Source organism: Trachypithecus francoisi, unplaced genomic scaffold (genome assembly GCF_009764315.1).
Source record: "Trachypithecus francoisi isolate TF-2019V2 unplaced genomic scaffold, Tfra_2.0 Lachesis_group12, whole genome shotgun sequence".
NCBI lineage: Eukaryota > Metazoa > Chordata > Mammalia > Primates > Cercopithecidae > Trachypithecus > Trachypithecus francoisi.
In genome coordinates this window covers 68652196-68713572 of record NW_022681457.1, presented here as the reverse complement: position 1 = coordinate 68713572, position 61377 = coordinate 68652196, and the positions used below count along the sequence as shown (strand labels likewise).

At 49.7% G+C, this 61377-nt stretch overlaps 3 protein-coding genes and 2 pseudogenes across 3 annotated transcripts; 3 read left to right on the top strand and 2 right to left on the bottom strand.

The window, feature by feature from the left end:
• Positions 1 to 1098: 1098 nt before the first annotated feature.
• Positions 1099 to 2896, bottom strand: LOC117092506 (interferon lambda-2). The gene is made up of 6 exons (XM_033226159.1): positions 2714 to 2896; positions 2434 to 2615; positions 2063 to 2140; positions 1657 to 1806; positions 1468 to 1551; positions 1099 to 1374 (listed from the first exon to the last, which is right to left on the bottom strand). The coding sequence occupies exons 1-6, from the start codon at positions 2721 to 2723 to the stop codon at positions 1276 to 1278; spliced, it is 603 nt and encodes a 200-aa protein (XP_033082050.1). The 5' UTR covers positions 2724 to 2896; the 3' UTR covers positions 1099 to 1275.
• A 2458-nt stretch (positions 2897 to 5354) lies between these two features.
• Positions 5355 to 6968, bottom strand: LOC117093546 (annotated as a pseudogene).
• Positions 6969 to 15722: 8754 nt separating this feature from the next.
• Positions 15723 to 16554, top strand: LOC117093873 (annotated as a pseudogene).
• A 6084-nt stretch (positions 16555 to 22638) lies between these two features.
• Positions 22639 to 23952, top strand: LOC117093872 (interferon lambda-4-like). The gene is given in 5 exon segments (XM_033229319.1): positions 22639 to 22788; positions 23222 to 23261; positions 23264 to 23292; positions 23626 to 23700; positions 23854 to 23952. Coding segments are annotated over 5 exon segments (393 nt in total).
• A 2045-nt stretch (positions 23953 to 25997) lies between these two features.
• On the top strand, positions 25998 to 27581 carry LOC117093871 (interferon lambda-2-like). Its single transcript, XM_033229317.1, has 6 exons — positions 25998 to 26062; positions 26161 to 26342; positions 26635 to 26712; positions 26973 to 27122; positions 27228 to 27311; positions 27404 to 27581. The coding sequence occupies exons 1-6, from the start codon at positions 26053 to 26055 to the stop codon at positions 27500 to 27502; spliced, it is 603 nt and encodes a 200-aa protein (XP_033085208.1). The 5' UTR covers positions 25998 to 26052; the 3' UTR covers positions 27503 to 27581.
• The last annotated feature ends 33796 nt before the right edge of the window (positions 27582 to 61377 follow it).

The following is a 61377-nucleotide window of genomic DNA, read 5'->3' as shown; positions in this document are numbered from 1 at the left end:
TCAGGTAGACCAGACACACACATAATCCATAACTACAATGACACACAATCAGTAGCACAATCATACACACACTGTAGGAGGCCGCAGATGCCACCCCAAAAACACTCAGCACTGCATCCCTGGACCCTGTGCGTTGTCTTATGTGACTTGGCAAAGGAGCTTTTCAGATACGATAATGGCGTGTGAACTGACACTGGGGAGATCACCCTGGATGCCAATCTAATCACCTGAGCCCTGAAACGTGGAAGACTTTCTCTAGCTGGAAGCACAAGAGAAACGTGGCAGGAGAGGTCAGAGAGGTTCCAAGCATGAGACAGGTTTGAGGCACCGTTGCTGGCTCTGAGTTGGTAGAGCTCATGGGCAGGGACCACGGAGGGCCAGAGAAGCATAGATGGAGAAAGACAGTGAATTTTCAGGGCAGTGAAATTATTGTCTTCCACTGTCATGAGGGATAGAATACATTATGTATTATGCCTCAGATCTCAGGTCCTGGGGAAGCAGTGGGAGGGGCACCTGCAGTCCATCCGCAGGAGTGACTCTTCCTAAAGAGCAAGGGCATAGGTTAGCCCCCAGCAGAAGGGGTGCAAGTTAGACCACTCCAGTGAGATTAGAGGATGGCTGATAACAGGATAGTGGAGATTAACTCCCGGGAGGATGTCAGAGGACCCTCTGCTGCAGGAGGACACAAATCAGCCCCTATAGTAGGAGCACGAGATAGCCCACTGCAGGGAGGGTGGAGGTTAGCCCAGTGAGAGGAGTGGAGGTCCCTTTCAGCAGAGTCAGCTCAGGATGGACGCACAGCCAGGAGGAGGCAGGAACCTTAGTCCTACAGCAGCAAGGAACAGTGATCTGCCGACAATGTGACTGACCCTGGAACGAGTTTCTCTTCAGAGCCCCCAGGAAGAGCCCAGCAGCAATGCTTGGATTCCAGCCTGTGAGTCCTACAGGAGAGAAACCGGCCAGGGCCAGCGAGCCTCTGACCTGTAGACTCCCTGCTCATCAAGTGTGTCTTTGGAAGATGCTACTTTTAGCGTTGTTATGGCAGCAACGCAAAGGAAATACACACCAACACACACACACCCAGTCCCACGTCATGGGTGTCTTTTCCTCATTGTTTATTTCAACAAGGGTTATAAAACGTAGAAAAATAAACATTTTCCTGGAGGTGAGTTGGGTTTACACACACAAATACATAAATAGCGATTGGGTGGCAATAAATTAAGACAAGCGGTTAATTGATAAATAAAATCTCAGCTTGCATGACCGGTGGGAGAGTCAAACACACAGGTCCCCGCTGGCGACACATTTCAGGTCCCGCGTGAGGAGGCGGAAGAGGTTGAAGGTGACAGAGGCCTCGAGGCAGCCAGGGGACTCCTGTAGGGAGGAGGGGATGGGTCAGGGGCTGTCCAGGGTCTGGGCTCCTAGTGGCTCCCCAGACCCCAGTCCCTCTCTTCCCGGGTCACTCACCTTTTCTGGGGCCTCCTGGAGCCGGTGCAGCCAGTGGTGGAGGCGGCCCCGGGGCCTGGGCCCTGCCGTCGGCTGAGGCTGGATCTGTGGGCAGAGGAGAGCCGTGTGTGAGGCAGGGCCTGGGCCACCACAGGGGAAGGACGCTGCTCAGAGCCCACAGACCTGGGTGCCCGGACCCCGAGGACTCACACAGGCCCGGAGCTGGGAGAGGATGTGGTGCAGGGTGTGAAGGGGCTGGTCCAAGACATCCACCAGGGCCGAGTCAGCATCTGCGGCGGCCTCCAGAACCTTCAGCGTCAGGGCCAGCTCAGCCTCCAAAGCCACGGGGCGCTCCCTCACCTGGGGAGAGGTGAGAAAGAACAGGTGAGGGGGCAGGTGAGGGGAACAGGTCGGGGAGGAGGATAGAGAGGAACAAGTGAAGGTGACAGGCACAGGGGAGAGGGCACAGCCAGTGTAGTCAGGTGGGAGCAGAGGGAAGGGGGAGCAGGGGTGGGGAGAGGAGCGAGAGACCAGGGAGAAGGAGAAGGTGAAGGGGCCACTACAGCCAGGTGAACGGGGTCGGGAGGGCAGGCGTGGGCCTGACTCCCCCTCTCACCTGCAGCTGCCTCAGGTCCCAGGTCCTGGGGAGGAGGCGGGAGTGGCACTTGCAGTCCTTCAGCAGAAGCGACTCTTCCTAGACAGCAAAGGCACAGGTTAGCCCCAGCAGGAGGGTTGGAGGTTAGACCACTCTGGTGGGCTTGGAGGATGGCTGACAACAGGATAGGGGAGGTTAACTGCTAGGGGGATGGTAGAGGACCCTCTTCTACAGGAAAACATGAGTCAGTCCCTGCAGTAGGAGCATGAGATAGCCCACTGCAGGGAGGGTGGAGGCTAGCCCAGTGAAGGAAGCTGGGAGTAGGAAAGCATGGTGACCCTTGGAGTGGGGGTAGAGGCTAGCCCATGGCAAGAGGGCAGGGGGAGACTCACTAAGGCATCTTTGGCCCTCTTAAAGGCCTGCAGCTCCTGTGGAGACAGGGACTTGAACTGGGCTATGTGGCAGCCCCTTGCATCCGGGAGAGCCCTGCCAAGCCTGACGACAGGAACTGCTCCAGTCACAGTCAGCACTGCGGCCATCAGCACCAGCACTGGCATGCAGCCCCCGGCCATGTCTGTGTCACAGAGAGAAAGGGAGCTGAGGGGATGGAGAGGCTGCCCCCTGAGGGCAGGGGCTGCAGGAGCTGAGCACGGACAGAGATGTGGGACTCACCTAGTTTCATTCCTGATCTCTGGTCTTTGTCAGCAGAAGAAACACTCTGAGGCCGTCACCCGGGGTCCGTTTGGGTCTTGTTTGGAGTCTCTGTTCTTTTCCGTCCGCTCTTCTGGATCTCAGACTGTGTCCTGGCCTCGACTCTTTCTGTCAGTTTTGAGCTCTGTCTGAGATGTAACTCCTGCCTGAGCTCCATGGGGCGGCTTTTATCCCTGACAGAAGGGCAGTCCCAGCTGATGTGGGAAAAGTGAAAACACAACCTCAGGTAAGACATCGGCCACCAGGGGAGCCCCGGGCTGGGAAAGCCCAGAGCAGGGCAGGGCCAGTGAGCCAGGTGAGCAGCTGTAGGGAAAGAGAAACTGATGGAGACTCAGGGATTACCTACAGGAAGGTGTGTTCCCGAGAGGATCCCACCTGCTCTGCTCTTGTTGGTGTAGTTTAAGACAGGGTCTCACTCTGTCACTAGAGTGCACTCTACTGGGGGTAGAGTATGACATGACTGCAAACATAGCAATGAATGGACAGCCACCCGGTAATATTGCTCCTAGTATTCTCCGAAGAAGCCTATGCTATTACTCCCAATATCGCAGGGAGAGTACAGCTCTTCTGTGATATTGTTCCTAGTATCCGGAAGGGGAGAAGATGATAATAATTCGCAGGCTGTGTTCACCCGCCCTGTGATATTGTTATTAATATCCTGGAAGGGAGAGGATGATATTACACTCTGTACAGCAGGAGGCGTACACCCAGCCTGGGATATTGTTCCTCATATCCATAGCTCACTGCAGCCTCAAACTCCTGGGCTCAAGCGATCCTCCTCATCCAGCCTATTAAAGTGCTGAGATTACAGGCCTGAGCCACCACTCCTGGTCAATATATATACATACATATTTTTTGAGACAGGGTCACGTTCGGTCACCCAGGCTGGAGTCCAGTGGTGCAATCTAGGCTCACTCCAACCTCCACCTCCTGGGTTCAAGCAGTTCTCTTGCCTCAGCCTCCCAAGTAGCTGGGATTACAGGCACGTACCACCATTCCCAGCTAATTTTTATATTTTTAGTAGAGGCGGCAGCTCACCAATTGGCCAGGCTAGTCTCAAACTCCTGACATCAAGTGATCTGTCTCGGCCTCCCAAATTGCTGGGATTGCAGGCATGAGCCACTGTGCCCAGTGGCCTTTCTTTCTTTCTTTTTGAGACGGAGTCTTGCTCTGTCACCCAGGCTGGAGTACAGTGGCACCATCTAGGCTCACTGCAACCTCTACATCCTGGGTTCAAGAGATTCTCCTGCCTCAGCCTCCTGAGTAGCTGGCATTACAGGCATGTGCCACCTTGCCCAGCTAATTTCTGTATTTTTAAAAGAGACAAGGGTTCACCATGCTGGCCAGGCTGGTCTCGAACTCCTGACCTCGTGATCCACCTTCTTCGGCCTCCCAAAGTGCTGGAATTACAGGCATGAGCCACCCAGCCCGGCCAAGGCCAATATTTCTTAATTGCCCAGGCAAGGAAGGACTCAGGAATATGAGACGCTGCTCAAGAATTGAGGTGTGATGAAGGAGTTGAAGGACACCACATGGGTGCTGTTTTTCTTAGGGAAGTTCAGGCAGTGATCAAGAGCATGGGTCTTAGAGCTGAAGGGTCTGGGGTTCAAACCTGGTTCTGACCCTCACTAGTCGTGTGAGCTTGGCAAGGAGGGGTGCATTCAGCAACACAGATTGTTAATGCACAGATTTGGAGAAAAAAATTAATAGCACAATTGTTTTTTTCTATTTATGTGAGTGATTATTTAATGGAATCCACTCATTAAGGCCATGCCAGGACTTCAGCTGGAGAGTTTAAAACGTGATCTCAATGTACACTATTCCTCCACAAGGCAAGTATACTAACCTATCCTACAGGTGAGGAAATATAGGCCCAGAAAAGTAATTTGCCCTGAATTACACTGTAATTAACTGGCAGGGTCAGAACCGAAACTCAGGCCACCTGAGTCCCTGGCTCAGCCTCTTTTTTTTTTTTTTGCTGTAAGGCGTCTCTTACAATCATCATACGGAAAACAACCAATGCAATGAAAACACTCTTTAATAACTGGCAATACATTTAAACCAGGAGACAGAATAGCAAATACACAGGAATTTCACAAATACAAACAACACACATTATGGAATCCAAAGAACCACAGTCAGTTAAGGACTCTTGGGCCTTTCACTACCAAATCCCTCATGGGTTGGTGTCCCTTAGATGCCTGATCCAACAGTCACGCATTCACAGAATCTCAAAGATGGCTGTGGGGCTACAAATCCGGGGTTAGGACCTGGTGTTGGCGGTGTCCTGGTAACCACACAAGGAGGAACTGGTCCCTGTTGCCTGGGGTCAGCGACAGTTTCCAGACCTCAAGTCTCTTTCTGTCATAGCAATCTTTGGAGGGTCATACAATACACCCCGAGCAAATATCGCTGCTTCCTGGAGAACTGCACTCTCTTCCCTGTAGAAGGACCTACTCATCTTGTATCTGAGACAGTGGACCCAAGTCAGGCTCAAAGCTGCAAACAAGTTCTCGTGCCTCAGCACCCATTGGCTGAGAGCCTTGCCTGGTCACTCCAATGGGCGACAAGAGCCGCTTTCGGCAGCCAATGGCGTGAAGGTTTAGGTGGTGCCGGAGGGGGCGGGTCGGAGGCAAGGCCTCCAGCGCTCAGCCTGCCTGAGCTCCCACGTGAGCAGGCGCAGGAGGTTGAAGACCACGCTGACTTCGCGACACCGAGGTGAGTCCTGGAGCCCAGGAGGGAGCGCAGCGGGGCTAAGCCAGGCTCTTCCCTCCCAAGAAGACCCATCCAGTCCCGCCGCTCCCAGCCTCAGTGTCAACCTCGCCCGATCCTCCCTGCAGGCTAACCCTGTATTGCCTGCTGCACTCACAGCTCTCCGCGGTTTATGTCGCCTCCTCGGGGCCCCGGGGACCTTCCTGGAGGAGCCTGGCCGTGCCATCTCGAGCTGGAGGTGGGACACGAGGCAAATGGAGAAGGCGAAGAACGGAGCCCCCCTCTGCATCTGCCCGTGGCCCTGCCAGCCACAGACCCGAGCCTGGATTTGTGGACACCCAGAGGACCCGAATCGGGTCTGGATCGGGTTTTCCGCTAAGCGGGGCAGATTCGCACAGCGCTGGGACTCGCCGTGGGCCTGAGGATGCAGAGAAGCTGGCGAGGGCGAGGGGCGGCGGGGCGCGGCCTGGGCGTCCGCGATGCTCCTGGCCACGTGGCGGAGCCGAGCCGGCGTTAGAGGGATCGCTCCCGGGCCGTGCCTCCCCCGCCCGCTTCCGGGCATCACCGACGGCCGCGGGGGATCCCTCCTGGGGCGAAGGAACAGTTGCGCCGCCCCCAGCTCAGCGACTCTTCCTCCTGCGGAACAAGCGGCGCTTATCGCGTATGGCTGGAGCCCCTCGCCAGGGCTCCTAACCTCTGCACGGTCTGGGATTCCTGGACATGGTTGGGGACTGGCCGCGTAAGGTCGTGTCTGACGTATACTGAACCAGGGAGCTCCCCGAATGCGTGAACGGAGGCTGAATTGCACCCCGCGCTCCCCTGGCAAAGCCCTGCGCCCCCGACCTGGAGCTGAGTCTGCCTGGCAGGGCGCCCTTCAGTGACTGACCCTGAGCCTGCGTTCGCGCTGACGACTGGGACTGCGGGGGGTCTCGTGGTGGGAATTGTGGGTGCTGACATGCGAGAGGCGCCTGCTGGGCGCTAGGACGCAGGACCCCTCGGGACAGGGACGGGTTTGTGGGAATCCGGCGGGGCCAGTGTACCGGGGGCGCAGAGGCTGGGCGGTCACTCACGTAGCGGACCCTCAGCCCCTTGACCGCCGCCAGCGTCCGGGGCTCCAGCGAGCGGTAGCGTGAGAGCAGGCAGCGCCTGGGGGTCGCCGCGCCCACCGTGCACAGGACCCACAGTCCCGCGGCCACCGCGGCCCAGACACTCTCTGCTCTCTGCTCCAGGCCGCATCTCTGCTCCTGAAGGATGTCAGGGAAGCCAAAGAGAGGGTCCCGCGTGTCCAGTCTCCCGCCTTGGGTTAGGCTCACAGGGGAGGCGCAGCACACACAGGAGGAGAGAGAGAGCGGGAGCCGGCCGCCTCCTCGCCTTGGCCTCTGCCCTCACTCCTCCCTGCAGTGCACCCTCTGTGCCTCGTGCTGCAGCAGGTGTTGCCGTCCACTGTCCCCTGGGAGGTGTCCAGAGCAGTCTCCACCTGGGCAACAGTGCCTCGACGGTCCATGGTGGCTTTTATGTGCAGGGCTGAGAAAGGGTTTGCAGTTGGTCCCTGTCCTGGACAAGATTTCAGAACGTTATTGCTGGCCCCAGGCCTCTGGGATCTCAGTTGGGGTGTGAGGACTTTAACCCACCTTGGGCCTGTGCCAGGGATGGCTGGCCTCCAACTCTCTATCCTGAGCCAACTGCTTGTGTCTGTTTTCTGGACATCTGTTTGTCTTTCTTTGCCTCTGTCTGATCTCTCTTCTGTACTCTAGGAATGAACCGAGACACTTCTTCCTTCTCTTTGAAGCTACAGGCTTGGCAGAGCTACCAAATCATTTAAATGGCTGCCCTCAGGTGTTCACACCTGGCTTTCCAATGCTGTCTGCTTCCTCTTTCTCTGCTTCCTCATTACATTTCTGTTTGTCCCTGTCTTTGTATCTTTCTTTTCCTTGTCAATGAATGAGAAGAGTCACACTCTGTAAAAAAAACACTTGAAGAGACTTATTCTGAGCCAAATATGAGTGACCAATGGCCTGTGACACAGCCCCCAGGAGATTCTGAGAACCATGTGCCCAAGGTTGTCGGGCCACAACTTTTTTTTTCCTTTTTTTTCTTGACAGGGAGTCTCGCTGTATCGCCCAGGCTGGAGTGCACTGGCACGAACTTGGCTCACCGCAACCACAACCTCCCAGGTTCAAGTGATTCTCCTGCCTCAGCCTCCTGTGTAGTTGGAACTACAGGCATGTGCCACCATGCTAACTTTTGCCTTTTTAGTACAGACGGGGTTTCACCATGTTGGCCAGGCAGGTATCAAGTTTCTGACCTCAGGTGATCTGCCCACCTCGGCCTCACAAAGTGCTGGGATTGCAGGCATGAGCCGCCACGCCTGGCCCACAACTTGGTTTTATACACTTTAGGGAGACATAAGGCATCAATCAATACACGTAAGATGTACATTAGTTCCATCCAGAAAGGCAGGACAAGTGGAAGCCAGGGTGTGCTTCCAAGTCATAGGGGTATTCAAAGAGTTTCTGATGGGCGATTGGTTGAATTATTATCAATAGAAAGGAATGTCTGGTTACCATAATGGGTTGTGGAGACCAAGGAAGGAAGGAAGGGAAGAAAATGCAGAGATCTTGTGCACTCTTTACCCAGTTTCCCCCAATGGTAAGATCTTACAAACCTCCAGTCCAATACCACAACCAGGATACTGATATTGATACAATCCACCTATCTTATTCAGATATCCTGTTTCACTTGCATTGAGTGTGTGTGCAGATGAAGCCTCCAGATAGCTGGCTTCAGAGAAAATAGATTGTAATTTCTAATCTTTTTTTTTTTTTTTTTTTTGAGACGGAGTCTTGCTCTGTCGCCCAGGCTGGAGTGCAGTGGCCGGATCTCAGCTCACTGCAAGCTCCGCCTCCCGGGTTCACGCTATTCTCCTGCCTCAGCCTCCGGAGTAGCTGGGACTACAGGCGCCCGCCACCTCGCCCGGCTAGTTTTTTTTTGTATTTTTTTAGTAGAGACGGGGTTTCACCGTGTTAGCCAGGAGGGTCTCGATCTCCTGACCTCGTGATCCGCCCGTCTCGGCCTCCCAAAGTGCTGGGATTACAGGCTTGAGCCACCGCGCCCGGCCGATTGTAATTTCTAAAAAATCAGACTTAAAGGTCTCTTGTATTGGTAATTCCAAAAGGAAGGAGGCTATGACCAGGCATGTCCCACACCCCCTTGCAATTATGGCCCGAACTGGTTTTTCAGGTTAACTTTGGAATGCCCTTGGCGGAGAGGACAGGGTCCATTCAGATGGTTGCAGGGGGCCTTAGAATTTTATTTTTGGCTTACACCCTGAATACTCCCCCTTCTTTTCTGTTTTGTTTCTTTTCTTTCTTCTTTTTTAGAGACAGGGCCTCACTGTCTCTGGGCCCAGGCTGGAGTGTAGTGGTAAGATGACACTTCACTGTAACCTCAGTCCTGTGGGCTGCAAGGCTCTTCCTGCTTCAGCTTTGAGTAGTCCCTAAGTAGCTGGAGCTGCCGGCACCCACCACCATGCCCGGATAATTCTTCTTTTTTATTTTTATTTTTGTAGAGATAGGGGTCTCACTGTGTTGCCCAGGCTGGTCTTAAATTCCTGGCCTCAAGCTGTCATCCCACCTTGGCCTCTCAGAGCACTGGGATTACAGGCGTGGGCCACTGCACCTGGCCCCCTCTCTCTGGTTTTTGTTCATCTGTGTCTCAGAGGAGCTGTCTCTGGTTTTCATATTATTATATGAATATAATATTTATTCATTTGCCACTGAATAAAGCATTGTTAGTTTGCTGTTGAAAATTGGAATTACAGACATGTTTTTCTCAACTACTGTTAATAATAAATATATATATATATATATATATATTTATAGCTAATATATACTCAGCACTTCCTGGTTCCATTCTAAGCTCTTCTCATGTAAATATCTGTTTTTTTTCCCCTCCCCAGCAACTGTTAGGTAGTTGACTGCTTATTGGCTGACATTTTATAGATGAAAGAATGTGGCACAGAGAGGTTATGAATGAAACACGAGATCATACAGCTTGTAGGTGTGAAATGGGGATTTGATCCCAGACTCCCTGGGTTATTGTTGGCAATGCTCTGACATCTCTCATCTGTATGACTGATCTATCCCATACAGAATAGCCTGCATATGTTTTTTGTTTGTTTTGAGATACAGTCTTGCTCTGTCCCCAGGCTGGAGTGCCTGTGGTATGATCACAGCTCGCTGCAGCCTCAACCTCCTGGGCTCAAGCGATCCTCCCATGTAGCTGGGACTACAGGCATGCACCACCACGCCAGCTAGTTTTTAAGTTTTTTGTAGAGACAGGATCTCAGTATGTTGCCCAGGCTGGTCCAAACTCTTGGCCTCAAGCGATCCTCCTGCCTTGGCCTCCCAAAGTGTTGGGATTACAGGTGTGAGCCACTGCACCCAGCCCTAGGTATGTTTTGAGTAAGTCAGGCACGCTTCCTACTTGAGACCACTTTGAATTAATTCTAATTAGATTTATAAATATTGATAATGAAGGGTAACTAGTGACTTTTTCATGGTTATATGTCTTCCTCAGCATGGATATGAGAAAATTGTTTTATGGTTTGCCAGTGTATATTTTCCTATTCAAAGGCATAGAGGTTTTAAGAACCAGCAAAACCTGGCCAACATGGTGAAAGCCCGTCTCTACTAAAAATACAAAAATTAGCCAGTCAGGTGGCACGTGCCTGTAATCCCAGCTACTCAGGAGGCTGAGGCAGGAGAACTGCCTGGACCAGGGAGGGGGAGGTTTCAATGAGTTGAGATTGTGCCACTGCACTCCAGCCTGGGTGACAGAGCAAGACTCTGTCTCAAAAAAAAAAAAAAAAAAAAAAAAAAAAAAAAAATTTCACAAAGTGTCCATGGACTATACTTTCCAAGCTTCTATCACCTCTCCTCAATCTTTCCTGGGATCCCCCATTTCAGTTGGGGAGCTAACTAGTTTTGGGAAGATGATTTAACCCCCTCCCCATCCTTGGGATGGGGTATGTGATCTGGCTATAGCCATTTACATCAGTTTGTCTTCCTAGCCGCAGTGATTAAGTTTGTGGTGGGCTTGTGACCTAATCCAGTTCAATCACAATGATCCTCAGTTCTGAACATCTTGGGAAAAAGATGCTTTTTTTTTTTTTTTTTTTTTAATCTACTGAAGAAAAATAAAACCTGAAGCCTGAAGCCTGGGAGGCTGCTAGACCCATCTTGGATTTACAAGAGTAAACAGGCTTTCATCAGCATAAGGGAGACCTGAAATATTTAAAAGCAAACAAGCAAACAAACTGAGGCTGGGCACGGTGGCTCACGCCTGTAATCCCAGAACTTTGGGAGGCTGAGGCAGGCAGATCACCTTAGGTTAGGAGTTTGAGACCAGCCTGGCCAACATGGTGAAACCCCATCTCTACTAAAAATACAAAAATTAGCCAGGCACGGTGATATGCACCTGTAATCCCAGCTACTCAGGGGGCTGAGGCAGAAGAGTTGCTTGAACCCTAGAGGCGGAGGTTGCAGTGAGCTGAGATCATGTCACTGCACTCCAGCCTGTGTGACAGAGTGAGGCTCCATCTCAAACAAACAAACAAAAAACCAACTGGGAGGTTACTGATGTCTTAAGCTGCTAGATCAAACTTAACCTGAAGCCTCACCACTAACCCTAGGCTTCTCAGTTTTGTTAGCTCATAAATTCTCCATTGTTCAAGCCAGCATGAGTTGAGTTTTTGGTTATTTACCACCCAAAGGGTCCTAACTGATAGATACCATGAGGCTGTAATAAAATTATATATGTCTCCAAAGACTGAAGAACTAGAAGGAAAATTAGTAATGGCAGGAAGAATGGAGGGCCATGGATTGGTTGGAGGAAAGTGCCAGATGCAAATTATTGGCAATCAGTGATCCAGCTCTGAACGCCACAGTGCAGGTTATTTGCAACAAAAAATTAAATTTAATGCTGTCCCAGTAGAAAGGTGTCTTGTGATCCACTGCTTGAGACCTCTATTCTGTTACAAACACTACTTTGGGAATTTAAGAAATAACAAAAAGCTTTGGAGAACATTTATGTGTGAGTATAACTCAATAATGATCTAGGAACTGGATCACTCATACATTGCTGGTGGGAATGGAAAACTGGTGTAGCCATTCTGAAACACAGTTCGGCAGTTTCCTGTAAAAGTAAATATGCAACTCCTAGTCAGCCCAGAACGGTATGCCTGGACTTTTATTCCAGAGAAATGGAAACTTATGTCCATGCAATAATATAGTTATATTTGCTTTGCAAATGTTCATAGCAACTTTATTTGTAATAACCCAAACTAGAAAGCCCAGTTGTCCTCCAAAAGGTGTGTGGTTACACAGATTCTGGCAAATATATACCATCAAATAGGAATGAACTATTGATATATGCAACAAGTTGGATGAGTATCCAGAGAATTATGCTGAGTAAAAAAAGCCCATCCCAGAAGGTTACATACTACACATATATTATATATATAATACAAACAATTATATAAAATATATATAATACAAAAATTATATATATATATATTTTTAAATTGAGAGTCTCGCCCTGTCACCTAGGCTGGAGTACAGTTGCAAAATCGTGGCTCACTGCAGCCTTGACCTCTTGGACTCAAGCAATCCTCTCACTTCAGCCTCCAGAGTAGCTGAGACCACAGGCACATGCTGTGAGCGGCAAGCCAGCCAGGTGCTGAGGCAAGAGGCTGAAGGCACAAGCTGTTCCAGTATAATAAAGAAGATAATTACAATAAGAAAAGTTATACTAGAAATAGGATATAGATATGATTATATATGAATATTATCAATCATTAGTTTGTAGTATTACTCTGTTTTATTATTATAATAATTTCCGTTTTATTATTATAATAATTTCTGTTTTATAAGTATAACCTAAGAGCAACCAGACCATACAGAGTCAGGAGCTAAAGGGACACTGTGAGAGGCGACCAAAAGACAAGAGTGTGAGCCCTCTGTCACACCCGGATAAGGGCCACTTGAGGGCTCCTTGGTCTAGCAGTAGCACCAGTGCCTGGGAAGGCACCCGTTACTTAGCAGACCGGGAAAGGGAGTCTCCCTTTCCCTGGGGGAGTTGGTGAACACTCTGCTCCAACAGCTTTTGTGGGGGCCTGACATCATCCAGGCCTGCCCGCAGTCATCTGGAGGCTTAAATGTCTCCCTGTGGTGCTGTGCTTCAGTGGTCACGTTCCTTGTCCATTTTCATGTTCCGCCTGTACACCTGGCTCCTCTAAGTTCTTAGAAGATAGCAGTAACAGAATTAGTGAAATTATTAAGGTCTTTGATCTTTCTGATAAGTGCATGGAAAAAATGCTGACGTATGCTGTCCTCCCTCTCCGCCTTGGCTACCAAAAAGGAAAAGGCATCCTGTCACGTGGACACGTGACTCACGTGACCTTATCAATCACTTGAGATGACTCATACTCCTTACCCTGCCCCCTTACCTTGTATACAATAAATAGCAGTGTGTCCAGGCATTTGAGGCCACCACCAGACTCTGCACATTGGTGGCACTGGTCCCCTGGGCCCAGTTGTCTTTCCTTCTATTTCTTTGTCTCGTGTCTTTATTTTCCTATGATCTCTCATCTCTGCACACAAAGAAAAAACCCACAGGCCCAGTAGGGCTGGACCCTACAACATGCCACCGTGCCTGGCTAATTTTTATACTTTTTGTAGAGACAGGGTCTCCCTATATTGTCCAGGCTGGTCTTGAATTCCTGAGCTCTAAGTGATCCTCTCACCTCAGCCTTCCAAAGTGCTGGGACTACAGGTATGAGTCACTGCACCTGGGCTATATAACATTTTTCAAATGAGAAAAATTTGAAAGTGGAGGATAAATTAGTTGTTGCAAGGAGTTAGGGAAAGATGGTGGAAGGAGGAAGGTGGGTGTGGTTATAAAAAAGGGTCGAGCACGCGGCTCACACCTGTAATCCCAGCACTTTGGGAGGCCAAGGCGGGCAGATCCCGAGGTCAGGAGATTGAGACCATCCTGGCTAACATGGTGAAACCCCATCTCTACTAAAAAAAAAAAAAAAAAAAAAAATGCAAAAAATTAGCCAGGTATGGTGGTGGGCATCTATAGTCCCAGCTACTCAGGAGGCTGAGGCAGAAGAGTGGTGTGAACCTGGGAGGCAGAGCTTGCAGTGAGCTGAGATTGCGCCGCTGCACTCCAGCCTGGCGACAGAGAAAAAAAAAAAAAAACAAAACCATGGCCCCAAGGGCGTTCTTAGTGATGGAACTCTTCTGTCTTTACTGTGGTGCATACATGAACCTATGCATGTGATGAAATTATATAACTAAATTGCATACAGTGAACTGTATGACTAAATACACATGCAAGAATACACAAACACACTCAATGCAAATAAAGCTGGGGATATTTGAATAAGATGGGTGGACTGTATTAATGTCAATATCTGGTTGTAGTATTGGACTAGCATTTTGTAAGATATTACCATTGGGGGAAACTGGATAAAGGGTGCACAGAATCTCTCTTTATTTTTTCTTTCTTTCTTTTTCCTTTTGAGACAGGGTCTCGCTCTGTCACCATGCTGGAGTGCAGTGGCACCATTACAGCTCACTGCAGCCTCCACCTCCCAGGCTCAAGTGATCCTCCCACCTCAGCCCCCTAAGTAGCTGGAACTACGGGTGGGTGCCACCACAACCAGCTAATTTTTATATCTTGTGTGTGGAGATGGGCTCTTGCTATGTTGCCCAGGTTGGTCTTGAACTCCTGGACTCAAACAATCCTCCTGCCTTGGCCTCCCAAAGTGTTGGGATCATCGGCATGAGCCACTGAGCCTAGCCTGAATTTTTGCTTATAACAGCATGTGAGTCTTTAATGACCTCAGTCTCAAACATTTCTGTTAAGAAAACTCAGGGGGAAAAAATAGAAATCTTCAGGAAGCAGATGACCTACTTGAATGTTTAAGCAGGGGAAAAGCGGGCAGGGTTAAGGAAGACACAAGAGGTAATGGTGCACCCAGAGGCCAGTAACAAGGGGAGCTGTTAGCACTCCTAGGCATGACAGGACAAAGACTGTGGCTGTCGATAGAGGATCACAGCCACTGTCAAACTCCAGACTTGCAGGGGGCAGCCAGCAAATAGAAGAATAAATACCCCCACCTTGCTGTCTGCCCTCCCTCAATCTCCTGTCAACACCTCCACTGGCTAAACACAACCATAAGCCAGAGGGCAGGCAAGCCTCAGAGGTACAGATCAGGAGGGGTCAGTGAACACCAGCACAGCAGCAAAGTGGCAGAGGGTAAGGACAGTGTTTTACAAAGCCATTGTCAGAAGCTCTAGAGAACAGTTTCTCCTGGTGCAGGGACTCTCACACCTGTAATCCCAGCACTTTGGGAGGCCAAGGCGGGTGGATCACTTGAGGTCAGGAGTGCCAGACCAGCGTGGCCAACATGGCAAAACCCCATCTCTACTAAAAACATAAAAATTAGCTAGGTGTGATGGTGGGTGCCTGTAATCCTAGTTACTTGGGAGGCTGAGGTAGCCGGATTGCTTGTATCCGGGATGCAGTAAGCCGAGATTTTGCCACTGAGTTCCATCCTGGGTGACACAGCGAGATTCTGTCTCAAAAAAACAAAAAGAGAAGCTCTAGAGGTTGGATTAATGTCCTTTTTTAAGAAAGTCTCACAAATGATCTACCCAACCAGCAACTGAAGAAGCAGCGAGCTACCATTTCCTTCATATCCAGTGAGTTTGTTTTGTTTTACTGTTTAGTTAGGTAGAATTCATTCTCCTTGTAAGAAATTGAAATATGGCCAGGCACAGTGACTCATGCCTGTAATCTCAGCACTTTGGGAGGCCAAGGTGGGCAGATTGCCTGAGGTCAGGAGTTCGAGACCAGCCTGGCCAACATGGTGAAACCCCACCTGTACTAAAAATACAAAAATTAGCCAGGCGTGGTGGCACACACCTGTAATCCCAGCTACTTGGGAGACTGAGGCAGGAGAATCGCTTGAACCTGGGAGGCAGAGGTTATAGTGAGTGAAGATTGTGCCACTGCACTTCAGCCTGAGCAACAGAGCAATACTCCGTCTCAAAAAAAAAAAAAAAAGAAATTAAAATATTATTGATAAATTTAAATATTTCAATGATCATCTCCTCAGTTCCCATGCACTCTCCAGTGATAAATAACTCACTATTAATCAGTTTGGGACATATCCTTGCACACTTTTTTATACATTTTTAAACATTTTATATATTATCCATATTTTAGATATTTGCATAATGCATGTATAGCTCCCTAGGAAATATGTCTGTGTGATTGTTTTAATTAGAGTTTTTACTTTGACATAATTGTGGATTCACATGCAATTGTAAGAAATAACACAAAGAGATTGGTTCTTGGGAGGCGAGGGGAGGTGGGCGCGGGTCCCAGTGGTCATGGGGTCGGCCGCCTTGGGTCTGTTGGAAGGGCAAGTGCACAGTGGTCCCGGCAGTGCCATGTTGTTCTGCAGCTTCTTCAGGGGCGAGGTTTTCCAGAATCACTTTGAACCAGGCGTCTATATCTGTGCCAAGTGTGGCTATGAGCTGTTCCCCGGCCGCTCAAAGTACGCATACTCATTCCCCTGACCGGCATTCACCAAGATCATCCACTCTGACAGCGTGGCCAAGCGCCCAGAGCGTAATCGTCCTGAAGTCTTGAAGGTGTCCTGTGGCAAGTGTGGCAATGCATTGAGCCACGAGTCCCTGAACCATGGCCCCAAGCTGTAGCAGTCCCGATTCTGAATGAATATTCAGCAGCTCGCTGAAGTTTGTCCCTAAAGGCAAAGAAACTTCTGCTTCCAAGGGGCACTAGGCGGGCAGCCCACATCCACCCCAGATGGCCACGGCACTAAGGCCACACGCTGGCCATTCTACCATGGAATTATAGCCCTGGACATTGAGACAGGAAGGCAGGGCACAATGGCTGAAACATCAAGAAGGCTCCCAAGGCCCCAGCTCTGAACAAGATCTTGTTTCTTGGAAAAGTCACTTATTTGCTGATGGTTCCTGCCTTCTGGTTCCTGGGCCGTGCGGCCACACTGTCAGCTGACTCAGCCTCCTGCTCACTCGATAAGGCATCTCAGGGGTGTGGTCTGGGTGCAGTTGGTCTTTGAATGATGTTACGCCCCAACCTTCGACCTTTTCTTCCTGGTCCTGCCTCTGGACTCACCCCTGTGAAGCCCAATTCCAAGACAGACTCTCATCCTCACCAAAGCTTAGGCCCACATCTCCCAGGCTGCTTACGAGACAGAATGAAAATGGAGGCTGCCCCTGACAGCTGCCCCGGCTCTGGTCGCCACATGATCCGCTGTGTCCAGGCCAGCCAGGTGATGATGGTCCATGACCCACCAGGAAAGTAGGCTCTTGTCCAAGAGGGGAGAAACCTAACCATTTCACAACCTGTGCAGAAGTAGCTTGGCTCACTCGGGCTTAGGAAAGTGACTGTCGCTTCATTACTTTACCCAGCATGGGGCTGGGGGCCTGCAGTTCACCTGCAGAGAGGTCCCCAAGATGTAACTGTGTCTTACTGTACATGCTCGGAGGTCTTCCCATAGAGGAAGGTGGGTGATGCTGAAATCACCCCCCTGCCCATCTTAAGCATTTTAAGTAATTACTTTCTGGAGTAATCAGGCGAAAATCAATAAACAAATGAAACGTGCAAAAAAAAAAAAAAAAATGCAAAGAGATACCGTGTACCCTTTACCCAGTTTCCCCCAATGGTAACATCTTGCAAAAACCATGGTACTATATCACATACAGAATATTGACACTGTGTTAGTCCCTTCTCATACTGCTATAAAGATGCTACATGAGACTGGGTAATTTGTAAAGGAAAGAGGTTTAATTGACTCGCAGTTCTGCATAGTTGGGGAGGCCTCAGGAAATTTACAATGATGACGGAAGGGAAAGCAGGCACCTCTTACATTGTGGCAGGAGAGAGAGACAGTGAAAGAAGGAGGAACTTCCAAATACTTAAAACACCATCAGATCTTGTGAGAACTCACTCACTATCACAAGAACAGCATGGGAGAACCACCCGCATGATCAGATCCAATCACTTCCCACCAGGTCTCTCCCTCAACACCTGGGGATTACAATTCAAGAGAGATTTAGGTGGGCACCCAAAGCCTAACCATATCACACTGATACAGACAAGATACAAAACACTCCATACCACAAGATCCCTTGTGTTGCCCTTTCAATAGCCACATCCACTCTTCTCCCATCTGACCCCTTCCTTAACCTCTGGCAACCACTAATCCGCTCTCCATTTCTCTAATTTTGTCATTTCAAGAATGTTGGAATGGAAACATACCAGCCTGGCCAACAAAGTGAGACTGCATCTTTGGGGAATAAAAGAAAATTAGCCGGGCCTGGTGGCACGCGCCTACTACAGGTAGCTTGTGTCCTAGCTACTTGGGAGGCTGGGGTGGGAGCATGGCTTGAGCCTGGGAGATGGAGGCTGCAGTGAGCGGCAATTGTGCCACTACTATGCTCCAGCTTGGGCTACAGAGTGAGACCATGTCCAAAAAAAACAAAAACAGCAATCTCTGTTCTGCAAAAGACACTGTTGAGGGAATGAAAAATCTACCACCCTACCAATTGGGGACTGGTTATTAAATGATCCTGCTGGAATGGAAACTCTAATAGTGGTGTGGGGGTGGGGGATGTCTTCCATTTGCCCCTCCTTATCTACTGTCCCTGCTTCTCCACCTTACTCTGGGCCCCAGGCAGAGGGGAGAGGAGGTCAGGTGTTTGTTCCCCAGGGCTCCTCCCTGCGCTGGGCCACCACTATTCGTCTGTTTCCTCCACGAATGTAAGTTACTCTCTCCTCCCCAAGTCAGGCAACCACATGCACACCCTCAACACTCTCCCCTTCCTTCAGGCCTGTGGATGAGGCCCCTTACCCGTGCTGGCCCCAGGAGCTTGCACTAGCTCTCGTCATTTGCCTTTACTATCCAATCGCTTTATAAAGGCTTCTGGTATCAACCCCACCTCAAATTATCCTAAATTGACGGGGCCATCTGTTTCCTGCTGGGCCCTAACTGATACACTATAATTAAAGATGTGGGAGAATGCAAATGAGAGATAATGGTAAGACATAAAAAGCCAGCTACCAAACTGTATACAGCATGGTTCCAATTTGGGTGAAATTGCTCACAGAAAGGAAAACAAAAGGAGGAACAGTGACAAATTGTTAAAAAATATTTACCTCCAGGAGGTGAAATACAAGACTTACTTTAACTCTCCAAGTTGTATGTTTTGTATTGATGGAATCTTTTACAAGGAACAAGTGTCACTTTGGTAGTCAGAAAACATATGCACAAATAAACACATGGAAAATTCCTATGTATCGGGACAAATTGTTCCAGAAGTGGGATGAGGGATGAGAGGAGGATGGTGCAGTTATAGGTGATGCTTTTTCTCTTTTATGCTTTTGGGTACTTTTCAAGCTTTATCCACTGAACATACATGGCTAATTTTATCAGAAAAAGAAGTAGATTTTATGTTTAAACTAACAAAAAGAGATTGATTGAGACAGACAGAGAGACCCGGGTCAGGATACTTGTTGGAAAAAATGAATAAGAAAGATGGAGTCACACAAAGCCAGAGACAGGAATAGAGCGAGAGAGAAAGAGACAGAAAGCAAGACATAGGAGGAGACGCTGAAAAAGATAAGTAAGGGCAGTTATGGCATAGAGAATAAGCTTTGAAACTGGGCAGTGTGTGGGTTGAAGCCCCACCTCTGCCATTTATTAGCTGTGTATCTTGGAACAGTTCCTTTACTTTACTGGGCCTCAGTTTTCCACCTGTAAAATAAGGTAATAGAACCTCCCTTTTGTGTCTTTTTTATTTTTTGAGATGGCGTTTCACTCTTGTTGCCCAGGCTGGAGTGAGATGGTACGATCTCGGCTCACTGCAACCTCCGCCTCCCGGGTTCAAGTGAGTCTCCTGCCTCAGCCTCCTGAGTAGCTGGGATTACAGGCATGCACCATCATGCCTGGCTAATTTTGTATTTTTAATAGAGATGGGGTTTCTCCATGTTGGTCAGGCTGGTCTCGAACTCCCGACCTCAGGTGATCTGCCCGCCTCGGCCTCCCAAAGTGCTGGGATTACAGGCATGAGCAACTGTGCCTGGCTTGTGTCTTTTTTTTTTTTTTTTGAGACAGTCTCTCACTCTGTTGCCCAGGCTGGAGTGCAGTGGCACAGTCACAGCTCACTGCAGCCTCAACCTCCCAGACTCAAGACATCCTTTCATCTCAGCTGCATGAGTAGCTGGGACTACAGGTGGGTGCCACTGTCAGAGGCATTTGAACCAGAGCGACTCCATCTTGAGTGAGGGCTAGGAAAAATGAGGCTGGGACCTGCTGAGCTGCATTTCCAGGAAGTCAGGCATTCCTAGCCTCTAGATGTTTACTGTTAAGGGAACAGATTGATAATGTTTACTAAACGTTAGACTCAGGAATGTCCTGAAATCCCGTTATCTTGAGAACAGAAGCATTCCTCATTTTGCTTTAAAGATAGTAATATCGGTTCTTGCAAAATATGGTAATTAAAATATTGAATCCTTTATCACAAACCCTTGCAGCAGAGCACATCGCCCCAAGATATTTTTTGTTATTCTATATATAAACAAGCATTATACCTAGGGTGGGCCCATTCCTCTTATTTTCAGGAACACCCTGCTTTATCTATGGAGTAACTATTCCTTCACCACTTTGCTTTTTTTTCCTAGCTCTGTTGCCCAGGCTGGAGTGCAGTGGCATTGCAATCTTGGCTCACTGCAACCTCCGCTTCCTGGGTTCAAGCAATTCTCCTCCCTCAGCCTTCCGAGTAGCTAGAACTACAGGTGTGCACCACCACACCCGGCTAATTTTCTTGAATTTCTAGTAGAGACAGGGTTTTGCCATGTTGGTCAGGCTGGTATTGAACTCCTGACCTCAAGTGATTCACCTGCCTCGACCTCCCAAAGTGCTGGGATTACAGGTGTGAGCCACTGCGCCCAGGCACCACTTTACTTTTTAAAGTAAACTTGCTTTTGCTTTGCACTGTGGACTCGCCCCAAATTCTTTCTTGCACAAGATCTAAGAACCCTCTGTTGGGGTCTGGATTGGGACCCTTTTCCAGTAACACCACCATGCCCAGCGAATTTTTTAATCCCTTTTTTAGAGACAGGGTCTCACTATGTTGCTCAGACCGGTCTCAAACTCCTGGGCTCAAGCAATCCTCCTTCCTCAGCCTCCCAAAGTACTGGGATTACAGGCCTGAGCCACTGTGCCCAGTTTTGTGTCATTTTTGACAATGAAACTGTCACCTGTAAATGGAGTTGTTTCCTTGCTCTCCATTGGTTGCAAAGAAAGAACACCCAATTGGAAACAAAAAGGCAAATAGATTTTATTCCTGGCTAGGATGGGGAAGGAGAGAACTCTTGCTCTAAAGACACCTTATCGCTGGGTGCGCTCATGCCTGTACTCACATCACTTTGGGAGGTCAAGGTGGGCAGATAACCTGAAGTCAGGAGTTTGAGGCCAGCCTGGCCAACATGGTGAAACCCCATCTCTGCTAAAACTACAAAAAACTAACAAGGCATGGTGGCACGTGCCTGTAATCCCAGCTACTCAGGAGGCTGAGACAGGAGAATCCCTTGAACCCAGGAGGTGGAGGTTGCAGTGAACCGAGATTGTGCCACTGCACTCCAGCTTGGGCAACAAGAGTGAAACTCCATCTCAAAACAAACAAACAAACAAACACCTTATCGCCCAGCGGTGGGGAGCTGGGAAATTTTAAGGAGTTAGCTATGGGGTGGGATGATATGTAAGCTTGTGCAGGGAGCAACTCCAGACGCAGGTCGGATCATAAGCATGCCTCTTCATATGATGTATGTTCAGCAAATGGTGAGCATATTTTCCTCCATGGGTAGGGAGTTTAGCATGATAATTATATATTAATGATCTAAAGGTAACCATGGGTCACTGTGTCTGGTTTGCACTTGTTTTGCCTCAGCCTTATCTTCCTCCAGTAATAAGCAAAGGAAGCATCCTGAAGATCCTGTGGCCTTTTGGGCCATCTGCAGTTCTTTTAAGCAATGCACCTATAGATAAAGAGACTAGAAAAAAACGGTTTAAGAAAATAATGAGGCCAGGTGCAATCCAGGATTACACCTGCAGGCCAGGTGTAATCCAAGCATTTTGGGAGGCTGAGGCAGGCAGATGGCTTGAGTTCAGGAGTTAGAGACCAACCTGGGCAACATGGTGAAACCAGGTTTCTACAAAAAATGGTGGTGGCGCCCACCGGTAGTCCTAGCTACTTTGGAGAATGAGGTGGAGGATTGCTCGAGCCTGGGAGGTTGAGGCTGCAGTGAGCTGTGACTGCACCACTACTGCAGCCTGGGCAACAAAGCCAGACCCTGTCTCTAAACTAAAATAAATAAAATAAGCGTTCTCTTTCTCAGCTACACCTCCAGGGCTGCCCTGGTACAAAAATGAGATGATATGTCTGTGTCAGTTACATAGAAGAGGGCCTGATGCATAGTCAACACTACACAAGGGCTGGTTGTGATTGCAGAACAAAGATGAGGACAACCAAGGTGAAGCAAAGAAAGAGGAAACAGACAGTAGAAACAGGGACAGAGACAATTTGGAAACCGAGTGTTGGAGGGCAGCCATCCCGGGCACAGGCCAACCTTGGGTTGAAGTCCTCACACCCTACTGGGATCCCAGAGGCCTGGGGCCAGCTCTGATGTTGGGAAAGCTTGCCCTGGACAGGAAAGCCCGGCTGCAAACCCCATTCTCAGCTCTGCACATAAAAGCCAGCATGGACCATCGAGGCACTGTTGCCCAAGTGGAGACTGCTCTGGACACCTCCCAGGGGACAGTGGACGGCAGCACCTGCTGCAGCACGAGGCACAGAGGGTGCACTGCAGAGAGGAGTGAGGGCAGAGGCCAAGGCGAGGAGGGGGCCGGCTCCCGCTCTCTCCCACTGTGTGTGCTGCGCCTTCAGGCTGAGCATCGCCTCCCCTGCGAGCCTAACCCAAGGCGGGGGTCTGGACGCGCGGGACCCTCTCTTTGGCTTCCCTGACGTCTCTCGCCTGCTGCAGAAGCAGAGATGCGGCCGAGTGTCCGGGCCGCGGTGGCCGCCGGGCTGTGGGTCCTGTGCACGGTGGTCACAGCGGCCCCCCGGCGCTGCCTGCTCTCACACTACCGCTCGCTGGAGCCCCGGACGCTGGCGGCGGCCAAGGCGCTGAGGGACCGCTACGTAAGTCACCGCCCAGCCCCTGCCCCACCTGGGACTCTGGCCCAACCGGGTTCCCATACACCCGTCCCTGTCCCCAGGGGTCTTGCGTCCTAGCGCTCAGCAGGCGCCTCTCGTATGTCAGCACCCGCAATTCCCACCACGAGACCCCCGCAGTCCCCGTCGTCAGCGCGAACGCAGGCTCAGGGTCAGTCACAGAAGGGCGCCCTGCCGGGCGGACTCGGCTCCCGGTCAGGGCGCAGGGCTTTGCCAGGGGAGCGCGGGGTGCAATTCAGCCTCCGTTCACGCATTCGGGGAGCTCCCTGGTTCAGTATACGTCAGACACGACCTTACGCGGCCAGTCCCCAACCATGTCCAGGAATCCCAGACCGTGCAGAGGTTAGGAGCCCTGGCGAGGGGCTCCAGCCATACGCGATAAGCGCCGCTTGTTCCGCAGGAGGAAGAGTCGCTGAGCTGGGGGCGGCGCAACTGTTCCTTCGCCCCAGGAGGGATCCCCCGCGGCCGTCGGTGATGCCCGGAAGCGGGCGGGGGAGGCACGGCCCGGGAGCGATCCCTCTAACGCCGGCTCGGCTCCGCCACGTGGCCAGGAGCATCGCGGACGCCCAGGCCGCGCCCCGCCGCCCCTCGCCCTCGCCAGCTTCTCTACATCCTCAGGCCCACAGCGTGCCCCAGCGCTTTGCGAATCTGTCCTGCTTAGCGGAAAAACCGATCCAGAGCCGATTTGGGTCCTCTGGGTGTCCTCAAATCCGGGCTCGGGTCTGCGGCTGGGAGGGTCACGGGCAGATGCAGAAGGGGGCTTCGTCCTTCGCCTTTTCCATTTGCCTCATGTCCCACCTCCAGCTCGAGCTGGCACGGCCAGGCTCCTCCAGGAAGGTCCCCGGGGCCCCGAGGAGGCGTCACAAACCGCGGAGAGCTGTGAGTGCAGCAGGCAATACAGGGTTAGCCTGCAGGGAGGACCGGGCGAGGCTGACAAGGACGGGACTGAGGCTGGGAGCAGCGTGACTGGTAGGGGCTTCTCGGGAGGGAAGAGCTTGGCTTAGCCCCGCTGCGCTCCCTCCTGGGCTCCAGGACTCACCTCGGTGTCGCGAAGTCAGCGTGGTCTTCAACCTCCTGCGCCTGCTCACGTGGGAGCTCCGACTGGCTGCGCACTCTGGGCCTTGCCTCTGACCCCGCCCCGTCCGGCACCACCGAAACCTCCACGCCATTGGCTGCCGAAAGCGGCTCCTGTCGCCCATTGGAGTGACTAGACAAGGCTCTCAGCCAATGGGTGCTGAGGCACGAGAACTTCTTTGCAACTTTGGGCCTGACTTGGGTCCACTGTCTCAGATACAACATGAGTAGGTCCTTCTACAGGGAAGAGAGTGCAGTTCTCCACGAAGCAGCGATATTTCCTCGGAGTATATTGTAAGACCCTCCAAGGGTTGCTATGACTGAAAGAGACTTGAGGTCTGGAAACTGTCGCTGACCCCAGGCAACAGGGACCAGTTCCTCCTTGTGTGGTTACCAGGACACCACCAACACCAGGTCCTAACCCCGGATTTGTAGCCCCACAGCCATCTTTGAGATTCTGTGAATCCGTGAGTGTTGGATCAGGCATCTAAGGGACACCAACCCATGAGGGATTTGGTAGTGAAAGGCCCAAGAGTCCTTAACTGACTGTGGTTCTTTGGATTCCATAATGTGTGTTGTTTGTATTTGTGAAATTCCTGTGTATTTGCTTTTCTGTCTCCTGGTTTAAATTTACTGCCAGTTATTAAAGAGCGTTTTGATTGCATTGATTGTTTTCCGTATGATGACTGTGAGGTGCACCTTACTGCAAAAAAAGAGGCTGAGCCAGGGACTCAGGTGGCCTGAGTTTCAGTTCTGACCCTGCCAGTTAATTACGGTGTAATTCAGGGCAAATTACTTTTCTGAGCCTGTATTTCCTCACCTGTAGGATGGGTTAGTATACTTGCCTTGTGGAGGAGTAGTGTACATTGAGATCACGTTTTAAACTGTCCAGCTCAAGTACTGGTATGGCCTTAATGAGTGGATTCCACTAAATAATCCCTCACATAAATAGAAAAACAATTGTGCTGCTAATTTTTTTCTCCAAATCTGTGCATTAGCACTCTGTGTTGCTGAAAGCACCCCTCCTTGCCAAGGTCACATGACTAGTGAGGGTCAGAACCAGGTTTGAACCCCAGACCCTTCAGCTCTAAGACCCATGCTCTTGATCACTGCCTGAACATCCCTAAGAAAAACAGCACCCATGTGGTGTCCTTCAAGTCCTCCATTACACCTCAATTCTTGAGCAGAGCCTCGTATTCCTGAGTCCTTCCTTGCCTGGCAATTAAGAAATATTGGCCTCTGGGTGTGGTGGCTTACCCTTGAAATCCCAGCAATTTGGGAGGCAGAGACAGAGAGATCACTTGACATCAGGAATTCGAGACCAGCCTTGCCAACATGGTGAAACGCCATCTCTACCAAACATATAAAAATTAGCTGGGAATGTTGGCACAAATCTGTAATCTCAGCTACTTGGGAGGCTGAGGCAGGAGAATTGCTTGAACCCAGGAGGCGGAGGTTGCAGTTAGCCAAGAGTTTGCACTACACTCCAGTCTGGGTGATCAAACAACATCCTGTTTAAAATATATATATATATGTATATATATATACATACATACACACACACACACACATACACACACACACAACGCCAGGAGTGGTGGCTCAGGCCTGTAATCTCAGCACTTTAATAGGCTGGATGAGGAGGATTGCTTGAGCCCAGGAGTTTGAGGCTGCAGTGAGCTATGATCATGCCATTGCACTCCAGTGACAGAGTGAGACCCTGTCTTAAACTACACCAACAAGAGCAGAGCAGGTGGGATCCTCTTGGGAACACACCTTCCTGTAGGTAATCCCTGAGTCTCCATCAGTTTCTCTTTCCCTACAGCTGCTCACCTGGCTCACTGGCCCTGCCCTGCTCTGGGCTTTCCCAGCCTGGGGCTCCCCTGGTGGCCGATGTCTTACCTGAGGTTGTGTTTTCACTTTTCCCACATCAGCTGGGACTGCCCTTCTGTCAGGGATAAAAGCCGCCCCATGGAGCTCAGGCAGGAGTTACATCTCAGACAGAGCTCAAAACTGACAGAAAGAGTCGAGGTCAGGACACAGTCTGAGATCCAGAAGAGCAGACGGAAAAGAACAGAGACTCCAAACAAGACCCAAACGGACCCCGGGTGACGGCCTCAGAGTGTTTCTTCTGCTGACAAAGACCAGAGATCAGGAATGAAACTAGGTGAGTCCCACATCTCTGTCCGTGCTCAGCTCCTGCAGCCCCTGCCCTCAGGGGGCAGCCTCTCCATCCCCTCAGCTCCCTTTCTCTCTGTGACACAGACATGACCGGGGGCTGCATGCCAGTGCTGGTGCTGATGGCCACAGTGCTGACCGTGACTGGAGCAGTTCCTGTCACCAGGCTCGGCGGGGCTCTCCCAGATGCAAGGGGCTGCCACATAGCCCAGTTCAAGTCCCTGTCTCCACAGGAGCTGCAGGCCTTTAAGAGGGCCAAAGATGCCTTAGTGAGTCTCCCCCTGCCCTCTTGCCATGGGCTAGCCTCAACCCCCACTCCAAGGGTCACCATGCTTTCCTACTCCCAGCTTCCTTCACTGGGCTAGCCTCCACCCTCCCTGCAGTGGGCTATCTCATGCTCCTACTGCAGGGATTGACTCATGTTTTCCTGTAGAAGAGGGTCCTCTACCATCCTCCTAGCAGTTAACCTCCCCATCCTGTTGTCAGCCATCCTCCAAGCCCACCAGAGTGGTCTAACCTCCAACCCTCCTGCTGGGGCTAACCTGTGCCTTTGCTGTCTAGGAAGAGTCGCTTCTGCTGAAGGACTGCAGGTCCGGCTCCCGCCTCTTCCTCAGGACCTGGGACCTGAGGCAGCTGCAGGTGAGAGGGGGAGTCAGGCCCATGCCGGCCCTCCCGACCTCGCTCACCTGGCTCTGTAGTGGCCCCTTCACCTTCTCCTTCTCCCTGGTCTCTCTCGCTCCTCTCCCCACCCCTGCTCCCCCTTCCCTCTGCTCCCACCTGACTACACTGGCTGTGCCCTCTCCCCTGTGCCTGTCACCTTCACTTGTTCCTCTCTATCCTCCTCCCCCACCTGTTCCCCTCACCTGCCCCCTCACCTGTTCTTTCTTACCTCTCCCCAGGTGAGGGAGCGCCCCGTGGCTTTGGAGGCTGAGCTGGCCCTGACGCTGAAGGTTCTGGAGGCCGCCGCAGATGCTGACTCGGCCCTGGTGGATGTCTTGGACCAGCCCCTTCACACCCTGCACCACATCCTCTCCCAGCTCCGGGCCTGTGTGAGTCCTCGGGGTCCGGGCAACCAGGTCTGTGGGCTCTGAGCAGCGTCCTTCCCCTGTGGTGGCCCAGGCCCTGCCTCACACACGGCTCTCCTCTGCCCACAGATCCAGCCTCAGCCGACGGCAGGGCCCAGGCCCCGGGGCCGCCTCCACCACTGGCTGCACCGGCTCCAGGAGGCCCCAGAAAAGGTGAGTGACCCGGGAGAGAGGGACTGGGGTCTGGGGAGCCACTAGGAGCCCAGACCCTGGACAGCCCCTGACCCATCCCCTCCTCCCTACAGGAGTCCCCTGGCTGCCTCGAGGCCTCTGTCACCTTCAACCTCTTCCGCCTCCTCACGCGGGACCTGAAATGTGTCGCCAGCGGGGACCTGTGTGTTTGACTCTCCCACCGGTCATGCAAGCTGAGATTTTATTTATCAATTAACCGCTTGTCTTAATTTATTGCCACCCAATCGCTATTTATGTATTTGTGTGTGTAAACCCAACTCACCTCCAGGAAAATGTTATTTTTCTACGTTTTATAACCCTTGTTGAAATAAACAATGAGGAAAAGACACCCATGACGTGGGACGGTGTGTGTGTGTGTTGGTGTGTATTTCCTTTGCGTTGCTGCCATAAGAAATTACCCTAAAAGTAGCGTCTAGAACAGCAGGTTCGTTGAGGCTGTGCTGTCCACTGGGGTCCCCAGGCCCCCATGTCACTATCGAGTACCTGGAATGCAAGTGGTGCAACCTCATTTTGTCAGTGAGTATAAAACATACCCCAGAATTTGAAGATTTACTATAAGAAAAAAATGTAAAACAGCTTAATTATAATTTGTATATTCATTAGATGTTGAAATGATAGCACTTTGGATGTATTGGGTGAAATGAAGCATCTTTAAAATTAATTTAGAGCCTGGATGCGGTTGCTCAAGCCTGTAATCGCAGCACTTTGGGTGGCTAAGGTAGAAGGATTACTTGAGCCCAGACCAGCCTGGGCAACATAGCAAGATACTGTCTGTGCAAAAAATTAAAGAATTGGCTGGGCGTGGTGGTGCAAGCCCACAATCCCAGCTACTTGCAGAAGCTGAGATGGGAGGATTGCTTGAGGTCAGAAGTTCACGACCAGCCTGAGCAACATAGCAAGATCCTGTCTCTTGTGTGATCACATGTCACTGCAGCCTCAAACTCCTGGGCTCAAGTGATTCTCTCTCTTCAGCACCTTCCTCCACCCACCCCAGCCCCTCCTGGAACTGGAATTACAGGCTTGAGCCACTGGGTCCAGCCCATTCTCTTTCCAAGAAGCCCCTGAATCGTATAAGCAAACATGAGGTCTCACTAACCCTGGATTAGCCCCCACAAATGAGGAGGACAACTTGGATCAGGGATCCCTGCTGAGTAGAGTTGGCCGAGCTGCTGGAACAAAGAGTCCCCCAAATACAGTGACCGTGGATTACAAACCACAGAGTGTCATTCTCCACCAGCTCCTCCTCCCAAGGTGAGCGCTCCCCTGGTAGCATGGCCCCACCCAGTCATCCAGGGGCCCTGGTTCCTGGCAGTTCTGTGCTCCACAGTCCCCGGGGCAGGGCTCCCTCACCATCTTCACCCACCGGACCTCACGGCAGCCTTGAAAAGCCTACGGACCCTTCTCAGAATGAAAGAACACGCGCAGGACAAAGGAATCCAACTCTGATTGTAATACAGTGATCAAAATATTTTTTCACACTGTGACATGGCAATTCATGTGCTTCTTCATTAATGCATTAAGTAAAAAATCACCCGTGGCAGCTTTAATAACCACTGTGACTTGGAAGCAGAGATGAGCATAAATGATATTTCAAGGTGCCTGCTGGAAGATAACGTGATAGGAAATGTCTGTGATTTCTTTTGGTGACAAAGTCACAAGTTCTGCTAACACTGTTGTGGTGTGTTGCCTGCATTTGTAATGGATTTGTGCTAGACAGAAGCCTGTCCCCAGAGTGTTCCTGATCCCTGGACCTGGGAATACGTTATGTTCCATGGCACGAGGGACTCTGCAGATGTAAGTGAAGAGTTTTGGATGGGGATGTTATCCTGGGTTGACCACCTGGACCCAATATTGTCACAAAAGTCCTTCTAAGAAGGAGCCAGGGGGTCCGCATCATTAGCAGGAGATGTGACCACAGAAGCAGGAGGTTGGAGAGATGTCAGGAAGGGAACCGGGGTCAAGGGATGCCGAACACCCCCAGAAGCTGAGAAAGACAAGGAAAGAGATATCCCCTGCAGCTTCCAGAAGAAACCAGCCCTGCTCTCACCTTGACCATCAGAACTGTAGGAATAGAAATGTGCCTGTGTTTTGTTTTGTTCTTTTTGTTCAGGTAATTTAATATTTTTTTAAATTGTGGGAAACACATAAAATGTGCCATCTTATCCCTTTTAAAAAACATTGTTCAGTAGTGTAATTTTATTATTTATTTATTCTATTTTTATTTTTATTTTTTTGAGACAGGATCTTGCCCTGTCACCCAGGCTAGAGGGCACTGGCATGATCATAGCTCTTTGCAGCCTCGACCTCCTGGGCTCAAGTGATCCTCCCACCTCAGCCTCCTGAGTAGCTGAGATTATAGGTGCGTGCCATTAGCCAGCCAGACGCCTGGCTAATTATTGTATTTTTAGTAGAGATGGGGTTTTGCCATGTTGGCCAGGTTGGTCTCAAACTCCTGACCTCAAGTGATGTGTCCCCACCTTGGCCTCCCAAAGTGCTAGGATTACAGGTGTGAGCCACCTCACCTGGCCCTAGTAGTGTTTGCTATATTGTTCTGCAAGCAATCTCCAGAACTCTCTTCATCTTACAAAACTGAATCTCTACACCCATTAAACAACAACTCTCTATTAACCCCTCCCGCTGCCCTGGCAAATATTTAGACACGTCTGTTTCTATGAATTTGACTCCTCTTGGCACCTCATGTAGGGGGAATCATACAGCATTTGTTCTTTTGAGACTGGCTTATTTCACTGACATAATGTCTTCAAACTTCCTTCCTTCCTCTCACTCTGTCTCTCTCTCTTTTTTTTTTTTGAGACAGAGTTTTTCTCTTGTTGCCCAAGCTGGAGTGTAGTGGTGCGATCTCTACTCACTGCAACCTCCACCTCCTGGGTTCAAGTGATTCTCCTGCCTCAGCCTCCCAAGTACCTGGGATTATAGGCGCCCACCACCACGCCCAGCTAATTTTTTGTATTTTTAGTAGAAACAGGGTTTCACCATGTTAGCCAGGCTGGTCTCGAACTCCTGACCTCAGGTGATCCGCTGGCCTTGGCCTCCCAAAGTGCTGGGATTACAGGCGTCACCATGCCCGGACTCAATCTCTCTGTCTTTAAGTTTAGAGACAGGGTCTTGCTCTGCCCCCAGGCCAGGGTATTGTCGTGCAATGGGCTCACTGCCCTCAAATTCCTTGGCTCAAGTGATCCTGCTGCCTCAGCCTCCTGAGTAGCCGGCACTACAAGTGCGTACCACCATGTCTGGCTAATTTTTTAATATTTTATAGAGATGAGGCCTCAGTATGCTGCCCAGATTGATCTGGAACTCCCGGATTCAAGCAATCCAACTGCTCCAGCTTCGCAAAGTGCTGGAATTACAGGTGGGAGCCACTGCACCCGGCCAGAATTTTCTTCCTTTTGAAGGCTGAATCATAATCCATTATATGTGTAGACTATATTTTGTGCATCCATTTATCCATCCCTGGAAAGTGTGAGTTGTTTTACACCACTGAGTTCGGGGTCATTTTTTACAGCAGGTGTAAGAAACTAATACATTCAGGAAATACCAAATTTCAGACAGAGGTTAGTGAGAATACACATGATTTTTCTGCCCTTCCAAATCCACAGGCCCAGGAATTCTTCTGACAGGTTAGAAGACCTGCCCTGGAGATCGTTCTCACCTGCGCAGCAGGATTCGGCTCTCAGACATGTCCAGTTTTTCAGTGGTGACAATAGGACACAGAGCAGGGACCACTCACCCTGTGTTTTAAGGCCTAGATCCTGGTGAGGGGTTAGTCACATGGTCACCCCTAGCACGCAGGATGCTAGAGAATGTAGTCTTGGGTTTGGTGCCAATACTAGTCTCCATGTCTAATAAGGCTGAGGATGGACGGGCAAGAGGGTTTCGGAGCACACATGCACATGGCAAGGTCAGCCCCAGGTTTCCTCAAGGGACTTCCTGGATGGGCAGAAGTCAGGTGACCAAGGACTCAGAAAAGTATCTTCAAGGAACTCAGTACCTCTGGTCAGCACGGTAGCTCACGCCTGTAATCCCGGCACTTTGTGAGGCTGAGGTGGGAGGGTCACCTGAGGTCAGGAGTTTGAGACCAGCATGGCCAACATGGTAAATTGAAGTCCAGAGCAGGGCAGGGCCAGGTGACGCAGCTGCCCCCAGGGAAAGAGAAAGTGACACGCGTCCATGCCGGGGTCTGTGTTTGCTTACAGGAAAATACATCTCTACTAAAAATACAAAAATTAGCTGGGCGTGGTGGCAGATGCCTCTATGAAAATACACATGGAGGCCGGGCGTGGTGGCTCAAGCCTGTAATCCCAGCACTTTGGGAGGCCGAGACGGGCGGATCACGAGGTCAGGAGATCGAGACCATCCTGGCTAACACAGTGAAACCCCGTCTCTGCTAAAAAAGACAAAAAACTAGCCGGGCGAGGTGGCGGTGCCTGTAGTCCCAGCTACCCGGGAGGCTGAGGCAGGAGAATGGCGTGAACCCGGCAGGCGGAGCTTGCAGTGAGCTAAGATCCGGCCACAGCACTCCAGCCTGGGTGACAGAGCGAGACTCCGTCTCAAAAAAAAAAAAAAAAAAAAGAAAATACACATGGTTTTCCCTGCCCTTCCAAATGAAAATACACATGGTTTTCCCTGTCCTTCCAAATCCACAGGCCCAGGAATACACATGATTTTCAGCTACTCGGGGTTAGTAGAGACAGGGTTTCACCATATTGGCCAGGCTGGTCTCGAACTCCTGACCTTGTGATCCGCCTGCTTCGGCCTCCCAAAGTGCTCGGATTACAGGCGTGAGCCACCACGCCCAGCCGCTCCTTCATTTTCAAAGTAGAAGAAAGCACGGTGCCTTCCTCAGAGGTGTTGGGAGAATTCACTGCTCTTGCATGTGGAAAGCCTCCGGGACAGGGTGGCATCCGTGAGAGAAGCTTCTTGTTGTTCTCACTTTGCACTGGTTGTTCCCGTTGTCTAAAATGCTGTTCCCTCCCTCCTCCTATAGGTTTTAAACTAGATGTCCCCTTCTCTGACTGCCTTAGAGCAGGCAACTTCTGTGTTCAGCCGACTCCATCTGATGCATAATTTTTCTCGAAAGCACTTCTTGCAGTGACATTGTACGTATTTAACTTATTTAACTTATTTTGTTACATTTTTAACTTATTTTGTACATATTTAACTTATTTTAACTTATTATCCCCTCCGGGAGTTGTGGGTTGTGGAAGCTGAGGGTCTGTGCCTTCAGCCAGCTGGGAGAGTGACAGGGAGCCGCGGGCTCTGCCACCAAAGCCACAGAAGTGCTGAGCGGGCACTGGGGGGCTGTGGTCCTGGGAGAGACGCGGGTATGTCGGCTCCTCGAGGGACAGGGAATTTTGTGTATTTTGTTATCTGCTGGGCCCTCAGTGCACAGGACAGTGTTGGTCTATGGTTCCTGCTCAATAAATACTTTTTGAATCAATGACAGATTCAATGAATGAATAAAGGAATTGGTCGGTTACAATCAACCTGCTTCCTTTGAAGCCCTCAGCTGTACCTGAATTCCTGAGTAGACACTGGCACTCCCCTGTTCCTGCCCCCCACCCGCCCCACTGATGGCAGGTTGGGTAGAGTTGGGAGTGCAGGGAGGGATCTCCTTTTTTTTTTTCTTTTTTTCCTTGAGACGAGGTCTAGCTCTGTCACCTAGACTGTAGTGCAGTGGTGCAATCATGGCTCACTGCAACCTTGAACTCCTGGGCTCAAGTGATCCTCCTGCCTCAGCTTCCTGAGTAGCTGGGACTATAGGGGTGTACCACCATGCCTGGCTAGTTGAAAAAAAATTTTTTTTTGTAGTGACGGGGATCTTGCTATGTTACCCAGGCTGGTCTCGAACTCCTGACTTCAAGAGATCCTCCCGCCTTGGCGTACCAAAGTGGCCTGTCCTTTTCTTTATACTCTGTGGTCTTGGCCTCACTGATTCTGTCCTCCCATCCCTACAGTGTCCCTTTCCCTGGGTGGTCTCCCCTCTCCTAAGCAGCCTCCTTATAGAGTCCCCCCTTGCACCCCTCATGGAAATACTTCCTGGGTTCCCCTCAGCCACCCCCCTCCACAGCTGAGCAGTCTGCAGACACATAAGCCCCCACCCGCCCCCTCAAACCCTACTCCTGCACTGGGGGCACCTGTGGATCCTCCTCCTGAACCAAAGCTGCTACAGCCACAGGCACGTACGGTTCAGGAAGTCGCCCGGCACGGGCTCGTGTCACTTTCTCTTTCCCCGGGGGCAGTTGCGTCACTGGGCCCCGCCCTGCTCTGGACTTCTCCAGCCTGGGCCTCCCCCGATCCCGCCCCCTCCGGTACCTCAGGCCGCTCTGCACCCGTGGGACTGGCCTCTGTCCCAGCTAAACAGTGTGACCTGGAGCTCAGGCGGGAGTGATATTCCAGATGGAGCTGGAAATCAGAAACAGCTGAACCCAGAGCAGCAGGTGGAGATCCAGAGGAAGAGCCCGAAGCCAGAGACTTTGAATTAAGACTGAATGAGAGCCCCAAAGCTGTGGAGCCCAGGACACTGCATCCCCCTGGTGAAAAAGACGCAGGAACCAGACGCAAAGTCAATGCAGCTCAGGCTTTAATAGACAGAACAAGGCCTATGTGAGTCTCCTCCTGCCCCTCTTGCCATGGGCTAGCCTCCATCACCCTCTATGGGTCACCATGCTGACTTTGTTGAACGAAGACCTCCAGCTTCCTTCACTGGGCTAGCCTCCACCCTCCCTGCAGTGGGCTATCTCATGCTCCTACTGCAGGGATTGACTCATGTTTTCCTGTAGAAGAGGGTCCTCTACCATCATCCCAGCAGTTAACCTCCCCATCCTGTTGTCAGCCATCCTCCAAGCCCACCAGAGTGGTCTAATCTCCAACCCTCCTGCTGGGGCTAACCTGTGCCTTTGCTGTCTAGGAAGAGTCGCTTCTGCTGAAGGACTGCAGGTGCCGCTCCTGCCTCTTCCCCAGGACCTGGGACCTGAGGCAGCTGCAGGTGAGAGGGGGAGTCAGGCCCACGCCTGCCCTCCCGACCCCGCTCACCTGGCTCTGTAGTGGCCTCTTCACCTTCTCCTTCTTCCTGGTCTCTCGCTCCTCTCCCCACACCTGCTCCCCCTTCCCTCTGCTCCCACCTGACCACACTGGCTGTGCCCTCTCCCCTGTGCCTGTCACCTTCACTTGTTCCTCTCTATCCTCCTCCCCCACCTGTTCCCCTCACCTGCCCCCTCACCTGTTCTTTCTCACCTCTCCCCAGGTGAGGGAGCGCCCCGTGGCTTTGGAGGCTGAGCTGGCCCTGACGCTGAAGGTTCTGGAGGCCGCCGCAGATGCTGACTCGGCCCTGGTAGATGTCTTGGACCAGCCCCTTCACACCCTGCACCACATCCTCTCCCAGCTCCGGGCCTGTGTGAGTCCTCGGGGTCCGGGCACCCAGGTCTGTGGGCTCTGAGCAGCGTCCTTCCCCTGTGGTGGCCCAGGCCCTGCCTCACACACGGCTCTCCTCTGCCCACAGATCCAGCCTCAGCCGACGGCAGGGCCCAGGCCCCGGGGCCGCCTCCACCACTGGCTCCACCGGCTCCAGGAAGCCCCAAGGAAGATGAGAGACCCGGGAGGGGGACTGGGTCATTTGGTTCCTGGGGGAGAATGGCAGGTGCACGAATTAGTGTCTCCCCAACATGTGCTCTGGGGCTGCTTGTGCCTCTGCCATCTTGAACCTTCCCCTTCTTTGCTCCTTTTTTTTTTTTTTTTTTTTTAGAGAGACAGGATCTCACACTGTCACCCAGGCTGGAGTGCTCTGGTGTGGTCCCAGCTCACCGCAGCCTGGAATTCCTAGGCTCAAACAATCTTTCCTCCTTGCCCTCCCACATCTCTGGAATGACAGGCAGGAGCCACCGCAGCTGGCCTTTTCTGCCTCTCTATTTGGGACTTGAAATGTGTGGTCAGTGGAGACCCGTGTGTCTGCCCCTGAGACCCACCTGCCACCTGTCTGTTTCAGTCTGTTTTCTATTGCTTATAACAGAATACCTGAAACTGGATAATTGATAAAGAAAAGGAATTTATTCCTTACAGTTCTGGAGGCTGAGAAGTCCACAGCTGAGGGGCCTCGTCTGCTGAGGACCTTCTTGCTGGTGGGGACTCTACAGGGTCCCGAGGTGGTGAAAGCATCACAGGGCGAGGACACCGAGCATGCCAACTCAGGTCTGTCTTCCTCTTCTTATAAAGCCACCAGTTGGCTCATGCCTGTAATTCCAGCATTTTGGGAGGCTGAGGTGGGTGGATCGCTTCAGGTCAGGAGTTTGAGACCAGCTTGGCCAACAGAGTGAAATCTTGTCTCTACTGAAAATACAAACAAATTAGCCGAGCGTGGTGGCTTGAGTCTGTAATCCCAGCTACTCGGGAGGCTGAGGCAGGAGAATCGCTTGAACCATGGAGGTGGAGGTGGCAGCGAGTCAAGATCATGCCACTGCGCTCTAGCCTGGGTGACAGAGTGAGACCCTGTCAAATAAATTAAAAAATAGAGCCACCAGTCCCACCCTCATAGTAACACATCAACCCATTAATCCCTTAGTCCACTAATCCACAATTCAATCACCTCTTAGAGGCCCCACTTCTCAATTCTGCCAACTGGGGATTTGGTTCCCACATGAGCTTTGGAGGAGATGAACATTCAAACCACGGCACCATCCATTACCTTAGGTATTTATGCACCAACTACCTTGCCTAGATCACCACCTCCAGATCCCTATTTGTTTGTGAAGCCCGCCAAAAATGTTGGTTCTTGCGCTTTTTATATAATTTGTGACAACAAACAATGAGAAAAACAATTTGTCTGTGACATTGACCTTGCTTGTATACGTGACTTCATTAATGACTGAATGTCACCTGTCTGCATATGTGACTGTAGCTGTGTGTGTTTGTGCGTGTGAGAGAGAGAGAGAAAAGGAGGGAGAAAGCTGTGCATGATGGCTTATGTCTATAATCCCAGCACTTTCAGAGGCCGTCCTGGGAGGATTGCTTGAGCATAGGAGTTTGAGAACAGCCCGAGCAACATAGCAAGACTCCCATCTCTTTTTTTTTTTTTTTTTTTTTTTTTTTTTTTTTTTTTGAGGCGGAGTCTCGCTCTGTCGCCCAGACTGGAGTGCAGTGGCGCAACCTCGGCTCACTGCAAGCTCCGCCTCCGGGTTCACGCCATTCTCCTGCCTCAGCCTCCCGAGTAGCTGGGACTACAGGCGCCCGCCACCTCGCCCGCTAGTTTTTTGTATTTTTAGTAGAGACGGGGTTCACCATGTTAGCCAGGATGGTCTCGATCTCCTGACCTCGTGATCCGCCCGTCTCGGCCTCCCAAAGTGCTGGGATTACAGGCTTGAGCCACCGCGCCCGGCCGATAAAGACTCCCATCTCTACAAAAAATAAAGAATAAAAAAATTTAGCCTGGCATTGTGGCATGCATTTGTAGTCCCAGCAACTCAGGAGGCTGAGGCAGGGGGATCTCTTGAGCCAGGGAGGTCAAGGCTGCAGTGAGCATGATCCCACTACTGCGCTCCAGCCTGGGGGACAGTGTGAGACCCCGTCTTTTTGTCATTTTTATTTTTATTTTTATTTTTTTTGAGATAGGGTCTCACTCTGTGCCCCAGGCTGGAATGCAGTGGTGCCATCTCAGCTCACTGCAAACTCCACCTCCTGGGTTCAAGCGATTCTCCTGCCTCAGCCTCCCGAGTTGCTGGGACTACAGGTGTGTGCCACCATGCTGGCTAATTTTTGTGTTTTTGGTAGAGATGGGGTTTCACCATGTTGCCCAGGCTGGTCTCGAACTCCTGGCCTCAAGTGATCCACCCACCTTGGCCTCCTAAAGTGCTGGAATTACAGGCGTGAGTCACCGCATCCAGCTGACCCCTTCTTTAAAAAAAAAGAGAAGAAAAGAAAAAGAAAAAAGGGAGAGAAAAAGAGGGAGGGAGAGAGAGAAATATGAAAGAATGAATGAAGAGTGAAAAAATCACTAAGGATGCTTTCAGTTACAAGTTGTGGAATATTTAATTGCAAATGACTTAAACATCACGAGCAGTCATTAGGTCAACTAATAAGATGTCTAGAGGGAGGCTATGCCTGGGTCAGAGCAGCAGGAAAATGGCATCATCATGGACCGAGGATCTGCACGTGTGAGCGTATGTCTTATCTTATTTTTAAAAAGTCTTTTTATTACTTTTTTTTTTTTTTTGGAGACAGAATCTCACTCTGTCACCCAGGCTGGAGTGCAATGGCATGATCTTGGCTCACTGCAACCTCCGCCTCCCAGGTTCAAGCAATTTTCCTGTCTCAGCCTCCTGAGTAGCTGGGATTACGGGCTCCCACCACCACACCAGGCTGCTTTTTATAATTTTGGTGGAGAAGACAGGGCTTTGCCATGTTGGCTGGGCTGGTCTTGAACTCCTGACCTTGTGATCCGCCCATCTCGGCCTCCCAAAGTGCTGGGATTACAGGCGTGAGTCACCATGCCTGGCCTACTATTTATTTTTTACATTTACATTATTTTTACATCATTTTACACTTTTACATTGCCCAGGCTGGTCTTGAATTCCTTTGCACGAGTGATCCTCCTGCTTCAGCCTCCCAGAGTGCTGAAATTACAGGCGTGAGCCACTGTGTCCAGCCAGTGTTAGTGTATTGCTAACGATGTGTCGAACTTGTGTTTGTGCCTCATTCACCCGTAGCCTCCTGTAGTTCTAATCGTGAGGTGACTATTGTCAGGGTGGGGACCTCTTGGGAGGAATGTCATAGAGTTGTCATCAAAAAGTCATTTTTGATGAGTTAGGTAGGTTAGAATTGCAAGCAATAGAAACCCACTCAAGCTAGCTTAAATGAAAAGAGGAATGTAGTATAAGGTTAAAGGCTGTGTTAAAGAATCGAATAGAAAACATTTTGGCATTATCTTGTTGAATATAGGCAGATTGTATGAGCCAGAAATTCCAAGTCTAAGATGTATCAAGAGAAACTCTTGTACACCTGCAATAGAGACATATGCGGTACAAGAATGTTCTTTGAGGTCAAAGGTGGCTTGGCTGGGCGTGGTGGCTCACACCTGTAATCCCAGCTACTTGGGAGGCTGAGGCACGAGAATTGCTTGAACCTGGGAGGTGAAGGTTGTAGTGAGTCAAGATCGTGGCACTGCACTCCAGCCTGGGTGATGGAGTGAGAGACTCTGTCTCAAAAAAAAAAAAAAAAAAAAAAAACTGAAAGGACATCCTGGTGGCACTCCTCTTTGGTTGCTACAGTGCTAAGATTTACCCACGTGGAAATGTGTGGTAGTTCATGTTCCTGCTGCATGGTATTCCACACCCCTCATTTCAGTGATTCATTTGTTAGTAGCTATTTGGGTTGTTTCTAATTTTTTGCTATTACAACAAACACTGCAAAGAATGTTCTTCCTTTTGAGACAGGATCTTGCTCTGTCAGCCATGCTGGAGTGCAGTGGCTTGGTGATGACTTACTGCAATCTCCACCTCCCAGGGCCCAAGCGATCCTCCTACATTGAGTACCGGGGACTACAGGCATGTGCCACCCCACCCAGCTAATTTTTGTATATATATATATATATTTTTTTTTTATAAAGATGGGGTCTTGCCATGTTGCCCAGGCTTGAACTCCCGGCCTCAAATGATCCTCCCACCTTGGCCTCCCAAAGTACTGGGATTGCAGGTGTGAGCCATCTCTTCTTTTTTGAGACAGAGTCTCACTCTGTCATCCAGGCTGGAGTGCAATGGTGTGATCTCGACTCACTGCAACCTCCACCTCCTGGGTTCGAGTGATTCTCCTGCCTCAGCCTCCCAAGTAGCTGGGATTACAGTCATGCACCACCACGCCCAGTGAATTTATTGTATTTTTAGTAGAAACAGGGTTTCACCATGTTAGCCAGGCTGGTCTCGAACTCCTGACCTCAGGTGATCCACCCACCTCGGCCTCCCAAAGTGCTGGGATTACAGGAATGAGCCACCGCACCTGGCTGTGTGTGTATTTTTTAATAGAGTTGGGGTTTCCTCATGTTGGACAGGCTGGTCTCGAACTCCTGACCTCAAGTGATCAGCCTCCCTCAGCCTCCCAAAGTGCTGGGATTGATTACAGGTATGAGCCACTGAGCCCAGCCATCCCTTCCAAAAAGACTATGCCATTCTGTTGCAAGCAGGGCGGTGCCCTCAGGATCTGCGTCAGCTTTTGAGCCAAGACCTGGGAAGCCATCAGTGATTATTGAGCACGGCTTCTCAGATCAGGCCATGTCTACCTAATGGGAGGCTCCTCTAATCAATGACCTGTTCTCTGAGCTCCCTATGGCATTAGTCAAGACTGCCAGAAATGCATCTTATTCAGGCCGGGCATGGTGGCTCACACCTGTAATCCCTGCACTTTGGGAGGCCCAGGTGGGAGGATCACTTGAGGCCAGGAATTTGAGACCAGCCTGGATAACAGAGCAAGACCCCATGTCTACAGGGAAAAAAATAGCATCACATTCTGAGCCTTTCCCTGCCCAATCCCATCTCACCTTTTTCCTCTCCCAGATGAATCAGATCAACATCATCGTCTCAGGCTCCTCCTGCCAGATTCTATTTCCTCCCCCTTGTATTTCTTCAGACATCGCCTACCAAAAAAACCTCACACCCCTGGCTCTGTCTCAGCATCTAATGCTAACAGACGCAGGAATACAATGTTGAGTTCAAACACCAACCTATAGAAGACTACATATAATCACATTTTTGTAAGGCTCAACAACAACCAAACGACCCACTCTAGTGTGGTTAAACAGAAGGAAAAATTGATGGAAGGATAACACAACACAAAACAAAAAATCAGAGGCCGGGCGTGGTGGCTCACACCTGTAATCCCAGAACTTCGGGAGGCCGAGGCAGGCGGATCACCTGAGGTCAGGAGTTCGAAACCAGCCTGACCAACATGGAGAAACCCCACCTCTACTAAAAATACGAAATTAGCCGGCCATGGTGGTGCATAACTGTAATCCCAGCTACTATGGAGGCTGAAGCAGGAGAATCGCTTGAACCCAGGAGGTGGAGGTTGCAGTGAGCCGAGATCACACCGTTGCATTTCAGCCCGGGCAACAAGAGTGAAACTCCATCTCAAAAAAAAAAAAAGAGAGAAAGAAAAAAGAAAAAAAAGTCAGGAAGGAAACATAGGTAGCTCTCCAGTAGTATTATGATGGTCTAAGTTTTAAGTTGAGTGATGGGTTTATAAATATTCATTGATCATTAAGATGCATGACTTGTGCATTTCAAATATTCTTTTGTGGGTCTCAAATATTTTATATTCAAAACAAAAAATGAAAATGAAAATACCCAAAGGTAGGCCAGGTGCAGAGGCTCATGTCTGCAATCCCAGCACTTTGTGGGGGCCAAAGCAGGAGGATTGCTTGAGCCCAGGAGTTTCAGACCAGTCTGGGCAACATGGCATGACCCCGCCTCTACAGAAAAACTTCAAAAATTAGCCAAGTGTGATGGCACACACTTGTAGTCCTAGCTACTCAGGAGGCTGAGGTGGGAGGCTCGATTGCTTGAACCCAGGAGTTTGAGGCTGCAGTGAGCTATGATCATGCCACTGTGCTCCAGCTTGAGTGACAGAGTGAGACTGTCTCTTTAAAAAAAAAAAGAAAGAAAGAAAAGGAAGGGAAAGAAAAGGAGATACCCAAAGACACAAGGAAGGGCCTGGAACTAGTGATTAGAATGAAATAGTGATTAGAGTGCTGCCTCTTGTCCTTTCTTCAGGATAGCAAAATGTCGGAGGGCACAGGCTGTGAAATAAAACCCCATTGGGTTTGGAGCTCAGCTCTGAAGAAAGACAAAGGGAGCATAGTTTCCTCTTGTTAGTGTTGTCTTCTTTGCCTGCGATGCCTGGAACTGTGGCAGCCACCTTGTGCCTATGAGGGGAGACAGGCTGTGGCTCAGGCTGACAAACTGAAATACTGAAATGATAGAATAAAGCTGGGAGGGGCTGGGCACAGTGGCTCATGCCTGTCATCCCAGCACTTTGGAAAGCCAAGGTGGGAGGATCATTTGAGGCCAAGAGTTAAAGACCAGCCTGGGCAACACAGTGAAACCCTGTCTTCTCTCTCTCTTGCTCTCTCTCTCTCTCACACACACACACACACACACACATACACACACAGAGTGAGCTGGAAGGGGCTTGGGACTGAATTAGGATGATGTAATTCGTTATGAACATTCTGTGTCTGGCATCCCCCAACTCCAGACTTGACTTTTCCCTCCCCTTCCCTCCCCTCCCCTCCCCTCCCCTCTCCTCTCCTTCCCTTTCGTTCCCTTCCCTTCCCTTTCCTTCCCTCCCCTCCCCTCCCTTCCCTCCCCTCCTTTCCCCCATTCGCTTCCCCTTCCCCCCTTTCCCTTCCCCCATTTCCCTTCACCCTTTGCCTTCCCCCCTTTCCCTTCCCCCCTTTCCTTTCTCCCCTCTCCTTTTCCTCCCCTCTCCTCCCTTCCCTCCCCTCCCCTCCCTGTCCCCTGTCCCCTTTCCCTTCTCCCCTTTCCCTTCTCCCCTTCCTTTCCCCTCCCCTCTTCTCCCTCCCCTCCCCTCCCCTCCCTGTCCCCTGTCCCCTTTCCCTCTCCCCTTTCCCTTCCCCCCTTTCCTTTCCCCTCCCCTCTTCTCCCTCCCCTCCCCTCCCCTCTCATCTCCTTTCCTTTCCTTTCTTTTTTTTTTTTTGAGACACGGTCTTGCTCTGTTGCCCAGGCTGCAGTGCAGTGGTGGGATCACGGCTCACTGCAGCCTCAGCCTCCTTGGCTCAAGTGATTCTCCCACCTCAGTCTCCTGGGTAGCTGGGACTACAGGTGTGTGCCACCATGCCCAGCTAATTTTTTTATTCTTTATTTTTTGTAAAGACAGGAGTCTCACTATATTGTCCAGGCTGGTCTCAAACTCCTGGGCTTAAGTGATTTGCCTACCTTGACCTCCCAAAGGGCTGGGATTACAGGTGTGAGCCACCATGCCTGGCCTTTTGCCTATTTTCTAATTAAGTTATTGTTTTTCTTTTACTTTTTAGTTTTGAGAGGCTTTAAAATATATATATTCTAGATACTAATCTTTTGTCAGATATGTGGTTTTCAAATATTTTCTCCTAGTCTGTAGCTTGTCTTTCTATCTTCTTCTTTTCTTTCTTCTTCTTTTTTTTTTTTTTAAAGATTGGGTCTTCCTTTGTTGCCCAGGCTGGAGTGCAGTGGCATGATCTTGGCTCACTGTAGCCTCAACCTCCTGGGCTCAAGTGATCCTTTCACCTCCGCCTCCTGAGTAGTTGGGACCACAGGCCTGCACCACCATGCCTGGTTAATTTTTGAACTTTGTGTAGAAATGGGGTCTTGCCATATTGCCCAGGCTGGTCTCGAACTCCTGACCTCAAGTGATCACCTGCCTTGGCCTCCCAAAGTGCTGGGATGACAGGTGTGAGCCACCGCACCGGCCAACTCTTTCTATCTTCTTAATGGGGTCTTTCACAGATTAAAAATTTAAATTTTGATGAAGTCCAACTTATCAACTTTTCATTTTATGAATCGTGCTTTGAGTGTCAAGGGTAAGAACTCTTTCTCTAGCCCCAGATCCCAAAGCTTTTCCCATATGTTCTTTTAAAAATGTATTCTAGTTTTACTTTTTTTTTTTTTGAGACAGGGTTTTACTCCCGTTGCCCAACTCCCGTTGGCTCACTGCAACCTCTGCCTCCTGGGTTCGAGTGATTCTTCTGCCTCAGCCTCCCGAGTAGCTGAGATTACAGGTAAATGTCACTGCGCCTAGCTAATTTTTGTATTTCACCATACTGGACAGTCTGGTCTCGAACTTCTGAGCTTGGGTTGTCCGCCCACCTTGGCCTCCCAAAGTGTTGGAATTACAGGCGTGAGCCAATGTGCCCGGCCTAATTTTACACTTTAAATTTAAATTTTTGATCCATTTTGAGCATAAGATCTGAGGTTTATATTATGATCCACTTTTCTGCCTATAGATGTCCAATTTGTCCAAACACCATTTGTTGAAAACGCTATTCTTCCTCAATTGAGTTGGCTTTGCACTTCTGCCAAAAATCAGTTGGGCATATTTGTGCGGGTCTATTTCTGGATTTTCTATTGTGTTGCATTGGTCTATGTATCTCTCCTTCTACCAAAACAACAGTCAACTACTGTAGTGAATCCTAAGTCATGAAATCAGCAGGCTAATTCATCTTATTTTATTCTTCTTTTAATTTTAAAAATTATTTTATTTTATTTATTTATTTTGAGATGGTGTGTCATTCTGTTGCCCAGGCTGGAGTGCAGTGGCACGATCTTGGCTCACTACAACCTTTGCCACCTGGGTTCAAGAGATTCTCTTGCTAATTTTAATTTTTTTTTTTTTTTTTTTTGAGACAGAATCTCACTCTGTCACCCAGGCTGGAGTGCAATGGCACGATCTCGGCTCACTGCAACCTCTGCCTCCTGAGTTCAAGCAATTCTCCTGCCTCAGCCTCCTGAGTAGCTGGGACTACAGGCACCCACCACCACGTCTGGCTGATTTTTGTATTTTTAGTAGAGGTGGGGTTTCACTATGTTGGCCAGGCTGGTCTCAAACTCCTGACTTCAGGTGATCCACCCACCTGGGTCTCCCAAAGTGCTGAGATTACAGGCGTGAGCTATTGCGCCCAGCCTGTTCTTTTAAAAATTGGTTTACTTATTCTGGTTCCTTTAGTGTTCCATGTAAATTGTAGAATAATCTTGTCAATATCTGAAAAGTCTTGCTGGAGTTTTGAATAGGAATTGCATTAAGTCTACATATCACTATGAAGAGAACTGAGGTCTTTACTCCGTCCAGTCTTCCAATCCACAAACACAGTGTGTCTCTCCTTTTAATTAGGTCTCCTTTAATGTCTTTGGTCAGGGTTTTATAGCTTTCACTATGAGTCCTGCACATTTCTTAAAGATTTCACCTAAGCAATTAATATTTTAAAAGTTATTATAAATGGTATTTTGGGGGCATTGGTGAGGACAGAGTCTTGCTCTATTGTCCAGGCTGGAGTGCAGTGGTGGAATCACACACAGCTCAGTGCAGCCTCCGTCTCCTGGACTCAGGCAATCCTCTCACCTCAGCCTCCCAAGCTGCTGAGACTTCAGGCACGTGCAACCATGCCCAGTTTTTTTTTTTTTTTTTGGTAAAAATGGGGTTTTGCCATGTTGCCCAGGCTGGTCTCAAACTCCTGCCCTCAAACCATCAGCCTGCCTTGGTCTCCCAAAGTGCTGGGATTACAGGCATGAACCACTGAGGCTAGCTGTATTTTTTGTTTTGCTGTTCAAAGGAGATTTCTGGGCTAGGCACAGTGGCTCACGCCTGTAATCCCAGTACTTTGGGAGGCTCAGGCAGGAGGATCACTTGAAGTCAGGAGTTTGAGACCAGCCTGGCCAACATGGTGAAACCCCATGTCTACTAAAGATACAAAAAAATTAGCCAGGTGTGGTGGCAGGCACCTGTAATCCCAGCTACATGGGAGGCCGAGGCATGAGAACTGCTGGAACCCAGGAGATGGAGACTGCAGTGAGCAGAGATTGTGCTACTGCACTCCAGCCTGGGCAATAGAGAGAGACTCAGTCTCAAAAACAAACAAACAAACAAAAACAAAAGAATACCAAAAAACAAAAACAAACAAAAAAAACCCCCACACAACCAACAATCAAAAGAGATTTCTGTCTGTTTTGTTCACTTTTATGTCCCCAGCACACAGAACAGTGCCTGGCACACTGTAGGTGTATTTGTTGATAGAATGAGTGCATTTGTTGCTAATATATACAGTTGATCTTTGTATGTTTCTCTTATATACTGTCATCTTGCCGGACTCATTAGTGCTATGAGAATTTTTGTAGATTACTTGGATTTTCTATGTTGACAATTATGTCATCTGCAAACAGATTGTGTGTATGTGTGTGTGTGTTTGAGGTAGAGTCTCGCTCTGTCGCCCAAGTTGGAGTGCAGTGGCACGATCTTGGCCCACTGCAACCTCCGCCTCCTGGGTTCAAGCGATTCTCCTGCCTCCACCTCCTGAGTAGCTGGGACTACAGGCGTGCGCTACCACGCCTGGCCAAATTTTGTATTTTTAATAGAGATGGGTCTACCATGTTGGTCAGGCTGGTCTCGAATTCTTGACCTTGTGATCCACCCGCCTCGGCCTCCCAAAGTGCTGGGATTACAGGTGTGAGCCACTCTGCCTGGCCTGCAAACAGTTTTATTTCTTCTGTTTTGATCCAGTTGTCTTTTATTTACTTCTCTTGCCTGATTGCACTGGATGGAACTTTCAGTACGGTGGTTGAATAAGAATGGTGATAGAGGACATCTTTGCCTTATTCCTCATCTTAGGGAGAAAGCACTCAATCTTTCTTCATTAAGTATAATTTTAGCTGTAGACTTATTTTATTTTATTTTACTTTATTTTTTTGAGACAGGGTCTCACTCTGTTGCCCAGGCTGGAGTGCAGTGGCATGATCTCAGCTCACTGTAACCTCCGCCTCCTGGGCTCAAGCAATCCTCCTGCCTCAGCCTCCTGAGTAGCTGGGACTACAGGCACCTGCCACCATGCCCAGCTAAGTTATGCATTTTTTGTAGAGATGGGGTTTCATCATGTTGCACAGGCTGGTGTTGAATTCATGAGCTCAAACAATCTGCGTATCTCAGCCTCCCAAAGTGCTGGGATTACAGGCATGAGCCACCGTGCCTGGCTCCACAGCCGTAGGCTTTTTATAGATGTTCTTTATCAAGTTGAGGCAGTTCCCCTCCATTCCACTTTTTATGAGGGTTTTTCTGTTTAATCGTGAATGGGTGCAGAAGTATTGCAAATGTTTTTCTACATTCTTTGATAGGATCATGTAATTTTTCTTCTTTCACCTGTTTCGGTGGATTATATTGATTATTTTCAAATATTGAAGCAGGCTTGCATCTCTGAAATGAGCCCCATTGGGTCATGGTGTATAATTCTTTTGATCTATTGATGAATTTTATGTGCAAATATTTTGTTAAGAGTTTCTGCGTCGGTCGGGTGCAGTGGCTCACGCCTGTAATCTCAACACTTTGGGAGATCGAGGCAGGCAAACCACCCGAGGTCGGGAGTTCGAGACCAGCCTGGCCAACATGGAGAAACCCCATCTCTACTAAAAATAAAAAAAATTAGCTGGGCTTCGTGGTGTAATCCCAGCTACTTGGGATATATATATATATATATACAAATTTAAAAGCCAATTGAGTTAGAGTTTTCTTTTTCTTTTCTTTTTTTTTTTTTTTTGAGACAGAGTCTCACTCTGTCACCCAGGCTGGAGTGCAGTGGCATGATCTCAGCTCACTGCAAGCTCCGCCTCCTGGGTTCACACCATTCTCCTGCTTCAGCCTCCTGAATAGTTGGGACTACAGGCATCCGCCACCATACCCGGCTAAGTTTTTGGATTCAAAACTCCTGACCTTGTGATCCGCCCGCATTGGCCTCCCAAAGGAGTTAGGGTTTTCTATTACTTGCAACCAAAAGCATCCTTGATGAAACCCATGGAAAGGAAAGATGAGTTTCCCTCGAAGTTGAAGAACTCTGGCTCCATGGGCCTGCTCTGCCATCACCATTCCCCAAAGCTGCCATCGTATGAAGCTGTCAATGTTCTTGTGTTTGGTGTCCATGGGAGTGGGGAAGGGATGAATCATCTGGGGCACCAGGATCTTTCAAGTGCCCCCTGTCTGTGGTATCACTACTTCTTCAAACACTTGTCTCTTCAAAGTTTCACTCTGGCTTTTTCAACCCTTCTCTGCTTCCTCATATCCACTACCTGTCACCCCGCCCCTCTCCAAATGCATTACTTTGCCATCTACTTCACGGAAGCTGCTGGGTGGACCTTCCTCATCTCCTACCTGGCCCCACACTTGCCTGCTCCCTGTCATGAGGGATGAGTGCTCTTTCTTCCTAACTTGGGCCGGTGTCTGGTCCTGGCCCCTCCTGTCTCATTCCTCCGTAAATTGCCCCTCCCTTTTCCTTTATTTTTCAAAACTTCCTTCCTTTTCTTTGTTTCTTTCCTTTTTTTAAAAAGCAGGGTCTGGCCGGGCGCGGTGGCTCAAGCCTGTAATCCCAGCACTTTGGGAGGCCGAGACGGGCGGATCACGAGGTCAGGAGATCGAGACCATCCTGGCTAACACGGTGAAACCCCGTCTCTACTAAAAAAAAAAAATACAAAATTAGCCGGGCGAGATGGCGGGCGCCTGTAGTCCCAGCTACTCGGGAGGCTGAGGCGAGAGAATGGCGTAAACCCGGGAGGCGGAGCTTGCAGTGAGCTGAGATCTGGCCACTGCACTCCAGCCTGGGCGACAGAGCGAGACTCCGTCTCAAAAAAAAAAAAAAAAAAAAAAAAAAAAAAAAAAAGCAGGGTCTTGCCCTGTTACTTGCAGCCAAAAGCATCTTAAGCATCTTATTGCTGGTCTTATGGTAGAGCCTGTGGTGGACAATGCACTGGTTCTTGGAGTTTCTGCTCAGAAATGATACACACTTGGTCAAGCACAGTGGCTCATTCCTGAAATCCCAGCACTTTGGGAGGCCAAAGTGGGAGGGTGTCTGGAGCTCAGGAGATTGAGGCCAGCCTGGGCAACATACTGAGACGCCATCTCTACAAAAATACAAAAAATTAGCTGGGTATGGTGGCTTGCACCTGCAGTCCCAGCTACTTGGGTGGGGAGGGGGGTGGCTGAGGCAGGAGGATTGCTTGAGCCTAGGAGTTTGAGACTGCAGTGAGCCATGCTTGTGCCACTGCACTCCAGCCTGAGTGACAGAGTGAGACCTTGTCTCAAAAAAGAAAGAAAGAAAGAAAAGAAAAGATACAAGCCACTTTACTTCCTCTCCCATTTCACTGGCAAAAACATGTGACATAGCCAAACCTGAGGTAAATAAGTTAGAGATTTATAATTTTCCCCAAGAAATTAATTCCCTGCTTTGGAAGGGAAGAATTCATTCCTTGCTTCGAATGATAAGGCAGTCTAATACATCCTACATTCATGTATCTCCAATTCTGATGTCAAGAAGGACAAATTAGTTTTATGATTGTGTATACAAACCATCTCCAGTTCAGATTCAAATTGGGCCACGTGACAAGCCAATAGCAGCAAAGACTTTGATCCTAAAGGTTTCCTTGCCATCTTCAGAACAATGATCCAAGGAAGGGATTGGCCAGTGGAAACCCCCATGAGAGGAGCTAGTACAGTTGCTGAGAAGGCAGCACCACTGGGCTGCTCTCCGTGGTTCTGAACTCCACTGTCAGCTAGAGCAGGGTGCTTTGTTTCATCTCTACAATCTGGGGTGTGCGGGGAGGGGCGGGGTTTTGTTTTGTTTTTTGTTTATTTATTTATTTGAGATGGGGTCTGGCTCTGTCGCCCAGGCTGGGGTGCAGTGGGTGATCACAGCTCACCGCAGCCTCAATCTCCCAGGGGCAAGCAATGCCCCCCACTCAGCCTCCTAAGTAATTGGAACCATGTCCGGCTAATTTTTTTTTTTTTTTTTTGTAGAGATGGAATCTTACTACGTTGCTCAGGCTGGTCTTGAACTCCTGGACTCAAGTGACTCCCTCAGCTTGGCCTCCCAAAGTGCTGGGATTACAGGCATGAACCACCATGCCTGGCTAGAGTTTCTTTTTTTAAAAAATTTTTATTTATTTATTTTTGAGACAGAGTCTCACTTTGTTGCCCAGACTGGAGTGCAGTGGTATGATCTTGGCTCACTGCAACCTCCACCTCCTGGGTTCAAGCGATTCCCTTGCCTCAGCATCTAGGTAGCTGAAATTACAGGCGTGCACCATTACGCCTGTCTAATTTTGTATTTTTAGTAGAGACAGGGTTTCAGCATGGTGGCTAAGCTGGTCTCGAACTCCTGACCTCAAGTGATCCTTCCTGTCTCGGCCTCCCAAAGTGCTGGGACTACAGGCGTGAGCCACCACATCCAGTGTCCCCCAGTTTTAAAGTTTTTTGGGCTGGGTGCGGTGGCTCACGCCTGTAATTCCAGCACTTTTGGAAGCCGAGGCAGGTGGTCACGAGGTCAGGATATCGAGACTATCCTGGCTAATATGGTGAAACCCTGTCTCTACTAAAAATATAAAAAATTAGCCGGGAGTGTTGGCACATGCCTGTAGTCCCAGCTACTCGGGAGGCTGAGGTAGGAAAATTGCTTGAACCCTGGAGGCGGAGGTTCCAGGGAGCCGAGATGGTGCCATTGCACTCTAGCCTGGGCAACAGAGCAAGACTCCATCTCAAAAAATACAAAAACAAAAACAAAAAAAAACTGCATGAAGCATGAAGAGGTTGACCAGTTGTCTGATTTATCTGGGAGAAAAAGAAAAGGAAAAAAAGAAAAATGTTTCAAACCCTCCCCCACCACACACAAGTACTCTTGATATCTTGTACTCTATTACTTTTTTTTTCCATAGCACGTATCATCTTCTAACTTACCATAAATGTGCCTATTTTAAATTTATTTTATTTTATTTTATTTTATTTTTTGAGACAGAGTCTCACTCTTTCACCCAGGCTGGAGCACAGAGGCACGATCTTGGCTCACTGCAACTTCCACCTCCGGAGCTCATGCAATTCTCTCACCTCAGCCTCCCAAGTAGCTGGGAACACAGGTGCACACCACCAAGCCAGGCTATTTTTTTCTATTTTTAGTAGAGACGGGGTCTCGCCATGTTGCCCAATCTGGTCTCGAACTCCTGAGCTCAAGCAATATTCCCGCCTTGTCCTCCCAGCCCGATTTGCTTTTTTCTTTTTCTTTTGAGATGGAATTTCACTATGTCTCCCAGTCTGGAGTGCAGTGGTGTAATCTCAGCTCACTGCAACCTCTGCCTCCTGGGCTCAAGCGATCCTCTGGCCTCAGCCTCCTGAGGAGCTGGTATTACAGGTGTGCGCCACCACACTCAGCTAATTTTTGTATTTTTAGTACAGACGGGGTTTTACTATGTTGGTCAGGCTGGTCTTGAACTCCTGACCTCAAGTGATCTGCCCACCTTGGCGTCCCAGAGTGCTGGGATTACAGGCGTGGGCAACGCAGCTGCGTCCTCTCTTCTTAAACCTCCAACTCTTCCGCCCACATGTCCAAGCTCATGGATGGCTTTGTTTTTCTTCCACTGAAAACACAGAAGCCGTAGAAGAGACATCCCCTGTGCTCCCACCAGTACCTCTACTTACTTCCCAGCATCTGGGCCTAGATACTCTGCTGTCCTCCTGTTCCAACTGGATATGATCCCCAACCTCCTTTCCAAGCCCAACTTTTCCACTTGGCCTCTGTGTCCCACCCTCTCTCTCAAGAACACACTCCACAGTTCTCCCCACATTCCTGCATCACCAGTTGTACCTTATTTAATGAAATTCTGGACAGGAACAGTGGCTCATGCTTGTAATCCCAGCACTTTGGGAGGCTGAGGTGGGAAGATCACCTAAGCCCAGGAGTTCAGAGGCTGCAGTGAGCTATGATCATGCATTCCAGGCTGGGTGGCAGAGCGAGACTCAAGAAAGAAAAAAATTGGCCGGGCGCGGTGGCTCAAGCCTGTGATCCCAGCACTTTGGGAGGCCAAGACAGGCGGATCACGAGGTCAGGAGATCAAGACCATCTTGGCTAACATGGTGAAACCCCGTCTCTACTAACAAATACAAAAACTAGCCGGGCGAGGTGGCAGGTGCCTGTAGTCTCAGCTACTCGGGAGACTGAGGCAGGAGAATGGCGTAAACCCAGGAGATGGAGCTTGCAGTGAGCTGAGATCCGGCCACTGTACTCCAGCCTGGGCGACAGAGCGAGACTCCGTCTCAAAAAAAAAAAAGAAAGAAAAAAATTGGCCGGGCGCGGTGGCTCAAGCCTGTGATCCCAGCACTTTGGGAGGCCAAGACAGGCGGATCACGAGGTCAGGAGATCAAGACCATCTTGGCTAACATGGTGAAACCCCGTCTCTACTAACAAATACAAAAACTAGCCGGGCGAGGTGGCAGGTGCCTGTAGTCTCAGCTACTCGGAGACTGAGGCAGGAGAATGGCGTAAACCCAGGAGATGGAGCTTGCAGTGAGCTGAGATCCGGCCACTGTACTCCAGCCTGGGCGACAGAGCGAGACTCCGTCTCAAAAAAAAAAAAGAAAGAAAAAAATTAAGAAATTAAGTAATTAAGAAAGAAAGAAAGAACAAAAGAAAGAGAGAGAGAAAAGAGGGAGGGAGGGAAGGAAGAAGGAAGGAAGGAAGGAGAAAGAAAGGAAGGAGAAGGAAAGAAAGAAAAGAAAAGGGGGAGGAGGAGGAGGAAGAGAAGAAGGGGAAGAAGAGTAAGGAAGGAAGGAAAAGATAGAAAGAGGGAGGGAGGGAGGGAAGAAAGAAGGAAGGCAGGAAAGGGGTGAGAGAGAGAAAGAAGAAAGAAAGAGAAAGAAAGAAAAAAAAGAAAAAGAAAGAAAAGCAAGAAAGCAAGAAAGAAAGAAAGAAAAAAAGAAAGAAGGAAAGAGAAAGAAAGAGGGAGGCGGGGGGGGGGGAGGAAGGAAGGAAGGAAGGGAGGGAAGGAAATAAATTCTATCTCCACCTCTACCCCCTCCAGTTTCTACTCCATTCCTCTGCTTGTCTTTTCAGCAACAATTGTCAACCATTGTCTCCATCACGGTCTCTACTTCCTCTTCCCCTGTATCTCTTTTCCACACATTCCAATGAGGCTTTTGCCCCAATGAGGCTTTTGTCCCAAAAGACAAAAACTGCACAGATTCAGTTCTTGTCAAGACCACCAATGACCTCCATGTTGCTAAATCCAGGAGTCACTTCTCAGTTCCATCTTTCCAGATGCGTCAGCAGTGGCGACATGGGTGATGACCCTCTGCTCCTGAGACACATTCTTCACATCCTTCCACTGTCTAGGTCCCCTCCTGCCTCTCTGTCGGCTCCTCCTCGGCCTCCTTCGCTTATTCTTCCTCTCCCTCCTCATTTCTAAACAAGAGCATCTGCCAGTCACAGTGCCTCACACCTGTAATCCCAGCACTTTGGGAGGCTGAAGTGGGAGGATCTCTTGAGCCCAGGAGGCGGAGGCTGCAGTGAACTATGATATGGCACCACTGCACTGCAGCCTGGATAACACAGCAAGACCCTATCTTAACAAACAAAAACAAAGGCCAGGAGTGGTGGCTAATGCCTGTAATCCCAGCACTTTGGGCGGCCGAGGCAGGTGGATCACCTGAGGCCAGGAGTTCAAGACCAGCCTGGCCAACCTGGCAAGACCCCATCTCTACTAAAAAATTCAAAAATTAGTCAGACATGGTGGCAGGTGCCTGTAATCCCAGATTCTCAGGAGGCTGAGACAGGGAGAATTGCTTGAACCTGGGAGACAGAGGTTGCAGTGAGCCAAGATCGTGCCACCGCACTTCAGCCTGGATGACAGAGGGGGACTCCATCTCAAAAACAGAAACAAGAACAAAAAATCGAAAACATTGGACTACTCCAGGGCTCAGCCCCGGTCTTCTCTGGCATCTGTCTGTGGTGCAATTATGTATTCTCATGGTTTAAAGCCCAACCCCACTGCTATAGTGATGACTCCTGGGGAAGATCCAATTATTGACACAAATTCTTCACCCCTCCCTCCATCTATACCCTTGCCATGGACTTGTCAAAGGCAGAGTGTACTTCTCTGCCCTTTGATGTTGGATCTGGCCTGTTTAAAGCCCAGGACATTGATGTCCAGAAGTGACAATGTGCCAGTTCTCAGTCTAGGCCTTAAGTGGCCTCCTGGGTTTCCACTTGCCCTCCTGTGCCTTTGCCATTGTCATCAGAAGAGCCGCCCTTCCCTGCCCTACCCTGCCCTTCCAGCCTGGCCTCAGACCTGAGCCAGCCAGACCTACCACGTAATGCAGAGCCAGCCAGCTGAAACAACCTGAATCGGCCACTCGCAGGGACAGCAGGACCATCTCAGCTCCCTTAGCTGACCCACAGATGCCGGAAACAACTAAGTGCTTATTATGGCTTTAAAATTTTGTCTTGGGCCAGGCATGGTGGTTCACCCCTGTAATCCCAGCACTTTGGGAGGCCAAGACAGGTGGATCATTTCAGGTCAGGAGTTCGATACCAGCCTGGCCAACATTGCACTCCAGCCTGGGTGAAATAAATAAAATAAAATTTTGCTTTGTTTTGTTTTGTTTTGTTTTAAGAGGCTGTGTCCCCACCCAAATCTCATTTGAATTGTAGCTCCCATAATTCCCACATGTCGTGAGAGGGACCCAATGGAAGGTAATTGAATCATGGGGGCGGATCTTTCCCGTGCTGTTCTCGTGGTGGTGAATAAGTCTCACGAGATCTGATGGCTTTATAAACGGTAGTTCTCCATCATAAATTCTGTTTGCCTGCTGCCATATGGTGAAATGCTGTTTCTACTAAAAATACAAAAATCAGCTGGGTATAGTGGTGCACGCCTGTAATCCCAGCTATTCAGGAGGCTGAGGCAGGAGAATCACTTGAACCCAGGAGGCGGAGGTTGCAGTGAGCCAAGATTGTGCCATTGCACTCCAGCCTGGGTGAAATAAATAAAATAAAATTTTGCTTTGTTTTGTTTTGTTTTGTTTAAGAGGCAGGGCCTTGCTCTGTCACCCAGGCTGGAGTACAGTGATGTCATCACAACTCACTGCAGCCTGGACCTCCCAGGCTCAAGTGATCCTCCCACCTCAGCCTCTTGAGTAGCTGGGACCACAGGTGTATGCCACCACACCTGGCTAATTTTCAAATTTTTTGTGGAGATGGGATCTCACTATGTTGCCTAGGCTGGTCTGGAACTCCTGGGCTCAGGTGATCCACCTGCCTTGGCCTCCCAAAGTGCTGAGATTACAGGTGTGAGCCCCCGAGCCTGGCCTGTTGTTCTGTTTTTGAGATTTTTGTGACTGTTTATTGCACAGCAAAAGCTGAGTGATACAAATCCAGAACTTAGACCTTCAACCCTCACCCCTGAACTTCAGGCCTACATGTCAAACTGACTGCCGAACACCTCCGTGTGGATGTCAATATGGTTTGGCTGTGTCCCCACCCAAATCTCATTTGAATTGTAGCTCCCATAATTCCCACATGTCGTGAGAGGGACGCAGTGGAAGGTAATTGAATCATGGGGGCGGGTCTTTGCGGTGCTGTTCTCCTGGTGGTGAATAAGTCTCACGAGATCTGATGGTTTTATAAACGGTAGTTCTCCATCATAAGTTCTGTTTGCCTGCTGCCATGTAAGACGCCCCTTTGGTCTTCCTTCCGCCATGACTGTGAGGCCTCCCCAGCCACGTGGAGCTGTGAGTCCATTAAACTTCTTTCCTTTATAAATGACCCAGCCTCGGGTATGTCTTGATTAGCACTGTGAGGACAGACAAATGCAGATGTCTAATGGGCTTCTCAAACTTACCATGTCCAACAAGTAACTCCCCTTACCTGCCTGAACCTGCTCCTTCTGTGACCTTTCTCATCTCATAAAGGGCAACTCCAGCTTTTAGACCCCCAAGCCAAACACCCTGGGGTCATCCTTGACTCCTCCCTTTTCTGTCACCTCCCACATCCAGTTAGTAAGCCCAGTGGATGCTGCTTTTAAGTATCGCTGAATCTGACCACGTGTCAGAAATTCTTCCGCTGCCCCCATCCTGGTCCTGCCCACCCACTCCCGCCGGGTCATCACAGCAGCGTCCTCAGCGGGGCCCCTGCTACTGCCTGACTACCACAGTCTGTCCCCCACACGCAGCCAGAGGGACCCAGTGAACACCTGAGGCAGGTCATGTCCCTCCCCTGCTCAGAATCTGCCCACGGCTCTATGTCACTCAGGGTAAAGGGAGTTACCTGAATCATTCACTTTATATATTTAGTGACAAAGACCTTATGTGAGGCCCCATGACCTGCCCCCGTGACCACTCTGACCTCATCTCCTCCCTTTCTCCGTCTACCTCTTTCCACTCTGGCCACCCAAACTCCTTGCTATTCCTCAAATATTCCTTTGCACTGGCTGTTCCCTCTACCTCAAATGCTCTTCCCCCAGTATCACCATGGCTCCCTCCTTCCCCTCCTCGAGTCTTTGACCAAATACTTCTGCATGAGGGTCCCCTGATCACGCTATTCAAAAGGGCACCCGCCTCACTCCATCCTCCCTCCCGGCTGTACTTGTCTCCATAGCACCTACTGGGCATGGCATTCAATCACTGCAATTATTATTATTATTATTAATTATTATGAGACAGGGTCTTACTTGTTGCACAGGCTACAGTGCAGTGGCACATTCTCGGCTCACTGCAGCCTCCGTCTCCTGGGTTCAAGCAATTCTCATACCTCAGTGTCCTGCGTAGCTGGGACTACAGGCACACACCACCACGCCCAGCTAATATTTTTGGTACTTTTAGTAGAGATGAGGTTTCACCATGTTGACCAGGCTGGTCTTGAACTCCTGGCCTCATGCAATCTGCCTGCCTCAGCCTCCCAAGGTTCTAGCATTACAGGTGTGAGCCACTGTGCCTGGCAACTGCATTTATTTTACATTGTTTATTGCCTGTCTCCCTCTACTGGAGTGTAATCTCCACAAGGGCAACGTTTTTGTCTACTTTGTGAAGTCACTTGTAAAATTTAAAAATGTGGCCAGGAGCAGTGGCTCACGCCTGTAATCCCAGCACTTTGGGAGGCTGAGGCAGGCGGATCACAAGGTCAGGAGTTCGAGACCAGCCTTGCCAACATAGTGAAACCCTGTCTCTACTAAAAAATACAAAAATAAGCAGAGCATGGTGGTGTGTGCCTGTGATCCCAGCAACTTGGGAGGCTGAGGCAGGAGAATCGGTTGGACCCAGGAGGCAGAGGTTGCAGTGAGCCGAGATCGCACCACTGCACTCCAGCCTGGGTAAAAGAGTGATACTCTGTCTCAGAAAGAAAAAAAATAAAATAAAAAGAGTGGTGTGACCTGTGTCATCTGAGAATGAAGCTTTAAGTACTAAATGCCAGTGCCTATCCCACCTGCTTTGCCTTGGGACCAGAGACTGGCAATGAGCCAGGGATTAGCTGCTCTCTCAGCCTGGGTGAGGACAATGACAGGCACAGCCCCAAAATGGCCTAGGATGAGCACATGGTGTGAGCAGGAAGTCAGCCTTCGCAGGCGTAAGCCACTGAGACTTGAGGTCATTTGTTACTGCAGGAAAATGCAGCCCATTTTGATGGACTCATTGTCCCACTGGGTAGCTAGGAAGATAAAAGAACGTGTGTAAGGCTATTAGCAGAGAGTCCAACACGCAATAAAGATGCACAAGCTGGTAGCTGTTATTAGTATTCTTTTTATTTCTGCTATTTTATCATTCTTTTTATTACTACTACTTCTTTTTTCTTTTTTTCTTTTTTCTTTTTTTTGAGACGGAGTCTTGCTCTGTTGCCCGGGCTGGAGTGCAGTGGCCGGATCTCAGCTCACTGCAAGCTCCGCCTCCCAGGTTTACGCCATTCTCCTGCCTCAGCCTCCCGAGTAGCTGGGACTACAGGTGCCTGCCACCTCGCTCGGCTAGTTTTTTGCATTTATAGTAGAGATGGGGTTTCACCGTGTTAGCCAGGATGGTCTCGATCTCCTGACCTCGTGATCCACCTGTCTCAGCCTCCCAAAGTGCTGGGATTACAGGCTTGAGCCACCACGCCTGGCTTCTTTTTTTCTTTTTTTTTTTTTTTGAGACGGAGTCTCGCTCTGTGGCCTGGGCTGGAGTGCAGTGGCCGGATCTCAGCTCACTGCAAGCTCTGCCTCCCAGGTTCATGCCATTCTCCTGCCTCAGCCTCCCGAGTAGCTGGGACTACAGGCGCCCGCCACCTTGCCCGGCTAGTTTTTTGTATTTTTTAGTAGAGACAGGGTTTCACCATGTTAGCCAGGATGGTCTCGATCTCCTGACCTCGTGATCCACCCGCCTCGGCCTCCCAAAGTGCTGAGATTACAGGCTTGAGCCACTGAGCCCGGCCTTTTTTCTTTTTTTTGAGACAGGGTCTTGCTCTGTTGCCCAGGCTGGAATGCAATGGTGCACTTATAGCTCACTGAAGCCTGGATCGCCCGGGCTCAAGTGACGCTCCCACCTCAGCCTCCCCATTAGCAGGGGCTGTTCCCTCTCTACAGCAACCATGCCTGGCTAATTTTTAAATTTTTAGTAGAGATGGGGTCTCACTATGTTGCCCAGGCTGGTTTCAAATTCCTGGGCTCAAGCAATCCTCCTGGCTTGGCCTCTGAAAGTACTGGGATTATGTGTGTAAACCACCACACCCAGCCTACTACTACTTTTGAGCAAAGTGACACCAGTCACTCGAATCTGCCCCTTGCCTACTGGAAGTCCCCTCTCCCAGCCCCCCAGAATCATTCTGATTCCCTGGAGGACTTCAGTCAACACCCATCTTCCCAGGGAATCTCCTCCCCCAGTTATATCTCTTAGGGAATAAGGGAGATTTTGGGGCAGAATCACTGTTTTCATTTCCTATGCCTGCGGTAACCAATGGCCGTGCACTTAGTGACTTACAACACCACAAATGTGTTCTTTCAGTTGTGGAGGTCAGATGTCTGACTTGGGTCTTACAAGACTAAAATTAAGATGTCAGCAGGATTGGTTCCTTATGGAGGCCCCAGGGGAGAATCCACACTCTTGACCTTTTCAGTTTCTTTTTTTCTTTCTTTCTTTCTTTTTGAGATGGAGTCTTGTTCTGTTGCCCAGGCTGGAGAGCAGTGGTGTGATCTCAGCTCACTGCAACCTCCACCTCCCGGGTTCAAGCAATTCTCCTGCCTCGGCCTCCAGAGCAGAGGAGATTACAGGCATGCGCCACCATGCCTGGCTAATTTTTGTAGTTTTTAATAGAGATGGGGTTTCACCATGTTGGACAGGCTGGTCTTGAACTCCTGGCCTCAAGTGATCTGCCTGCCTTGGTTTCCCAAAGTGCTGGGATTACAGGTGTGAACCACCCCACTCAGCCGACCTTTTCAGCTTCCAGTGTTGGCCTGCGTTCCTTGGCTTGTGGCCTCCTCCTCCATCTTCAAATAACATCTCTCCAACCTCTGCTTCCATCCTCATCTTGCCTCCTCCTCTGTAGCTAAATCTTCCTCTGCCTCCCTCTTCTAGGGAGCCTAGTGATTCCATTTAGGGTCCACCCAGATATTCCAGGACAACCTCTCAATGAACGATCCTGAGCTCAATCACATCTGAGAAGTTTCTTTTGCCAAATAAGGTCACCCACAGTTTCCGGGATATATTGAAAGCCATTATCAGTGACCATATGCTCCTTCTTTCTACTGTACCCAGACTGTAGAAAGGCTGGATTCCACTTTTTCCTGGACATCTATGTCCTGACTGACTCTGTCATCTGTCATCCATTCAATGTGCCTCTTATTCCTTCAGTCTGTGACATGGCCTCAATATCTGTTCTTCCTTCAGTAACAGGAAATTTGATTTGTGACCAGGCATACAGCTAACCCGAGACCAGATACATCTTTTTTTTTTTTTTTTTTTTTTTTGAGATGGAGTCTCACTCTGTCACCCAGGCTGGAGTGCAGTGGCGTGATCTCAGCTCACTGCAACGTCTGCCTCCCGGGTTCAAGCAATTCTCTTGCCTCAGCCGCCTGAGTAGCTGGGATTACAGGCACCTGCCACCACGCCCAGCTAATTTTTTGTATTTTTAGTAGAGACAGGGTTTCACCATGTTGGCCAGGATGGTCTTGATCTCCTGACCTCGTGATCCACCTGTCTTGGCCTCCCAAAGTGCTGGGATTACAGGCGTGAGCCACTGTGCCCAGCCCAGATTCATCTTTTTGAAGCATTGAGTGCCCATCTCTAGTTAAGTTCTGGCAGCAGAATGTAGACAGGAGTGTCATGTACCATGCTCCTGGGAAGAGCATTCCCTTCTTCCCTCCCTCCCTTCCTCCACATGTTGACTGGGATGCAGATGGGTAGGATGGAGCTCAAGCAGCCATATTGGGCCACAAGAAAAACCCACATTTGATGCTGGAGCAACAAGAGAGAAGGAGCCTGGCCCCAACACTGGAGCCCCAGACAGCCTCAGTAGCTGTCTCCCTTCAGATGAAAGACAAGAATACTCCTCATTAGTAAAACAAAATACTAGTTTTTGGGCAGAATAACAGCCCCCAGAGGTGTCCTCAGAACCAGTGAATATATTATGTTACACAGCAAGGAAGAGTTAAGGTTGCAGATGGAATTAAAGCCGCTAATCATTATTTTATTTTATTTTTTTGAGACAGTCTCACTCTGTCACCCAGGTTGGAGTGTAGCAGCATGACCGTGGCTCACTATAGCCGCTGTCTCCTGGGCTCAAGCGATTCTCATGCCTCAGCCTCCTGAGTAGCTGGGACTACAGGTGCGTGCCACCACGTCCAGCTAATATTTTGTATTCTTAGTAGAGATGGGGTTTCACTATATTGGCCAGGCTGGTCTCAAACTCCTGCCCTGAAGTGATCTGCCCACCTCAGTCTCCCCAAGTGCTGGAATTACAGGCATAAGCCACCACGCATGTCCCATTGATTTTAAAATAAGGAAATTGGGAATGGTGGCATGTGCCTGTAATCCCAGCTACTTGGGAGGCTGGTTGAGGCAGAAGAATCTCTTGAACCTGGAAGGCTGAGGTTGCAGTAAGCTGAGATCATGCCACTGCACTCCAGCCTGGGCGACAGAGCAAGACTCCATCTCAAAAAAAAAAAAAAAAAAAAAAGGAAATTGACTATGCAACCAGGCTCAGTGTATCCTGGAGCTGAGTGGCTAAAAACATGGACTCTAGGATGGGTGCAGTGGCTCATGTCTGTAATCTCAGCATTTTCGGAGACTGAGGCTGGAGGATCACTTGAACCCAGGAGTTTGAGACCAGCCTGGGCAACATAGCGAGACTCTGTTTCTACAAAAAAATGCAAAAGTTAGCCAGGTGTGGTGGTGCATACCTGTAGTCCCAGCTACTCAGGCAGTTGAGGCAGGAGGATTGCTTGAGCCTGCATAATCAAGACTGCAGTGAGCTGTGATCATACCACTGCCCTCCAGCCTGGGCAACAGAGTAAGACTCCGTGTCTTTAAAACAAAAAATGAAAAACAACAACAACAAAGGAAATTATCCTGGATTATCTGGGTAGGCCCAGAGTAATTGTAAGGATCCCTTAAAGTGAAAGAGGAAGCAGCAGAAAAGGACAGAGTCATGGAGGGATTTAAAGATGCTCCGTTGCCGGGCATGGTGGCTTAAGCCTGTAATCCCAGCACTTTGGGAGGCCGAGAAGGGCGGATCACGAGGTCAGGAGATCGAGACCATCCTGGCTAACTCAGTGAAACCCCGTCTCTACTAAAAATACAAAAAACTAGCCGGGCGCGGTGGCAGTGCCTGTAGTCCCAGCTACTCGGGAGGCTGAGGCAGGAGAATGGCGGGAACCCGGGAGGCAGAGCTTGCAGTGAGCTGAGATCCAGTCACTGCACTCCAGCCTGGGCGACAGAGCGAGACTCCGTCTCAAAAAAAATAATAAATAAATAAATAAAGATGCTCCGTTGCTGGCTTCAACAAGGAAGGGGTCACAAGCTAAGGAATGCAAGTGGCCTCTAGAATCTGGAAAATGCAAGAAACTGGATTCTCCCCCAGCACCTCCAGAAGGAAGGCAGCCCTGATGACACCTTGATTTTAGCCAAAGGAGACTCATTTTGGACTTCCAACCTCCAGGACTGTGAGATAATGAATCCGTGTTGTTGTAAAGCACTAAGTTTGCAATCATTTGTTACGGCAGCAATAGGAAACTGATTCATAATTAATCCAAACTTCTTGCTTAAATCTTTCTTTGTCTGTAAAGCTCCTGATTAATAATAATAATAATCACACTTTGGGAGGTTGAGGCAGGTGGATCACCTGACATCAGGAGTTCAGGACCAGCTTGGCCAACGTAGGGAAACCCCATCTCTATTTTTAAAAAAATATAAAAATCAGCTGGGTGTGGTAGTGCACACCTGTAATTTCAGGTACTCAGGAGGCTGAGGCAGGAGAATCTCTTGAACCCGGGAGGTGGAGGTT

Bases quoted from the DNA above. Each gene is read 5' to 3' on its own strand.
- LOC117092506 (XM_033226159.1), bottom strand. The intron at 2,141-2,433 runs GTGAGTCTCCCC...TTTGCTGTCTAG, and splicing joins AGAGGGCCAAAGATGCCTTA to GAAGAGTCGCTTCTGCTGAA. The intron at 1,375-1,467 runs GTGAGTGACCCG...TCCTCCCTACAG, and splicing joins TCCAGGAGGCCCCAGAAAAG to GAGTCCCCTGGCTGCCTCGA.
- LOC117093871 (XM_033229317.1), top strand. The intron at 26,713-26,972 runs GTGAGAGGGGGA...ACCTCTCCCCAG, and splicing joins GGGACCTGAGGCAGCTGCAG to GTGAGGGAGCGCCCCGTGGC. The intron at 27,123-27,227 runs GTGAGTCCTCGG...CTCTGCCCACAG, and splicing joins TCTCCCAGCTCCGGGCCTGT to ATCCAGCCTCAGCCGACGGC.